The 72,089-nt window shown below is 35.0% G+C and overlaps 2 protein-coding genes across 2 annotated transcripts in view; both read left to right on the top strand.

Annotated features, from left to right (window-relative positions):
• The first annotated feature begins 13,016 nt into the window (after nt 1-13,016).
• Nucleotides 13,017-39,141, top strand: LOC145300950 (uncharacterized). Its single transcript, XM_080144531.1, has 3 exons — nt 13,017-13,328; nt 37,219-37,440; nt 38,228-39,141. Exons 1-3 carry the CDS (start codon nt 13,247-13,249, stop codon nt 38,497-38,499), a joined length of 576 nt encoding a protein of 191 aa, XP_080000657.1. The 5' UTR covers nt 13,017-13,246; the 3' UTR covers nt 38,500-39,141.
• A 10,945-nt stretch (nt 39,142-50,086) lies between these two features.
• The window catches only part of LOC145300872 (uncharacterized), a 92,489-nt gene continuing 70,486 nt past the window's right edge, over nt 50,087-72,089 (top strand). The window contains exons 1-4 of the mRNA XM_080144524.1: nt 50,087-50,191; nt 59,786-60,357; nt 64,694-64,879; nt 70,043-70,172. Of these exons, the coding sequence (XP_080000650.1) occupies nt 59,848-60,357; nt 64,694-64,879; nt 70,043-70,172 (826 nt within the window). The 5' untranslated portion in view covers nt 50,087-50,191; nt 59,786-59,847. The remainder of the gene's footprint in view (nt 50,192-59,785; nt 60,358-64,693; nt 64,880-70,042; nt 70,173-72,089) is intronic.

Here is a 72,089-nt window from a genome sequence, read left to right as displayed (position 1 = left end):
AAGGTTTATTGAAGAGAATGTGGTATTTTCCTTGTAGAAAGCTGGACTCCGGCACCTGGTATTATTGCAGTAGTTATTCCAGTGGAATCGTCAATACCATAGAGATAACACCGAGGTGGAGAGAGAGAGAGAGAAGAAAAGGAGGTCCATTCGGTTTGGTGTCTCTCTGCGTAAGAATGAGTTGTTCTTCTTCAAACCGGATGCTGGCCGATTTTCTTTGGGGCTAGGAAGTATCAATGCGCCGTACCCCTGATTGATTAGTATGTGGCCGAATAGCAATGATTCGAGGAAGAAAAAAAGTCCCATTTGTTTTTGCTACAATTCTTTGCCGACAAAATATTCAAGGTGTTACAATTCTTTGGTTGGGGCCATATTTTGTGCACCATTATTTCCAATAGAGTTTTTTTGGTCTTCCATAAAGTCAAAATCAAAAGAGATAATGTCAGAAAGGTTAGTTGATGTATTAGCGGGTCCTCCTTTGAGGATAACTAAATTCTAATATCCATTGATTCAAAGAAAAAGTAAGTGTTTAGGCTAGCAGTCACCCATGTTGATAATCGATACTTTCAGCATGTTCAAAGGCAATATACAGTTGTGATTTGTTGTATGAAGAATGATTATAAAATAAATATTTATTTTTCACTTTTTTTTTTTTTAATCATATTTATTTGGTTATTTGCTATTTAAAAAGCTCTCTATGGTGACCAATCGCCCATTCGATTGAAAGAAATTTATGGAAATATATGAAAATAAATTTTTATGAAGAAAAAATCTCCATATTAAATACAAAGAAAACTTAATAAAATATAAAAATTTTGTAAAATTCTAATTTCAAATACACGGTTTTTGTCAACAAAAATCCTTATTTTTAAATTGAATGCACTATCTTTTAAATTGAATGCGTCAGTTTTTAATTTGAATGCCTTATTTTTTAATTCGATCGATAAAAGGTGTAGTCTGTTTTTTATGTAGAGTTTTGAAATTAAGCTGGAATTCATAAACATTAATCAAGAGGGACTCTTCCTCAGTATACACTGGCAAGACTTCTACTAAACAGAAAGCGCAAGTAAAAAAGAAATATGTTTATTTCACATAATCTAAACTTACCAAATTTTCATCTCTTCTTGGTGGTAAATTATTTTCACATACTTAACTGGTATTGCTCAAAATAAAATGTGAGCAGAATATGTTCTTTTTATAATCTTAAAAAATATCATACAAGGGAGATAACTACTTGAACTGTTACACTTGTCTTTCATTCACGTCATCTTGCAACATGTTGACTATTTCCAGTTTACACATATACAAATCTATTATGTAATTGAGCTAAAATATGTGTGTCATCCATGTGTACCATGTTGAGATCGAACCTTAAAACCTGTCTTTCCAAACTGACAGAACTGCAAAAATATCATTTCAGAATGAAATCGTTTTTAAACCATAAATAAATATCTAAAGATATGAGTCAGCATGATACGATTTGGAATTCGATTCTGTTGTTAGTATGACACCATATGGCTCCACTGACCCTAAACATAGTGTGTGCTATGGATGTTTCATTCAATTTCTTACTTTCTATATCATCATTTTCTCAATGGCGACCATCGATGAGGACACACAGATTCACAAATATAAAAATAAAATAAAACCAACACAGAAAAAACACAGACGCTGATGCTTCACATATATGTCAGTTGGACTCTGAGTGTTCGCATGTATGTTCTGTCGAGACCATGTCAGTCTCTTGCCAGCAATTCATCTTCCCATCTCACTTGGGAACCTCTGAGCAATTAATTGCCCTTGGCTGTATTCAAAATCGAACTGTCCACCTTGGAGTACAAGCCTCAACTAATTAAGCATACAACTGACCCTCCTCATCAAGTGTGATTTCTATTGTTCGATCCTTAGTCCATTGATCACTCCTTTTGCTATTGCCATTCGTCGCACCCTAATTTAAACCATACTCTTATTTTTGTTTGCATGTTAAGAACAAATTCCTATCCATTGTCTATTTATAAGTTTTTTTAATACTTGCTAAACCTGCTTCTTTTTTTATGTCATCTATCTTTTGTTCTTTTCCTACCACACCAGCACTCAACAAACATAATGTCGCGTTGGTATTGGTTTCTCCAATTCTTTCTAGAATCAGATACTCACAGGAAGGATTACGTAAAGGTTGCCAACATCCATGTGAAACTAGTGCTCTGAAACTAACAATATTCGAGATTGCTTTTAAAAATTTTAAGGTTTTTGATGGAAAGGTTATACGGTCAATGTGTTATGAAGAAAGTCAGAATGAAGAACGTAACTTGGTCGTTAGCTGCATCTGACTGAAATAGAATATTGAACAAAAAAAGATTATCATCTTCCATAAATAAGACTAAGTAAGCATAAACTTTTATTCAAGTGAAAACTGGGACATAACAAGAATTGTTTGGTAGGCTGACATTTTGTTGAGAGACGAATGCTGAATCCTGGATTTCCATTCTAGCAAGCCTGTTTGTAGTGGAAAGGCAAGCAGAGGATAATATCCTATCAAGAGGTGATCAAAGCTGGAACTCATCTTGAATCTTTTTTGGTGCTACAATATGTCTACGAGAGAAAGTAGCAGCCTTAGTTAAAGTCAGTGTCCTTAATTATTCTGTGTTAAACAGAGCTGAGAAAGAGATTCCATTTGTTCCACAAAAGTTGTCTGCTGACAATGAACAAGATCTGATATAGATTTAAATATAATAGTTAGAAATCCATTACCCATGATACTTTTCTACCCCCACCCCCAAATAAAATCTTTGCATGTGTTTAAACATAAATGTCAGAATGGACATGCTCAAAGACTGATACAAAGGGATTTTTGCAAATATGGGATATGGAACATGGGAGACAAAATAATGGAAATGATGACTACTGGATTCATAATGATAATTGCAGTATGGCTGCATTGTCAGAGAATGGACTGTAAACATTAGATAGGGATGCTGACTTAGAAGTCATGTGGGGTTCGATCAGTATAGTTAACATTGTACTCGCAAATTGGGAACGTAACAATGAATTTGCATGTATCTACCTGTCCACAGAGATAGCAATAGTATTGTTTAACCTCTATACCACTATTTTTTAGCTAGTCTGTGAAATTGTCTTCAGATAGATGGGCTGTCGCATAGCCTCCTTCCAGTAAGGTGACTGGACAGTGTAGAATCAGGTGGTCTGTGTCCTTGGGGTGGGGTTGGGGGCTGCATTTTGGGCAGATTGGGGAATCTATTTGTCTCCACCTGTGTTTGTTTACTGCAGTCCTGCAGTGTTTTGTTCTGATTTGGTTTGCGGTTACCTACTGTTTCCTACAATTTATAGCAAAACCAAGGAGGTACAAGCCTAAAATTAATGATAGTGTTGCTAAAAAACGAGTGACTATCACTGGCTGTAGCGTTTGTAGCATGAAAGGCTTTCCATAAAATCATGGCAAATCCTCCAGTTCGACTTGGGAGTTACGAGCACTCCCATCCTGACTTGACACTCGTCATATCGGTGGACCCTGGCACTGTGGGAGCCAGGGGCAGCAGCAGTACCCAAACAGTCCTTTTCAGGACTACTCAGCACACTATTAATGTGAATCACAAACTACCTATATACAATACACATTCTCTATTGCTGCCTGCCTTCTAAAACTCTCCCCTCACAAACTGCCACTCCTGTTCCTGAAGCTTCCAATGATTCTTTCTTACTCCTATCATAATCCTAGCAACTTCCAGCTTACTCTTGCAACCTCCAATGCCTCCAGCTCACTCACTACAGCCCCATCTCACTCCTGTAGCTTCAGTGTTTCCAGCCACTAGCTACCTGTTCCTGTATCAGCACTCACTGACGTTCGACTACTTGTTTCAGTGCCCACTGATGTCCAACTACCTGTATCAGTGACCACTGACATCTGGCTACTAGTTCCAGTAAAAGACCCCATTTTACAATGGATCAACCTGAGGCATATCATTCTACCTCAGGGACACAATAATTTCAACACCGCAAGACACCTGTTCTCACTCCAGCTAATCTTGATATCCATTGTCATAGATTTTACCTTTTTCTTGATAAAAATAAAACACAATACACATCATCTTTAACCGATCATCTGTGTTTGTCATCCATCTTTACTGTTGTCACTACTTCTTTGTCTTGTGTCTACTTTATTACCTGTACAATCGATTGGCACCCTCACACCTTTCAATCCTCTGCAACACACTCACGCATTATTATTCCATGAGGATGTGAGCAATAAATGTTGTCTTAAGGAGAATTTCTTCCCATCACCCTGGAAAATCTCATCAGTATGCCCTGTATTTAAGAATTCAGGTGATCGCTCATCTCCCTCTCAGTACAGGCCAATAAGTCTCCTGTGCGTCATGAGTAAGTTGCTGGAATCTGTGTTAAATAGAGAAGTAATCAACCATCTCAGCAAAAAGAACCTTCTTAGTGGCACGCAATATGGTTTCCATTCTGCTAGATCTACAGCAGATGTGCTTACAGTTATATCTCAAAGGATTAGCGAATCTCTTGATGGAGACTTCCTTTCTAGGGCAATTGCTCTTGATATATCAAAGGCCTTTGATAGAGTATGGCATAATGGTTTACTTCACAAGATCTCCAGCTACAGTATAGCTGGAAATGTCTTCTCAATTATTAAATCATTTCTCTCTGATAGGTTCATAAGAGTAGTGGTTGATGGGCAAAAATCAGAAGCTCACAGTATTAATGCTGGAGTCCCTCAGGGTTCCATCCTGGGTTCAACTCTCTTCCTGATCTACATTAATGATCTTCCTAATCACATCCTTACATCATTCATAGACATTTATGCTGATGACACTACTATCTATGGTAGCACATCTAAGACCATAAACGACCAAGTTCTCTCTGATTCTCTCTCCTCTAATTTTGAGCAAGTGGTACAATGGGGAAAGGAGTGGCTGGTTACTTTTAATGCATCTAAAACCAAGCTTTTATCTTTACATCATCAACGCTCTGATCCCCATCTGGCATCAATTTTTTTTTTATTGCATTTTCACCCCAAACAAGGCACATTGCCACTTTGCTGTAAGGGGCTACTATCAGGGACATAAGCATCAGGGGTACTGTGTAGGAAGTTGGGCAGCAAGATGTCGGTTCATGTTACACTTGAACTTCTGCATGTCGATACAGTCGGGGAAACAGGGACCCGGAAGGGAATTCCAAAGTCTAGCTGTTCTGGGGAAGAAACTACTGGAGTAGAAGGCTCTCTTGCATATAGGGATCTCTACTGTGAAGGGGTGGGATTTAGCTGTTTGTCAGGTTTGTTAGGGGTATTTACGTCTAGGGGGCACAAGTGCTTGCAGTTTGTCAGAGCAATCACCGTTAAAGTACTTGTAGAACAGGCAGAGGGATGCAACATTTCAGCGATGTGACAGAGGTTGAAGTTTAGCTGACAGTTCAGGACCTATCAGATTGGCGACTCTCTTTTGAACCTTGTCTAGGAGCAAGAGACTAGTAGCAGATGCCCCAGCCCAAATATGACAACAATACTCCATACATGGGCGAATGGTGGCCTTATAGAGGTATAGGATACTTTCAGGTGTTAATAGCTTTCTAGCACGGTAGAAAGAACCCACCTTTCTCGCAGCGGTCCTCGCAATGTTTTCAATGTAATTGCTCCAACTCATGTTTCCTGTGAACATTAAGCCGAGTAGTTTAAAAGATGTACTTTCAGATAAAAAGTCATTGGCCATTGTTATTGGCGGTAGGGAAAGTTTCTTGTAATTATTGAAGGAAACAAGTTTAGTCTTGGCAGCATTGAAGGTGACCATCCATTTCTGTCCCCATTCCACTATGGATCGGAGGTCATCCTCTAGTGTTTCTGTCATTTCTTTAGATATGTGTTCATTTGTTTTCTTCTCGTGTCTGTTATAGAGCGTGGTGTCGTCAGCATTCATACCCATCTCACAGACAATTTTGTCAGGGAGGTCATTTATGAATATTAGGAATAACGGAGGTCCAAGGATAGACCCCTGAGGCACTCCTGTATTTATATCATATTTTTTAGATGTGCGACCATCAAGGGCAACTTGGATTTTTCTCTTATCTAAGAAGGATCTAATTATGTTATGTAATCTTCCAGTGATGCCGTATGATCTGATTTTCTTGAGAAGACCCTCATGCCATACCCTGTCAAAAGCCTTAGGTATATCTAGAGCTACCGCTCTACCCTCCCTCACTTTGTCCAGTGACTGGTATATACGTTCAGAGATTTCAGTTGGGATGTCTGCTGTGGAACGGGCTTGCCTAAATCCATATTGTTTGTCAGTCAGAAGTTTAGCAACTGTAAGGTGATGGACTAGAGCTTGGTTAATTATGGTTTCAAATATTTTGGCAAAAAGTGGGAGGAGGCTAATGGGGCGATAATTTACTGGGTCAGTCCTTTCGCCAGAATTCTTGAAAACTGGTACTACAGAAGCAGTTTTCACGCAGGCAGGAAAGTAAGATTCATTAAGGCATTTGTTGTAAACATTGGAGAGAACTGAAGCTACTTCAGCGGAGCACATTTTTAATAGCACAGCCGAGATGAGATCAGGTCCACATGCTTTTGCAGTGTAAAGATTTCTTATGATAGATCATCTAGTGTAGTGTCTGTCCACAAAGGAAAGTCAGGGAGGGGGTGGTTGGCAGGGTCCAGTGTGGAGTTGGAGGCAAACCGACTGGCAAGCATGTTAGCCTTCTCAGTTGCAGAGCAAACAACCTCATGATTGTTGGATAGTGGCAGAATTGTTGAAAGCCCATTATTTACTACACTGTTGTAGATTTTCCAGAAGTCTCGGATTCCTAATTTCTGTGCTTCGATGCGTTTTTTTAGTGGTTTCAGTAAATTCTCTCTTAGCTATCACTATTTTTTTCTTGCAGTTATTTTTGGCTTCTATGTACTTCTGTCTGTTTAAACTGGACTTATGTCGGTTAAATTTGTGGTACGCATGCTGCCTTTGCGCTATGGCAGCTGCACAAGTTGAGGTGAACCATTGGGGAGAGTGGGGTTTGCTACAGAATTTGCGTGTGGGAACATGTGCTTCAATTGCCGCTTTGAACCATTCAGTGGTCTCATTTGTGCAATGTTCAGCAGGAAGTGAAAAGATATTTTGCCATGGAGCGTCCCTGACGAGGTCCCTGATGGCTTTCCAGTCAGCCGTTTTATAATATCTCATTGTTTTGAGCAGTGGCTCTTCAGTTTTAGCTCTAGAGTTTAAGGCGATTTCAACCATTACCCCTGCATGATCGGCGTTCCCAAGAGGGCTGTGGGCATTCGTTACACAATCATCAGGAACTGTGGTCAGAAACAGATCTAGAAGTGATGCATGTTGTTCTTGTTGGTCTGGGAAACGGGTTGGGAATGTAACCATCTAAATAAATAAATAAATATAAAGAAGTTGTGTTGTGGTACCAGCTGCATCTGTGTAATTAGAAAATCCAAGCCAGTTGCTATGGTTGACACTGAATTCACCAAACACATGCACTTGTGCACTAGTGTCGAGGGAAAGTGCTGTATCTATGCTGTCAGAGACTTTGTCTACTAGGGTACAGTCCTAGGTCGAGGGAGAGCGGTAGAGAAAATAAAAGTAGCTAATGTTATGTTGTATGTTAAGTCTAAAGCACATAAAGGCTTGATCGTCCGATTCTAGTTTAGTTTCTATAGTCAAGGGGAGGGTGTTTCGAATGTAGACTCCAAGCCCATACATATGTCTGTCAGAGTCCTTACGGCATAGTGGGAGGTATCCAGGCATGTTAAAGTAGTTAGAGGGGATGGAGGAGTGTAGGTTAGTCTCACTTAGTGCTAAGATATCCGGAGTGTTTGTTAAGAGAAATGCTTCAACATCATTTAAATTAGTTCTAAGCGCACAGATGTTCGTAAATGCGAGCCTCAAGGCAGAAGGCAGGTTGGTTTTGTTTGAGTTTTGGCCTGGTTTTAGCGTAATTTTTTAATGTACTGTCATTTTTATTTTTAAGAGTTTCAGTTTAGGTAAGGGGTACTGAACAAGTGGTTATGCAGAATACAAGACATGCAACACAGGCAGACCATCAATTGAAATGAACGGCTCTCGTCTTGGGGAGGCCTCATGTTTTGACAAGCTTCTGGCTTGACTTTTACTCCTGATCTTAAATGGAACACATACATCAAATCCATTGCCAAGGCCGCTGGAAAAATAGTGGGATCCTTCTATCAATCCAGTAGATATCTCACTGCTGATGCAATTCTCTATCTATATAAGAGCCAGGTACGTCCAAGGATGGAATACTGTTGCCTTGATAGAGATGTCCTTTTCTCTTCCCTGCAACCTCTTTCTCACAGAAGAGATGTTGCGAGTTTGTCTCTGATGTATCGTTATTTTCATGGCAAGTGCTTGGCTGAGCTCCAATCTATGGTTCCCCCTCGTCAAACTTTCACAAGAAACACCCGTCTAGCAGAAATCATTATCAATAATTTCCCCCACTCTTTATCTGTACCTAAACCTAAACGTAGATTCCATGAGCAAAGCTTCTTTATTAGAACTGCACGCCTGTGGAATTGTCTTCCGTTTTCCTGCTTTACAGCTGATTACAATATGGTTGTCTTCAAGTCTAACATAAACAAGTTCTTGATCAGCCATTCGATATACGAGGGGCATGTAATAAGAAATGCCCCTGACCCACTTCCAGTTGTCTGATCTAGCTGCATGTGCAATGATTTATATCTCTACAGATTATGTGGCAAATTACAGCTCTGAACTAATTGTGGTTTGTTTTACAGGTTTTTGAACTGAGTCAGGTGTGAAATGGAGCCTGTTGAATGTCGAGCAGTGATCTGGTTTTTGTATTTGAAAGGACGCACACCACAGGAGACTTTTGATGAAATGAAAGAAACTTATGGTGATAATGCCCCATCATATGACCTTGTAAAACGCTGGCATTGTGAATTCAAACATGGCCAGAAGTCCATGGAAACAGCTCCCAGACCTGGTCGCCCTCCTTCTGCCATTGATGAGGCATCTGTCCGTCAAGTTGAGGCTGCAATTTTGGAAGATTGGCACATTACTATTTGCCTAATAGCCCAAGATGTCAAGATTAGTACAAGGTCTGTGGAAACTATCATTCATGACCATTTGCATATGCATAAGGTGTCTGCCAGATGGATTCCTAGGTTGCTCACACCATTCCAGAAGTGAGAACGCATCAAGTGCTCGAGGATGAATTTGGAGATGTGCCAAGAAGATGAGTCAAAGTTTTTCAAAAGACTGATTACACAGGATGAAACCTGGGTCCATCACTATGATCCAGAGACCAAAGCCCAGTCAATGCAGTGGAAGCACTTAGACTCACCACCTCCAAAGAAGGCAAGGGTGCAGCCTTCCACTGGCACGGTCATGCTCACAGTCTTCTGGGATCAGGACAGAGTAGTGATGACAGATTTCTTGGCAAAGGGTACCACAATTATAGGATCCTATTATGCTTCACTTTTGAGAAAATTAAGGGAAGCTATCAAAATCAAGAGGTGGGGCAAGATCAGCAAAGGTACCCTGCTCCTGCAGGACAACGCTCCGGTCCACAACTCGCATGTCGCCAGATCAGAAGCACGGATGTGTGGTTATGAAATCCTCCCCCATCCCCCCTGGTCCTGGATATGACCTAAAACTATATCCGATGGTGAGGCCCCACCTTGCAGGCCTTGGGGAGTGTGGAGCCACCCTTTAATTACCAGTGCTCCCAGGTCCACTCTGACCCGGAGTGGTAGTACCTGTTAGGGTCCCAACTATGGGTTAAATAGAATCTGACTTTAAAAAAAAATACTCCATTAAAAATCGTTCCTCACAATAACTAGATTCAGCATTAAATAACCTGAAAAAGGTTGATATGCCGTAAAACAAAAACAACCAACCAACCAACCCATCCTCCCTACTCTCCTGACCTTGCACCCTTTGACTTTGACCTCTTCCCAGCCATGAAGTTATTTTGAAAGGAAAGCATTTCCCAGATAATGCAGCCTTGATTTCTGAAGTCACGTCGTGGTTGGAGGACCAACCTGGGGTGTTCTACAAAAACAGTTTCCAGAGCTGCATCAACGATGGGAGAAATGCATAACTCTGGGTCGTTTCTTATGTAGAGAAAGACTAATAACTGCCAAGTTTCATCGCTCTACTGCTATGGCAAGTGGGTCAGGGGTATTACTTATTGCACGCCCCTCATAAGTTAACAAATTTACCAAATTTCCATTACTAACGACTACTATATTGTCCAATTTCTACTGTACACTCTTTAACCCTTATCCTCGAATGGCCTCAAGGCCTTGATAAGTAGTGATGCCTATGTAAAAAAAAAAAAATTTAAATAACAACAACAAGGAGGTGACAGTAGCTAAGTGGTTAATGACACAAATGGACAACCTTGATGTGCCAAGTTTGAATCCAATTCGCTCCACAGAAACTCTTTTTTCACTTAGGGATGCAGGCAACATTCATGTGGTCCCTCCTGTAAGTACTCAATGGCTTTCTACAAAGAATTCTAACTAGAAAGATATCAGGGAAACGAATGCCAACAATAAACATCTGATTCAACAACAACTAACGAAAAAGATAAAAACGCACACCTAAAATATAGAACAGACATATTTTACTGTAATGTCATTTTCAAACATCTCCCATACTGTTTACATACACATTTGTACAGGCACAAACTCAACAAAATACAAACTCAACAAAGTACAAACTCAACAAAATACAAACTCAACAAAATACAAACTCAACAAAGTACAAACTCAACAAAATACAAACTCAACAATTTACAAACTCAACAAAATACAAACTCAACAATTTACAAACTCAACGAAGTACAAACTCAACAAAATATAAACTCAACAAAGTACAAACTCAACGAAGTAAAAACTCAACAAAGTACAAACTCAACGAAGTACAAACTCAACGAAGTACAAACTCAACAAAGTACAAACTCAACAAAGTACAAACTCAACGAAGTACAAACTCAACAAAGTACAAACTCAACAAAGTACAAACTCACCAAAGCACAAACTCAACAAAGTACAAACTTAACAAAGTACAAACTCTTGATGCTCAAAATGTATAAACATTTTGATTCCTCCCTTTATCTGAAAATTCACCAAAAATTAGAAAATTAACCAATTTTAATGAAATTTTCATCATTTATCAAATAATGATCACGGAATATAATGAACAAATTATTTTTATTTGAATATTTGTTTAAATTTTGTTTAAACAAAAAACATCTTTACAAAAGTTATGGTTTTCAGTAGTAAAAAAAAAAAAATGAATGAATTTATTTTTGCTTTTTTTATGAAAATAAAGCATCATAATTTTTTATCATAGAAAAAAGATAATTAATTTTTACATAAACATTACGAAAAAAGCGCCTAAGTTCGTATTAATGAATTCGATATAAATCAAAGGAAAATTTATTTGTTGAACTAACGATGTTATCATTGAATTAAGTATTGTTTGTTTAATATTTTTACATAAAAAAATTATAATTTCAAAAAACATTTCTTCTTTTTTTTTTTAGATTACATGTTTCGCATAATTTTTATATGTAAGATTCTAATATTTTCCTTGCTTGAATGAACGTGTAACTGTCAGTGTAGCATAAATATTATATAATCTTGGAAAAAAAAATGTTAATTTAAAATTTTAATTTACACAGAAAAATAATTAAATTAAAAAATGGTAAAAATTATACAAACGTTCACGACAGGAATGTATGGATGCACGGCTGGAGAAAAAAAAAAGAAGAAAACCAGCACTCCTTACCTCCCTCCAACTGTCTGACGTTATTTTCAGATAGTATTTTGACTTTCTGACATTTTGGGTTTCCGTAGAACGCATTCTTAGACGACTTCGTTTGTCTTTGCTTATGCAAAGCCAGAATTTCTCGCTTTGGGGGCGCTAATTAAGCTATTTTTTGTACAAACAAGTTTTTTTTTTTTTTTTTTTTTTTTAATTCAATATCTTAGGACTTTACTAATTATCTTTGAAATAGACCCAGAAAACTAATATTTATCTTTCAAAGCATCTTTACAATGACTGTCAGCTTTCAAATGTCGCCATGAAAACATTTTTCATGATAACTTTTCTTTCCCGCGTACAAATATTTTTTTTCCTTTTGGAAATTAACTTTAGGCTTTAATCTTTCAAATACAATTAAAACGTAGTTGGAAACCTACAAAAAATGATGATAAATCGGCTTGAAAACTATGCCACCCCCCCCCCCATGTTTTTCTGCCATTATTGTCCGTACCTAGTTAGTTCAGTAAGCGCTTCTACATTATTGGAACGAGATTTCGAAAATCGTAATACTGAATTACACATGAAAATAATGGTATCTACGTATTCCTCGTATTTTTAAGATGATTATATAAAAAGATTACGAAAATCGATGAGGTAGAAAATTATTTAATCAAGAAAATAAAAAATAGAATTTGAAGAAAACTATCGTAAAAACACAAGAGAATTCAAAAAGGAGATATTTTTCGTTAAGCTTCAAACAAGATGGCGGCAATTTTTCACCTGCTAATACGATTAAAGTTGTTTTTTTAATAATTCGGTAATATTTAGATAATTCCGACTGCATAGGTTGGAAGCTACCATTTTAACTTATTAGAATTAACAATAAAAATCAATTGAAACTATTCAATAGTTACTATTGTTTTTTATCTGAAAACTCCATTTATCGACTACGAAATCTCTCCCCAATAATGTAGAAGCGCCGTATCATTATATTTTGATTTGAATCTTCGTTAGATGACATGAAAATGATGTAAAATCGTTGTTTTTTCTTGTTTTTTTTTTTTTTGTTTGTTTTTTTTATCGCGAGGGTGGGTCATTTTAACCATCCTGGGACAGGTATTTTTCTAGTTCTCTATAAACAAACCAGGTAAGTATAAAGCGCGATAAGCTTATAGTTTTCCTTTCAACTTGAAAATCCTCATACACCCCACCCCAATTATACACGGTTGTTTCGGGTCGATTTTTTGTCGTTGTAACTTTGTGACATACAAAAGTAATAAATTCATAAGCGCGCAACAACGCACCTGGCTTCTTACCTGAGTTTTTATTTTGTGATTTTTGATTAAATAAACAATAACATCTCAAGTCGAGCTGAGAAGTTTCATTTTAAGACACAACAACACAATAAACCTGGTCATCGTCCAAAAAATCCATTAACGAATTTGACAACAAAAATGGCTCCAAAATGTAAAAGATCACACGTTTTACTTTTGACCGTTTGCCTCGCCATTTTCAATATCCAAACCTGCCAAACTGGTAAGAACCTCATTTTTTTTTCCATTGTTGCATTTTTTAAAATCGTGTGTCCCCCCCCCCCTCCCCTCATCTTCTCAACTAAATTAATTGAACAAATAAATAGAAAAAAGGGTTCTTGGCCTTTGGGCTCAAAGTGTAGTATCTGTTCTGATGCTGGCATTGCTGCAATGCTGCACTTCACTTTTTTTGTTCTCAGTTAGTAGAGGAGAAATCCTTCATGACTGATACATTTTTTATTTTTGTTACTAACCAGAGTGCCCCTTTTTCGGGAGCTGGTTCCCCCCCCCCCACATTAAAAACCGACCTTATGTCTAACTCTGCCCTCGTGGGGAGGCAAGTAAATTTTTTAATTAATTGAACAAATCATAAAAATATATCGCTTTTATGTTTCAGATTTTTTTTCTAATTAATTTGGATTATTTGGACTATATTCTCATCTTGGTTGTTATTTTCACAACGTTTCGGCCGATGTAATCTCCAACCTTGTTCAGCTAGCTGCATCTTTTGGAACTTCGGAAACTAATGGTTCGAACTTCTATACAGAACTAGGCCATATGTCCCGGATGAATTTAAGTAAAACTGACACCAGTAAAAATGGCAAATTGCATGATGGGAAGATATAGATGAAAATTGCACGAGTTTAACAAAATCTTGGATACATATAGGGAAGACGTTAAATTTGTCAAATGAAAAAGAAATTAAAGTAGATGAGGACCCCCCCCCCCCAAAAAAAAAAACAAACAGATTTTACTTTTTTAGTTGATTACCTCGAAAAAATATTTTTAGAATTTAAGATGAGTAATTTAGTTTCGCATATAAATTTAACGTAATAGTGTTCACACGTAATCACCTAAAAAAGTAAAATCTTTTTTCTTTTTTTTCTTTTTTTGTTCGCGGTGTAGGGAGTAAACAAAGGTCTTCATCTATATTTAAATATAGATATAATTTCTTTAACCCTTTGGATCCTGACTCAGTTAAGTCAAGAAGAAGGGTTCATCCATCGGTTAAAGTCGTTGGTTAGCAGTAACACTCTAACTGATAGTCATTTGAAGGTTCAATTCTTAGCACAGGCAATGATAACTAAGAATAGAATCGTGCTTCTACCCGGTCATGGCTGACTGGATGATAAAAATAGATTCTCCATTCCCCAAACTCGACTAGAAAGTTCTTAAATAAAAAAAAAAATTTCCCTGACCGAACAAGTTCGGCAGAGGGTACATTCTGAATAATAAGAACCAGGAAAGTGAGGAGAATAATAATAATAATTCAGATTGTCGAATATTTTCTTTCTTTTTACCGTTAATTGTTTAAATAAATCTATACGTCTATAAAAGTGAAAGTGTGTGTGTGTGTGTGTGTGTGTTTGTGTGTGTGTGTGTACGTACATTTCCCTACCAAAGTACTTTGTCAATTCTCAGTCTACAGACTCGGGATTTGACATAAGGGGTATTGAGATTTGGGAAAATCTTTTAAACCGGTTTTCGGCCAGAAATTTGGCTGTCAAGGGGTCAAAGTTGAACAATTTGGCCTTTGAAAACTCTACTAAACTCCTCCACCAATTTTGGGTCTAAAGACCTGAAATTTTAGATGTAGGTAACTTGGACATGGCTCACACTTTTTATTTTGATTTGAGGTCAAAACAATAAATATTAAGGGGTCAAAATTGATGTCAAAGTTTAAAAAAAAAAAAAAAATTACCTCTGCGGTCTCTACCAAATTACTTGGAGAATTTTTGATCTAAACATATAAAATTTTACATAAAAGAGATTTCACACATAGGGCAAGTTATGAACAATACATAGGGCCCGAGCAAAGCCGGGCTGAGCTGCTAGTAAATAAATAAAAGCAAGAACTGTCATCTAAGCTTCAGCCTCTGTCTCATCGACGAAATATAGCATCTCTCTGCCTGTTCTACAAGTACTTTAACAGTGAATGCTCCAAAGAACTGCAAGCATTTGCACCCCCTCAACGTAAATACCCCCGACAAATCCGACAAGCAGCAAAATCCCACCCCTTCACATTTGAGATCCCTAGATGTAAGAGAGCCTTCTACTCCAGTAGTTTCTTCCCCAGAACCGCTAGACTTTGGAATTTCCTTCCGGGTCCCTGTTTCCCCAACTGTACTGACATGCAGAAGTTCAAGTGTAACATGAACCAACATCTTTCCGCGCAACTCCCCAAATGTTCAATATAACAAAATAGTTTTCAGCTACACTTTCTGTTGTGTCGTGAAACAACAGTGAAAATAAGAACAATCAAGTCGAGGTTCGGTTAAGTGTATTAACAATAATGTACGAAGGTAGGAAAGCATGTATATCTGCTGGGCACTCGGCTAGCAGTTGAAGGGCAGTCGCATCTCTCTCACCGGTGTTGGAATTACTAGTGCTGTTTATAGTGCTAACTGGTGTAAATTCCTCTGTTCAAGGAAGGCCGGTATAATACCCCCCTTTGAAAATATCCCATCTGGGATTACTAACGTTTTTTGGGGGGGTTCACCCTAATCAATTCTGTTAATTTCCGTTTTCTGTTTGATCTTCTGTTCTCCGGAGCTGTCTCTGGTATGGGCACCTGAAAAGTATCAAACACTGTGTCCATGATGTCCTCCTCGGGCGATCTGGTCACCTCACTGTTCGAGTATCTTTTCCGAATTTGGTTAGTGTGACGTTTGTGCACGAGGTCTGGTCACTTAATCATGTAGACCATGTTGCCTATTTGTTTCTCAACAATGCCAGACTCCCAGAAAGTCTTATTATTCGCCAACTTTATACCGTTTTTTTTTTTGTTATCAATTTTTGAGGTTTGGCCTATCTTGGTTTGGTAACAACTTGTGAAAAATCGATCTAACATTGCGTCCAAACATAACCTCGGCAAGTGTCTTCAACATTTTGATGTTTGCATTCGAAGTGACTCTGTAGACTTGTAAAAACTGTTGGATTGACTTATCCGTCGGCGACCTACTAGCTTTTTTCAGAGCTCTCTTGAATGTGTCAACGAATTTCTCAGCTTGTCCATTACTTCTTGCGTGGTATGGCGGAATGGTTATATGCTCGATTAGATTATCCTCGCTAAAATGTTTAAATTCGGTAGACGTAAATTTCATTCCATTGTCTGTAACAATGCAGTCTGCTACTCCAAACCTAGCTAGGAAGTTGATAGTTACCTCGGATGTGGGTTTCTTACATTTTAATATTTCCGGCCATTTAGATAGGCTGTCTACAACAATGAGATAGTAGAACCCATCTAGCGGTCCTGCAAAATCTAAATGAATCCTAGACCAAGGTCGGTCCGGTTTTGCCCACAATCCAAATTGAGTCGGAGGAGCTTTCATAGCTAATACGCATCCTCAACACTCCCTGATTTTTTCTTCTATATCTTTATCCATGTTTGGATAAGGATATAGAAAGAGCGCATAAGGCTTTTAATTCTTGATATACCTGGATGTCCTACATGGAATTCCTTGAGCATTCTTTTCTGTAATGTCACAGGAATCACAACCTTGTCACTATATAACAGGACATTATCGTAAATTGAATAAATTTCTTCATCCAGTTCATTATTGTTGATCTTTTCTTTCGTGCATATAATAAATTCGTCCACCTCTGCCTTACTCTTAATCTCATCAAGTGTTACTGGAAGTTCTCTTATTGTGTCACATAACATATTTTTTTCTTCAACTTCCGATTGAATGGCTGCTATTACCATATCCTCCAATGGTTCTGTCTGCTTAGGTATTAACCTCGATAACCCGTCTGCATGACCAAATTTTTTAGATGGTACATACTCCATTTGAAAATTGTAATTCAGAAGTATGGTACCCCATCTTTGGAGTTTATTCGCCATATGTTGTGGTAGTCCCTTTTTCGATCCGAAAATCGTTAATAATGGTTTGTAACAGAAATTGCCTACTGTGCAGGAAACGATGAAATTTCTTTACCACGAATATAATGCTTAGCGCCTCTTTTTCAATTTGTGAGTAGTTCTTTTCTGCTGGCAAAAGTGATTGGGATGAATGTGCTTTGGGTTTCACTTTTCCATCATCCATTTTGTGTAAAATGCATGCTCCTATGTCATAGGAGCTGGCATCGCTTGCAACTATAATTTCATGCTTGGGATTATAATGTGCCAGAAACAAATCAGACGTTAAAGTCTCTTTAATTTCCCGAAATGCTTCTTCACACTCTTGCGCCCAGACCCATTTTTGGTCTTTCCTTAACAGTTCATTTAAAGGTGACCTTAGTTTATGCATATTTGGCACAAATACATTGTAGTAATTTGCCAAACCTAAGAAACTTTGTAAAGACACAATATTTTCTGGAGCACTCGATCTATCTTCTTCTATGTATTCTTTATTGTATTCGATCTATTTGGATCCGACCTTCTTCTATGTTTATCGATGATTTGCCCCAAGTATTTTATTTTCTCCATGAAAAGTGTGCATTTTTCTTGTTTTACATAATCCTGGATCCTTTTGAATACTTGGTTTACATGAGCTTTGTGTTGTTCTTTGCTAGCGCTTTTCATTAACACATTGTCCAGGTACCCTACTGCGAAATCCAACCCATTTAACATAATGTCCATAATTTGCTGAAAAATCGCAGAGGCGACTTTCACCCCAAAAGGAAGTCTGTTAAACTTGTACAATCCCTTATGGATATTAATACATAGCAGCTTTGAACACTCCTCATCGACTGGAACTTGTAAGTACGCATCACTGAGGTCGATTTTAGAAAAATATTTCCCTTCACTCAGTTTCGCAAATATCTCTTCAGAGCTCGGAAGAGGATAATGGTGATCTTGAAATGCCCTGTTTAAGCCTGTCGCGAAGTTGCCGCAAACCCGAATCTCCTTACTCTTCTTTTTGATGTAAACCGTTGGTGCAGCTCACTCACTGTGATCAATTTTTCCGATGACACCCATGTTTCTGAGTCTTTCTAATTCACTGTCTATCTGTTCTATAGTGCGTATGAAACATTTCTTTTCTTTCTGAACATTGCTTGTTCATTTACTTTCATGGCAAATTTTGCTACCACCTTTGTACACCTTCCCAAACAACCTGAAAATACTTCTGGGAAATTCTTTTTTAACTCCCTCTTAAGTTTTTCTGCCTCCACATTCGAATCCTCAACCTTTTGGCAAAATGAGCTTGAAGGCAGATCCCATAGTCTAAACAGATTAGTTCCAAAGAAGTTGTTTGATTTTCGCATGACAAAAATTCTTGCTTTTTCGGCCCTGTTCTGGAAAGAAATATTCGTCAATAATTCTCCTTCGAAGGTAATTTTTTCACCACTGACGCTTCTCACTGTTTTATGTGATTTAATCATAGTGGGTCTTCCAAGCCTCTTCCATGTCTGTACATTAATAATGGAAATGCCAGGCCCACTATCAAGCTGTAGTCTTACTTTCTTTTTAAACATTTTGATCTGTACATATTTCCGGATATTTTGTTCCTCACGTTCAATTTTCGTAAGTTTAATGGATGTTTTTCTACCAGATTTTTTTCTACAATGCGATGCTTTATGCCCTTTCTGATAGCAGTTGTCACATTATTTGAATTTGTAGGGACACTCATTGTACCAAAGTTTATTTCCACACCTCTAACATGGTCCAGGTGGATCTTTTCCCTGTTTCTTTCTCTGGTTATTTTTTTAAATCGAATTTTTCTTTTGATGGATCTTTTTAATATGCGACACTCTGCTTTCCTCTATGTCACAACTGTCTTGTTTCAACGCAATAAACCGTTCACAGTCTTCCACTAAGTTTTGTAGTTTTAAATTCAGTTCGTTTTCGAGTTTATTTAAAACACAAACTTGATTTCAGCATCTTTATTTAAGACCAGCCCTTGCACAAATATTAAACATTTAAAATTATCTGATGATAATTGCTCCAGTAAAATTGTTGCAATGCTTGTTCACTATACTTGCATAAGTAGTGTAGTCGTCTTCCTCTCTTCTAGTAACATTCATACATTTATATCGCCTATGGAAAAGAGACGTTTTTGCAGAAAACAGTTCTGAAAGTAGCGTAACTGTTTCTTGAAAGCTCAACTCACTGGTCGTTTTGGGGAGAATAAAATTCACAAACTTTGTATGCTCGGCTGTTCCCAATTTCCTTAGAAAAAGCCTAACTTTTTTCGCATCTGACCAGGTACCACAATCCAATATAAAAATATCCTCATATCGTCTATAGTACTGGACGAAAGTGACATCGTCTTCTGGATTATAGTTGAAATTTTCAATAGCAGTACACACAGCTGTTTGAGAAAATGTGTTATGATTATCATCTGCTTTAGTTAACTGTGTCGCCTCCAGAATTTTCCTTTGTTCCTCCTGTGTTTTCATCAATATTTCCTCAAAGCGTTTCTGTTGTTGAAGCATTTTTTCTTCAAATGTTTGTTTAAATCTCTCTTCTCTTTCTACTTGTTGTTGAATTTGCTGCTTTTGCAATGTGAGATTTTGCTCTGTCTGGAATTGGAACAATTCCAACAGTGAATCTTTGAATTTCACATCCATCATACGAATTCAGTTTACAATTTACCCTTGTATTAAAGAAATATTCCTTAGTAAAAAAAAAAATCAACCAAGTTTTCTTTCCCAATTCTTTTGTTTGAAGAACAAAAGTTAAACAAACTTTTTGTAACTTAATTTGTTGAACGCTATATTTCTAGTCTTACTAGAAACAATCCAGCGAAATAACATTTGTTTAACATTTTTTTTTTATTTACACGCATTTTTACATAGCAAAATAAAATCTGTCGCTTTAAATATCCAACGAATTTGTATGGGAAACTTTTAGTTTTTTGGGGTTTTTTTTACCCTCTTTGCCTTTTGCAAAAATGACTTGATTCTTTACGTGTTTGCTAAGCACAAATGACATACGCAAATAATTATTTTTCACAGTCTGTCTCTTTTTCTCTTCACAAAGTCAAGCATGTTTTTTTTTTCAAATTTTAGATGTTATCGAAATAACGATAAGCTTACACAGTATTTGCTGGTTGGTTTTGTCATTTAACTTTGCAGAAGAAAATTCTTACCGTAGGAAAAATGGCTTGTGGTGAAGAAAAAATGAACCCTTTTTTTCCTTTCTAAAACACTTGGTAAGTGTGTTTAATTATTAAATAATTGACAACATTCACGTTTTTTGCTGTAGATTTTGGTAGCAAGTTTTTTCCCGTCGCCAAATTACTATTGTAGTAATTAATCCACTGTTAATCCCTGCATATCCAAATATCTGTTGAAATGACGAAGGTGTTCTGCCATAGAGATTTTACGAATCTTTATTTCAATCACTTTTGGTGATTCTCTACAGTGATGGTCATTTCGATTCCTTGTTGCCAATCTGTTGTGTCATCGAACAATAGAGAAAATAAGAACAATCAAGTCGAGGTTCGGTTAAGGAACAAGTGTATTAACATTGTATATCGTTAAAGAGCGAGTGCATTTTTGTACTTCAAAGTGTGTTCAGTGAGAGCATACGCACACCATACTTTGGTGCATCCGCATATGTCATCACAATTTTTAATTATTTAAAAAACATTTTTTTTTTTTTACGAAGGAATCATCAAGGCCTGGGGGTCACTCGAGGATAAGGGTTAATGAGTGTACAGTAGTCAAAGGAAACATGTAGTAATCATTAGTAGTGGAAATTGGATTACTTAAAGGAATAGCTCATCAAGAATTTGTTCACATTGGACTTGAAGACAGCCATATTGTAGTCAGTTGGAAAGCAGGAAAATGGAACAGAATTCCACAGGTTTGCAGTTCCTAAAAGAAGCTTTGTTCATGGAATATACGTTTATGTTAGGCACAGATAAAGAGTGGAGGAAATTATTGATAGTGGTTTCAACTAGATTAGTGTTTTTTGTGACAATCAGGACAGGGGGGACCATAGATTGGAGCTCAGATGAGCACGTCATGAAAATAATGATAAAGCAGAGACAGGCTCACAACGTCTCTTCTGTAGGAAAGAGGTTGCAGGGAAGAGAAAAGGGCATCCCCCACTAGGCTACAAAGTCTATTTTGAACTCTGTCAAGGCAGGATAAGATGCTTCTAGCAGCTTATCCTGCCCAGATGTGGCAACAATACTCCATCCTTAGACGTATTGGATCTTATATAGGTAGAGAATTGCATTAGCAGTGAGATATCTACTGGAGCGGTAGAACGATCCCACTATTTTTCCAGCAGCCTTGGCAACAGATTTGATGTATGTGTTCCATCTCAGATTAGGAGTAAAGATCAGACCTAGAAGCTTGTCAAAACATGAAGCCTACTTCTCTATTTAACACCGATTCATGACGCCCAGGAGACTGATTGGCCTGTATTGAGAGAGAGATGACTGATCACCTGAATTTTTAAATACGGGACATACTGATGCAATTTTCCAGAGTGTTGGGAAGCAATTCTCCTTACGACAACACTTAAACAGCTTTGAAAGTAACTAGTTCTGGTTGAAGCTTTTTGAGCACTATGACAGGAATGCCGTCAGGGCTAGTTGTTTTACTGGAATAGAAGTTTTTGATTAGCTTGGCAACATCACGCACAGATATTTGTATGTCGCAGAGCATGTTTTCAGACACAGGAGGAAATACGGGAGTGGCAGTCCTGATCACATTGGGAAGAATTAGCTGTAAAGATTTTGGCAAAGAGTTTGGCTTTGTCTGATGCTGACGAGATTACTTCAGGTCCATTGATGATGGTTGGAAGAGAACACACTTCTAATCAGAACTCTGTTTGTTATTTGCTAAAATTGGTGGGAACCAAGCTGCTGCTCAGCTACTTTGGACTTGACAGACTGAGCATACAACTCTCTCTCGCTCTTTGTTACTCTTTTACAGTGGTTGCTGGCAGTTCTGAAGATGGCTGTAGTCTCAGTGCATCTATTACATTGGAGGCAATGAAAATAGCGATTTCTGTGCGCAATGGCGGCAGCACATTCTAGAGAGAACCACAGCTGGCTGTTAGGTTTTTGCTGGCATTCTTTTTAAACATCGAACGTAGAGATAAATCTGATATAAATGTACAAAAGCTATCCCAGGCAGCCATAGAGTATCAATATACTGTACGATGGAGAGGTATGTCAGAGGACTTATTACATTTTGTTTTTATCTTAATGGAGACAACCAAGTGGTCGGAAGATCCCAATGGGGATAGAACGGAAGATTAACATAGCTCAGGGCAAGTTGTGAGAAAAAGGTTTAGGAGACTTGCATACTGACCATCAGTGTCACGCACACTGGTGGGTCCGTGAGCAATCTGAGTGAGGTCATAAGCAATGGCAAAATCGTGACAGAACCTCCCCTCATCATTTGTTTTGTTTGAGTAGGCTAACCATTCCACATTGTGAACATTCACGTCTCCACAGACGTGAACGTTAGCTGAAGGATGAGCAGACAGGATGTGGTCAATTTTCTCAGATATACTCTTAAAGATAGTAACTCCACTGTTATGGGGGCGATAGAGGGCAAATATAAACGCAGTGGTGTGACCAAATGAAATCCGAAAGCAATTTAGGGACTTCTCTGAAGATGTCCCTACCATCTAGAAAGCCATCTCTCATGTAGGCATTTATTCCATATTCATGTCGATCTTGGGGGTCAAATTTTGATGTTAAATTATAATATCTTTTAATTATAAATTAATTTAGGGAAATAGTTGGTCCAATGCCAGTTTTGCTTAGGAAGAATAGGTCTGGTTTGGTCTCCTGTAATTGGATTTCAACCTCTGGAAGGTTGGAACGTAGACCCCTGATGTTGGAAAAGGAGACATCGTAGTGGAGGTCTGCATTGGAAGTTGGAGTTCTGGGTTTAATTGTGTATTATTTCTGGAGACTTTTCATGATGGAGTTTTAGGATTTGTGGAATACGTCACAGACTTGGTTAGAGCAGGACAAAGAGGAAAAGTAAGGAAGAAAAAGAAATGAAGAAATATTTTTTGTTGTTGTAGACCATAATAAGGTAAAGCCATAACAATTACTTAATATGCTTAATTACCAATTACTTAATTATTATGGCATCAAGAAGTCCCACTAGAAGCTACTGCATGGTCCAGAATACATTCACCAAATGGCAATACAGCAGCCCCAATACTTTGCATCTGCTGATAGGATGGCTTCCTTAGTGGTTAATCCAAGGTTCGGGTCCTTGACTATCAGGTCTATAACGTCAGCCCAGAAAAACTTTTACCTTCAGCACCCTTATTAGTGACATGGTTACGAGGATAGAAATAGAAACAGAAAGTTTCTGGCATCTCAGGCGACTGCTCATAGAAAAATACCGCCAACCTAGAATGCAGCTTTTTTTTTCTCTCTTTGTCAGAAAAATCACTCATTCTAAACGAGGACTGAGAAACAAATTAGGAGAAGTAAGAGTTATAACAATGCATTGTCTACTCGCCATTAAAAATAATAATAATAATAGCAATAATAATTATTCTACTTAATATAAGTCCAATTGACATGTTTAGGGGAACATATGGCGATAGGTTCTGCTCTCACTAACTGAAGTAAAGAAAGAAATTCAGTTGGCAAATTTAATGTATGTAATTCTTGAGCAACTTGGCTAAATTTCCTTGAGTCATTCCCGAATTAATTTGAACGGAAATTGTCTACCCCTTTTGCTAACATTCGACGCTAGGCGGCACATTTATTAGTATGAATATTTGAAAAGTATACTTAAAAATGGAATGGTGTCGGCAGTTGTTTTTTGCAAAAGTAATGTGAGAAGATGTTGAATTAAAAATTGGAGAATGCGTTTATTTTGAGGGAAATTTACCAAGTGAATCATAAACCACAAATTAATAATAATAAATTCCAATAATAAATTTTTACAATAGTATTTGGGGTGGAGTGTCCGGGGGCAAGTGTAGAAAGAAAAACAAATAAATAAATTAATAACTGAAAGAAAAAACGAACATTTTAAAATAATTTTGTTTTATGCATACCAGAATTCAGTTATCAGGTTTATGTTTGTAATTCTTGAGCAACTCGGCTAAATTTTCTTGAGACATGACTAGCTATACACCCGGCATTGCCCAGTCGTACAATACACTTAAACATGATATTTTAATTTATACAAATTGCATATGTATTATTGTAGAATCAATCCTCTATTGACTATTATGAATTACTAGAAATAATTTGCCTAGTGGACTAATTTGAAAAAAACATTTTTAAAATATAAAAATAATAACGATAATGTCGTTCATCAAATTCCATCTGTGTTTGTTTACAATATCACGTCAGCTGATATTTGGGCTTGACGATGAATGCCCTGGAAAAGTCACTTCTGATTAATGTTTACTTTTAAAATATGCAAACGAAGAAATGATTTGCATTGATTTTAAATGGTACCTCTTCTTTTATTGTAAATTGAACTCATTAATACGAAAAAATTTAAATAAAATGGCGAGGTATCCCTGGGTTTGACCATTCGGTCTGTAGTCGAATGCTCTACCACTAAGCTATTTCTCCAGATAACAATAGTTTTGCTTTTTGTTTTTAAGAAGAAATGATTTGCTGAGAATTGAATCTCCCTTTATTTGCTGAGAATTATCTCCCTTAGCCTGTGTAATGTAATATATTACCCTGTAAAATTTATTTTTTTATGTTTAAGAAAGAAAGCTATTTTTAGGATCGGATTTTTTCGATTTTTGATACTTATCGGATGAATTTCTGTAAAAAAAACATATCTAAGAACACCGGCAGACATATAAATTACCTTTGTGTGAAATTTGCAAGAGATAGGCTCAGCTGTTTTGGGATCTTATGATGAAGGAACTCACACACACACATACACACACACACATACACACACACACACACACACACACACGCATACACACACACACACACACATACACACACATACACACACTCACACACACACTCACACACATACATACACACATACACACACATACACACACATACACACTCACACACACACATACACACATACACACACACACATACACACTCATACACACTCACACCCACACACACACATACACACACACACACATACACACTCACACACACACATACACACTCACACACACACATACACACATACACACACACTCACACACACACACTCACACACACACACACACACAAAGTGACATTCATATAATAGTAGAGATTCCAAATAGCAGAAAAAATGATGGCTTTTTTGTTGGGTTCTGCTCTGAAATTGTGTTTGTCAGTTCCATGAAAATGGACAAAGATCTCCACTGAAGTAGAAGTCACCTTTTCTAAGGAATATATAGAGCATTAATAGATTGGCTTTTTAATAGAGATGTAATAGTATTTCAGGTCTTGGGTTTATTCACCATTGTTAGAGAATAGAGAGAGAGAGAGAGGGGGGGGGAGATGTGTGAGTTATAGTTTTTCTCCGGATGCGTAATTCGGCGGGAGACATAGGAAAATGCTCTCGTAATGTTATAAGAAAAATCTTTTATCTCGTATGAGGCATGTGCTTGGGAAATACGTTATAGCATGACAAGAGATATAGTGATCTCTGCATGATCCTAAGATGCGAGATGGAGGCCATGGGGTCACAGAGTTGTTGGCCTTCGAGGGCGCAAGGATTCGCGCCACATGGTATTATTTGTGGATGTAATTTTATTTATTTGAATTATGGTTTAATAATAGTATGACAGTTCCTTTGCTAGTGGGGTGAGCTTAGGATTCCCTTAGAAAAAGTGGGTAGTAAAAAAAAAATGTATGTCTTCGTTATACATTTTTATAAATAATGGGAGAAGGAATGTAAGAGAATAGAGAGGGAGGGAGAGAGAGAGAGAGAGATAGAGAGGGAGGGAGAGAGAGAGAGGGAGGGGGAGATGTGTGAGTTATAGTGTAGACACATTGCCCGGAAGTCAAGATCAGCTGATTTGATTGCGTATGAGTCATGTGATCAAGTTAGCTGAATCGAGGAGATTTGGTTGCGACTTGGACAAGAGTGGACGGCTTTGCCGTTGTCTCCTCCCCTTCGCTGGGGGTGGGGAACAAACGCTGACGTGGTAGAAATAAGACCTAGAAGAAAGCAACACAGGCCAAATTCACTTTCCACCTTCTGCAAGACATCTGGGAAAGTGAAATAAACTATAGAACCAATTTCTTGTCTTGGTGTGAAATAATTCTTTGTCCCTAAAAACAGGTATCAAGTCTCCCTTCCAGACGAGAATTTCCAGATGGACCAACGAAGAAGCAGAGGTATTTGAAAATGCATGTCACACATATTCACACTTAACAGCATATGAACATATGTAATAGAAAGACCATTAGATGATCACAAACACAACGACATTAACTCCGATAAGATAATCATACACACAGCGTAACAATCCTTTATAAATAGACACGTTTTAATATATCATCTCCATTCCAATTTCAACCAATATACAACAAATGCTCATTTTATGATACGACAACGTGACACCATGATGATGACGAGGAGAGAAAATAAGACAGAGAATGTCAGTCCATGTATGTCAAGTCAAACTGTTGTATTTGGTGCGCATCCAGCTGTGGGTGTAAAATCAGCAAGCTTCTAGTGCGCATGTCAGTAGTGTGCTAATCACTTGCACATATCAATAGGTTGACTAAATTGCAACTCAACATAGCATGAGATATCGTGTGTACATATAAACAATAATAGATCTCTCATGCAACTGCTACATTACCTCCTGCTTAGGCTTTCAGCTGATTAAAACAAAAGAAACTTTATTGGTTGTAGCGGTACATGGAGAGTGCAACAATAGAGTAAAGAACTTTTCAGTTTAATTAAAATTGTATTTGTTAAGTTGCAAAGTTTGAAAAAAAAATTTGTCTTTTATGAAGATTGTTCCAAAAGTAAAGCCTTTTATTTTTTTTAACTCAAAAAAGTTGAAGAGCTACAAAGACGTGAGTGGTACTGTTAAAGCGAGCGACCTTTGTGCTCCAGAATTTATTTTTCTACATAGTCACCACCATTTCCTAATGCACTTTTGCCAGGAATTCAATGACGCATATCTGCTTCTGATGCGTGTCACTGACAGGGATTGCTTTCTTAGAGTCTCACACAGTCAATATCTACAATAGAGAGATGAAACTTTCAGGTCATGAATGCATATGTTCAGTCATAATGATGCAATTTGCAATCCCCTCTTATCCATTCGGACGGAAGAAAAATAGGAGGCATTACTTTTTGAAACACCCCTCATATTATTAAAAGTAATACACATTTTTTGTAGGCTTCGCTGGCTAGGGTCTATATGGATGTTGACAAATCATCAGCATAATTGAAGGTTCCAAGTGTGACTTGTACATGTTTATGCACTGACAGAATAAAAAAGGGAATGGTCCAGGCAGTAAATTCACATCTTCTATTCAGCCAAAAGATTCTGTAGAAGGATCTTGGCAAATGTTTGTCATCATATCAGGAGTTGCCAAAATGTTGAATACTTTATTGATTATCTTTGTCAGTATGAATGTCTGAAAAGAGTATTGGGAAGAGTTGCTGTATAGAGACATTAATGAAAGAGTAGACAGACCTGTTGAAAGTGAGAGATCATGGATACGCGTTGAAGTTGTTAGAAGCATGTTTCCCTGTATGAATAGAGACAAGAGATTAGATAGTCTTGTGGGAGAAGGAGAGTTCATGTGTTTACTGCATTGAAGTCTGCATGTGGCAATAGCCATGTTGACTCGTTTGTCTTCTCATCACCCAGGGCCAAAATGCCTGGGCGAAGCTGTGCCCCAACAGAGGAGTGTGTTGTCAGTAAGAGTCAGGAAGAAAAAGAGAAAATTGCAGTGTGTTTAACCTTTTATAAACTCAGTCATGTGGTTGCCTCACTTGAGTGATAGTTTTTCATTGGACAAGCCAGAAAAGAGGTTGACCACTACAACCAATCAGCAATGATATTGTAAAGCAAACATATTCAAAATCTTAAGCCATGTGTGCATGCTGCTCCTGCTGCTACAGTTCTAACTGAAATTTAGTTGAACTATAGAATCTACATAGAACTTTCCAGCTGACTACAACATTGTCATCTTCAAGTCTAATGTAAACAAGTTCTTATTGAGCTGTCCTCTTAAATAATCAAATTATACCCAATTTTTACTACTAGCGATTACTGAGCTGTTGTCCCTGTGACCACCGTCCACTCTTTAATCTTTACCCTCAAGTGGTCTGCAGGCCTTGATAAATGATAATTCCAGCCTAAAAGAAATATGAGATAATGGAAGGATTAACTAGGAAAATTATTACCACTGACAAAAATTTCTAGAAGAAAAAATATCTAAACCGTCATAAAAATGTTATCAAAATTAGTTAACAAAGACAGGAAAGGACTATTTTTCGGAGGAGCTACTATTCTAGGAGGGAGACAACATTTCTTTTCTAATATTGGGAATATTTGACCTCGTTACCGTTAGCAACCGGAAAAGAGTAATCATGAACTTTGGTGTTTAAAAATGAATAGAAATAGGGCAGGATGAATAGTTGTATTGTTGGATTTTATCAGAGTTTGTATTTTGTGGGTTTTTTGCTGTTTTCAACGAAAGGTATGGAGGGAAGGGGGGAGGTCGTTAAAAAGCTCTGAACCTTTGCCCTCAACGCGATAAAAGTGTTGGCATATTTGTTATTTACGATTTTTTTCTTTTCTTTTTGAACTGATATAATGTGTTAAATTTCTTTGCCACAAAACAAAAATTATTCTAATCCTATTTACAAATATATTTTTCATTATATATATATATATATATATATATATATATATATATATATATATATATATATATATATATATATATATAATAAAGAGTTAAATCTTATATTTTAAAACTAATAGATGACCATTGATCTAATGTTGATAAATTATACATTAGATAAATAAAAGAAAAAAAAAATACCTGAAGCAAACTATCTGTATATTGTTGATACAACATCCTTTAAAACCTTCATGCTTCATAAAATTTACCAAAATTACACCTGATGCAACTTCTCCATATATAGGCATGCGTGTATTTGCACTTTTGATAAGGTGTAGAGCACTTCAGCATTATGCTCAATGATTTCATTGTTATTTTGAACAAAAATAGTATAGTATATCATATTATGCTGTTTCATCTAATTACATCAAGCTTCTACATTTTATAATGGAACTAGCCTGAGTGCCCGGCGTTGCCCGGGTATTTAGAGGTGTGTATTGAGCAAAAACAAAAAGTTGTAGTAGGCAGGCAGGCTCAAACCTGTGACGCGAAGGTGGAAAAGAAGGTGGATGTGTGTTTAAGGGTGTTGGTTGAACAAAAAAAAGAAGGAAAAAAAAATAAAAACATAGTAGTAGTAAGCAGGCTTGAACCTACATCCGAAGGAGGAAAAGAAAGTGAAAAAAAAAAAATGTGATGTGTTTGCTGTTACGCCCATCGCCAAACCAGAAGTCATGTTGGTTTAAATTAAGGCTAGACAATGGAAAATAGGCGATGACTTTCAAAAATATTGGCGAAAAAACCGACCCCTCCCTGTAGAAAAGTGCCCAGTTGAGGATGAAGGATTTAATGCTTTTGGACAATTTTTCAATATTTGTCGTCCGAAGGTTCGAACTTCAAAATGATACTGATCACGTGAAAATCTGTTACCTCTGTTGAAAGATATAGGCAGACATATATACATATATTTAAACAGGTGAAATTTATATCATAGATGATGATTTTATTTTTCATTTCAAACAAGGCATATTGCCACTTGGAACGTAAGGGGCTACAATTTAGGATCATGTCTAACAGGGGCCCAGTGAGATGTCTGTTCACATTACATTTAAATTTCTGCATGTCAGTACAGTCAGGAAAATGGACAAAATTCCAAACTCTGGCAGTTCGAGGTAAAAAGGGAGGGGTACCTTCATTTCTGAGAACTTTGACCAAAAAACTAGAATTGCTTTCTGGTATTGGTCAGATCAGCATGAATTGAAATATTGTCAAGACAACCTGGCATGAGGATACTTTACCTATAAGTAAACCCTGACTAAATATTCAAAATAACATTTGTCTCTCATTTTCCTTACATTTGATTCTAAAACCTGCAAACTTTTTTCACTGAAAATATTTCTCTGTATCTGGCTCATCTTAGAAATATTTCTCTCCTTACAAAACACCCAGAGTAAAACCCCACAACAGGCGTGAAAACATCAAGTGAAATATTATGTCATCTTTTTTTTATTTTATAATTTTTTTAAACTTTTCATTTATTTTTGCTTACTAAATAAATAAATAAATAAATGAAAATGGAATATGTACATTCTTCTCTGTTTTGTGTGCACACACTTGGGTATATTTCACAACATCAATTTCAAAATACTTAGACGTTTAACAGTCTGAATATATTGAATTTTCTTATTATAAATAACTAATATGGATACCCAGCATTGTCTGCAGTTTAATCAGTGATTGTATAACATCATTACCTTTTTTTTTTATTCTTTACTTTTTTAAAATTTTGCATTCATTTGGCTTTCCCTGGAACATGATGTCAACAGCTCAGGTTTAGCTGCTGTCTGACATAACATGGCAATCAGCCAATCACAACGCTGCATACTTAGGTTCAACTCAATGCACGTGCATGCGACTGCTACTTCCGAGCAGCAGACGAGAAATTGGATAAATATTGGAAAAGGAAAAAAATCAACAAAAAAAAGACCATTTCTTACATTCAAGTCAGTCAGGAAAAGAAGAGCAAAACATGAATTTGACCATCTTGGGCCAACAACAGTTACAGACACTGGACACCATAACTGACTTTTGTCAACAACAGAAACTACTGGAAAAACAATACAATGTGCGCCATGTGGCCACAAGTGCAGCCTAGCAAAAAGAGGGCGCATTACCAACGGCTATGGCTGAAGATGTACGAATGTGAAATGTCGACGGTGAACAGCAATCCAGACTAGGACATAATTCGATAAATCTTGGTAAAAAAAAACACTAAGCCACCCACTTTTGTTTTAATTTTTTTTACTAAAAAATACTTGAAAGAAATATGTGAAAAAAAAAAAGACCCGAATACCTCAAAAAAGCAAGTGGGACTTAAAAAAAAAAATTAAAAAAAAGCTTGCTCCAATTTTTCTTCATAAACAAACAAAAAAATCCTTGAAAACAAAAGAAATTTATTTTCCAATTTTCCTTCTTAAAAACAATTAAATTATCACATTTTTAAACAAACTTGTTTAAAAAAAAATTGTCCCTTTGAACCTTTACTTGAAAACAGTTGCTTAAAATTATTTATTTGACAAAAAAAAAAAGCACTTATAACCTTTTCTTCACACAGTTAATAAAATTAAAAATTACTTTTTTCTTTAGTTTCTTTAATTTTTCTTTTTTTTGATTCTACATTTAACATTTTGCTATTTTCTTTTACGTAGATTGGCATAATCCGGCTGTTGACGTCAAGTTACGTGAAAAGCCAAGCAAATGTTGAGTTATGTCTGGTTCAAATGATGGTTCAAATGATGCACTAGCATCAAATTAATTATATAAATTTCATAAAATTAATTAAAATAAATTTCATAAAACTAATCAAAATAAATTTCATAAAATTAATCAAAATAAATTTCATAAAATTAATTAAAATAAATTTCATAAAATTAATCAAAATAAATTTCATCAAATTAATTAAAATAAATTTCATAAATTAGTTAAAATAAATTTCAACAAATTAATTAAAATAAATTTCATCAAATTAATTAAAATAAATTTCATCAAATTAATCAAAATAAATTTCATAAAATTAATTAAAATAAATTTCATAAAATTAATTAAAATAAATTTCATAAAATTAATCAAAATAAATTTCATAAAATTAATTAAAATAAATTTCATAAAATTAATCAAAATAAATTTCATCAAATTAGTCAAAATAAATTTCATCAAATTAGTTAAAATAAATTTCAACAAATTAATTAAAATAAATTTCATAAAATTAATTAAAATAAATTTCATCAAATTAATTAAAATAAATTTCATCAAATTAATTAAAATAAATTTCATAAATTAGTTAAAATAAATTTCAACAAATTAATTAAAATAAATTTCATAAAATTAATTAAAATAAATTTCATAAAATTAATTAAAATAAATTTCATAAAATTAATCAAAATAAATTTCATCAAATTAATTAAAATAAATTTCATCAAATTAATTAAAATAAATTTCATCAAATTAATCAAAATAAATTTCATAAAATTAATTAAAATAAATTTCATAAAATTAATTAAAATAAATTTCATAAAATTAATCAAAATAAATTTCATAAAATTAATTAAAATAAATTTCATAAAATTAATCAAAATAAATTTCATCAAATTAGTTAAAATAAATTTCATCAAATTAGTTAAAATAAATTTCAACAAATTAATTAAAATAAATTTCATAAAATTAATTAAAATAAATTTCATCAAATTAATTAAAATAAATTTCATCAAATTAATCAAAATAAATTTCATAAAATCAATTAAAAAAAATTTCATCAAATTAATCAAAATAAATTTCATCAAATTAATTAAAATAAATTTCATAAAATTAATTAAAATAAATTTCATAAAATTAATCAAAATAAATTTCATCAAATTAATTAAAATAAATGTCATCAAATTAGTTAAAATAAATTTCAACAAATTAATCAAAATAAATTTCATCAAATTAATTAAAATAAATTTCATCAAATTAATCAAAATAAATTTCATCAAATTAATCAAAATAAATTTCATAAAATCAATTTAAAAAAATTTCATCAAATTAATCAAAATAAAGTTTATCAAATTAATCAAAATAAATTTCATCAAATTAATTAAAATAAATTTCATAAAATTAATCAAAATAAATTTCATCAAATTAATCAAAATAAATTTCATCAAATTAATCAAAATAAATTTCATCAAATTAATTAAAATAGATTTTATCAAATTAATTAAAATAAATTTCATAAAATTAATTTCATCAAATTAATCAAAATATATTTCATCAAATTAATTAAAATAAATTTCATAAAATTAATTAAAATAAATTTCATAAAATTAATCAAAATAAATTTCATCAAATTAAACATCCAAACACACACATCATTTTCTGAAAATCCATGAGAATCCCTTTGCAATCTTGCTCCAAGCCATGAACTTCTTAAGACTGAGATTTTTTTTTTAAATTTCAGTAATTTGCAAATTATAAATAAAATAAATATATATCCTTTTCATTTACATTTACTTGTAAACATGTCAAAGATCGTTATACCTGGCATAAACTGCGATGGCGGGGTGGGGGAGAGAGAAATTACGACAATAAAAATAAAGAAATCAGAAAATGGAAAAGGGAATCAAAAACAAAATTTACAAAGGCGAATCATTACTTTACAAACATATTCGCTAAATACGTTCAAAGGGAAATAACTCAATTGAAATTATTTCTAGTTTTAAAATAGACCCTAGATCTAAGGAAACGCCATTTCACCCACGCAAACAGATGCCGGAATGTTCACTGTGTGTTCGTCCCAAAGTCATGTGAATTCTACAAGGACTAATTTTTGTCTACTCGCATATGGGTACAGTAAGCAGGCCAGAAGCATTGCAATTTCAATTATAAATACAGTACATGGGAAAAATTAAATCAGTTTAACAAGAAACATCTCTTTCTAACTCCATTGTGAAATGCAAAATCATTTACCAGGATATACATATGCTGAGGTGATTCATGCCAATGGATAAATACCTTACCAAAGGTTTTTATAAGGTTTTCAAATACATATGGATTTATACAAAGCTGTCTACATCAAAACATTTCTAAGCCTGCTCTAATAAAACAGAAGTTAAATGGATTTTAATTCCATATTGATGGACATCAGCCTTTCTAATTTCTTAATGGATTACCAGGCAAAAGAGAGTTAATACTCCACAAAATAAAAAACTACTCACACCACAAAAAAAAAAACTACTGTATTAAATAAAACTATTTTTTAATATATATATATATATGCAGTGTTCGAGTTGATTGCTATTTGTTGGTGTTATTTTTGGGTGTTGCATTTTATTTTTATTTTTTATTATAAAGGAGTCCATGATATTTGAATGAATATTTAAATGCCACTGATAATATTCTCTTTTATAGTGTAATAAACAACTATTTAAAAAATTCGGTCAGGGGAGAGGGAGGGAAAGATTAAAGAGTTCAGTCTATAACCAAAAGACACAAACAAAAGAAAAAGGAGTGGAACTATAAAATGTTAAGCTATGCAAAATAATGACACATTTTCTTTTTTAATAATATTTGAACTCGCAAGAAGCAGGTGCATATTTGCTTTTTCTATTAGTTAGTTCAATGACCAAAATATCATTCAGTTCTAGCCTGCTTTTTCATTGTAAGATATTGTCCTCTGTTGTTATAACTGGTGTTTGAAAACTGTTCATTGAAAACTTGTAGCCCTTGCTCCCTTCGTCTGTCGAAGTTTAAGTCCATTAAAGACTAGTCTTAGATTTCTGTAGGATCTGTTTTCTGGAAAACAGGATACAAGCAGTTTTTTTTTTTTCTTTTTTAATATGCTAACAAGTCACTGATTATCAAGACCAAAGGCCATTTGAGGATAAAAGTTAATGAGTTTGTCGGATGGATAGTGAGACAGCACCATAAGGATTGATAACAATGGTTGAAATTGGACAGAATTTGATTATTTAAGAAGATTACAGATTATTTTAAAACTTTTATTAAAAAAAAAATCAATTCGGTAACTTAATTATGTAGTAGAGCTGACATCTATTCAATGTAGCCGCCTTCAGCCTCAATCACTTAAACTGGAAGCATGCTTTTTTCACAAGCGCCAGTGGGAGCTCAGCAAATACTCTGCGGATGGTGGCGATCAGGTTGGCTTTGGTGTTGTGGGAGGTCATGTTGGTGATGTTCTTGACGTATGACCAAATGAAGTAGTACAGTGTGAGGAGGGAGCCAGTAAGAGAAGGGTACAAGTTGTAGCACTCCTTCTGAAGCCAAGCCTGAGTCTCTTTGAACTTGTGGGGAGGCGCTGAATCCTGCTGCCACACCCAAGGTCTGCCACTAGCCACCTGATTGCACAAAGGGATCAACACACTCTTCAGCACATCCAGGTACACTTTGATGTTGACTTTCAAGCCAACTTAGAAGATAAGAGGTGGCATAATGTGGCTCTCACTTAAAACCACACCAAAAACCATAACCGTGGCCGGAAACTTTATTTTCGTCACCCTGGGAACATCTCTGTTATTCAATGAATTTTGAGGGTGCTGGCAATGGTCTTGTTGTCATAACTTGGATCAGTAGAGAGCATGAGTTGTACAGCGGTGCATCTCCAGTCTTGCTTATTAAAAATTGTGTCACTTTCAGACATAATAGAAGGCCCCTATCGCTCTTGGGATGTGTACACAACTGGCCAATTAGTAGATGATCTGCAACAAAAAATCGGTTTCCATCAAATGGAAATGGAATCATGTCATCTTTTCTCAGGCAACAATTTGATCGTTCCACTCTGTACTGGATAGTCAGGGGTATAATATTTACATTCTCTATGGCAGGAGGAGAATGAGAAAGAAATTTTATTTTTTATCCAGATTTAAACTTTCAACCATTGATTTCAGAGTAATCACTTGAAAATTACAAAAAATAAATAAAATAACAAATAAATATAGTTAGGGTACTATCGCCTCCCTCTGGAGAGTTACTTGGTTTCGCAACCAGCTCCCTGGGGGAATAAACGATATCCATAGATAAGCACATAGAAACAAGAAAATCATACCTGAGATGTTGGATGTGGCTGTGTGGCTCTTTCTTCTCTCAAGAAACGTCTTGACCTTTGGTGGTATTCTGGTTGGAATCCTCTTTCTTCATTGGCAAACATGAGAAAACACACAACACTATACAATCGTAATATGAAACATAATTAACTATTTATTTTACATTATGTATACACTATATATTACAAAAACAATTTACACTTTACATATCCTAATATTATTAAACTAACTATGTTTAACTAGTGTTGAGGGGAAGGGGTGGGGCTCCCTCTCGTTTACAGAGAGACAGAAATATGCGTGCTCACCCCATGCTGTCCGGACGAAAAAAAGAGACCGACCAAGAAAGGGAATTCTGGGATTGTATTTCTGTGTATCTCTACGCTTATGGCCAACTCACCACCTGGCCATGCTGAAGAGTGTGTTAGCAACTGTGGCACTGAGATATAATGCCACATAGTTTTTGTTTTTCATTTAAAACTTACTCTATCTTTTAATTGTGCATTTTTATTTATATTTATTTTTTTATAACCAAAGTTGAATTACAATGAAATTCTGTTGCTTTTTTTAAACCCTAAAATTTCAATAAACCCTAAAATAAATTATAAAATTGTTTGCCTTTTCATTTTAAACTTGTCATTTTTTTTTTCAATTCTTTCATATTTGTTTTTGTTTTTTATAATTAAGATCAAACTACAATAAAAATGTTTATTAAATAAATCCTAAAATAAATTTAGAATATTTAATATATTTTTGCCTTTTATTTTAAACTTATCCTTTTTTTTTTTTTGACAGTGCATTTTTATTTATTTATTTTTTATAACCAAAATTGAATTACAATGAAATTCTGTTTTTTTTTTTTTTTTTACTAAAGCTTAAAATAAATTTTAAAAAGTTCTTGGTATTTTCATTTTAAACTTATCCTTTTTTTTATTGTGCATATTTGTTTTATTGCTTTTTATAAAATTAGAAGATGTTTTTAAATAAATCTTAAAATAAATGAAAAATATTTTTAAATTATGATTTTCATAAAAAAACAAATAAAATGGATAATTTTGAGAAATTCTTACTTTTTATAAATGTCAGATTGAAACACATCTTTTTTAATATTTTGTAGTGAAATCCTGTGTTTCGTGTATGACAATGGATAATATTGTTGCTTCTGATGCTGCCAAAAACATTCTCCGAACTTATAATCATGATTTTTGTCGAACAATAGAGCGGGCCAACAACAAATCTGGAATCAAAACTGATTTTTGTGAATCGAGCAGTAAAATTTATGAAATGAAATCTTGTGGAATTTTAGAAGGTTTTATAAATGGCACAGCATTTAATCACCGTAAGTAAAAGAAAACATTCTTTTTAATGTTTAACAACTTCATTATATTTAAAATCAAATTTGATTATTTGTGTTATTTGAACTATTATTCGCAGCCTGGTTGTTATTTTCACATCGTTTTTTGTTGATGTAGTCTCTAACTTTCTTCAGATGCTTCTTTTTAAACTTGAGAATCTTTATCTCAAACTCTGGAATCAATGCAGAATTTCAAGCAGAACCTTTTTATTTAATCCATGATTATTTAAGCAAAGATCAGATAAATTTCTTAATTATTATGTCATTCTTTGTTATTATCGCCTGTAGTAAGGATTGAACCATCAACCTCCAGAAGACTGTCATTTAGAATAGAATTTGAAGCTTCAATCCTTACTACAGGCTAATTAAGTATAACATAATAATTATTAATACTGGTAATAAATTGAGGCGTTTAAAATTATTCTCATCTTATTTTGAGTTCTAATTATGCAAGCGCAGAAGAAATCATGTCAACACGGTTCAAGGGTTAAATTGAAGGAATTATCCTTAATGAATCTGTCATGACATAAGATGCTCGGACATAAAATGCACGGACACAAGATGCACAGACAAAATATAAAATGTAACACATTTATTTACATTATTTGCATTATTTGTGCTTATTGAGTTTTACCGCAATATTAAAAACTGCTCATCAAAAGGAAGTAAACAAAAATAGCACAAAAATTTTATTATGTGTTAAATTAAAGATTATGCAAATTCATTAATGAAAAATTTTGCTATTTAAATTTTTCTTTTTTTTTTTTTTCAGCCATGAGTCTGAGAATTTTCTACCGTGGTTGTCTTAATATCAAATCGACTCGCCAGAACAGTTGTCAATCAACGGAGAGTAGTCAGGTGGATTTAACACAAAACTTGGCCAAAGTGTTTAATCCACTCCAAGACTACACCCTTCACTCATTCCGGGGTCAGCGTTGCATCTGTGAGACAGACATCTGTGACATATCTTCTTCATCCAATGTATCATTATCTTTACCACTTTGGATTGTTGCAATATTCCTCAGTCATCTGATCACAAAATGATTACCCATGTTTTTTCTTCTCACATATTTATCTTTTTCTCATCTTATCTAGAAAGAACTTTTTGCTAGTTTTTGAAATTGTTCTGATTTATGTGTAGATGAAGAAGGACAGAAGCACTGGCAGCATCCGATTTTGCATGAATAGGATGATGATGAAAATATATTTTCAAGATGATGTTTGAATAAAAATTAACTTATTTGATGTGATCTTGATCTCAGGATTGCAATTGCTATTGCTATTTCATCATGTTCATCTTTGCTTTGACCAGTTTTAAAGTGACCTCAAAATCCTGTTTTTCTTTTATTGAAAGCAAACAAAAAAAAAATAAAACCATTAATGAACATTCTTCAACAATAAGTTCAACTGTTTTCCACAAAATAATGGTTGATTATCGCAGTGATTGACTTACAACTAACCAACAACTTGTCTCTCATCAATAATTCTCAGTTTTCTGAAAAGTTTATACAAACAGACTTACATATATTTATTTATTAGACTTACATTTATATATGTATTATGTCTGTTTCAAATCCAAAGCAAAGGCCTTTGTTTTTGGCCACCATTTGATTTGGATTTGAAACCGACGGTACTGATGTTGTTCTGATCTTCTGTAACACATATATAAATAAATATTACACTCTTCTTTTGATATTTTCTTTATAATTGAAAACTTTGCTTGGGTTCTCTCCCACCAACCCTATATAGGTGTGTGTGTGTGTGTATGTGTATATATATATATATATATATATATATATATATATATATATATATACATATATATATATATATATATATATGTATATATATATATATATATATATATATATATATATATATATATATATATATATTACATTACATTACACTATTTGATTAATTTGATATGACTTAAAAGCATCAGGATTGCAGGTCATTGATTTATTATTTTTTGATCGCCACAATTCTATTAAAAAATAAAATTTTGAAGAAAAAAATAAATGGCATAGTCAAAAAAAAAAATGAATAAAAATGAAAATAAATGAACTTCCAAGCAAAACCGGGTATGTATAGTTACTATTTAAAGAAATTCCATGTCCAGTCATCAATTCCACTTCCAACCCTGCATATTCGTCTGTCTGTCTTTCTTTTAAATGACTCATTTAACAGCCATTTTGAGTTGATCTGAATTATTTGACCAGTTTTAAAATGACCTCAAAATCCTGTTTGTTTTTTTTGTTTTTTGTTTTTTTTTAATTAAAAGCTTTTGCTTTTATAAAAAAAAAATCCATTAATGAACATTAATGTTATGTAGCGGTTGGATAGGGCCAACCGATACATAAAGGTTAAAATAAAATCCCTTTTTATTAACTTGATAAGTGGACATCGAATGTTGATAGTCCACTAGTATGAATTAAAGAAAAAGAATCCGCAGTGTAAATAGAAAAAGTCGGACGATCGTAATTGTTGACAAAAACGATAATTCAGGTTACTGGAATTCGCATATTTTGCACGGCATTCTACGGCGAACAAAAAACAATGAATAGAATTTCCTGATGGCAGGTGAATTATCGGCACGTGCAGAAGTAATCGTCCGACTAAATAAATAAAACAAAAACGTGCTAAGGACTCACGTGGAAGCCGAGACCTAAATATTCTGTTGATTATATGTAAATTAGCTCTAGAACGTGTGACGTCAGAAAGTTGAGCTGAATGCCATATAAGGAACAGACGCGCGACAGAAAGAGAGATAGCAGAGAGAGGAGAGAAAAGGGCAACAGAACGTCGCTGAAGACCGTATCGTCGAAACGTCATTTCCCTCCTCAGATCACTGTGAGAACGCTGTTACTATCGCTGTGAACTTCAAAACCACCAAAAGAAAAAGACGAACTGTTAAATTGTAAATATGTATGATATTGTAAAATATAATTTTATACAAAAACAAACGCAATTGTGACTTACGTCTTTAATGCATGTTTTTAAGTTACGGCTGATCGTTCTAAGTTGTCAACCGATTTGTTTTCAGATTCAACACTTTTATGACATTTTTTGACAATTGACGAGAGGCAAGATAAGAAAAAAGTGCCAGTCTAAGGTGAGAAACTCACTAGTCTTAACTCGTTGTCATGACAACCGCTTAGTAAACAGGTGAAACCACGGACGATCGACGTAATTAAAACTGCTGTGTGCCACAACCAGGGGATCCTACGAACTACTACAATTCCCAACCTGGGGGCCACACCACAATACAACATTAAGCTCAACTTTTTTCCACAAAATAATGATTGATCATCGCAGTGATTGACTTACAAGTCACTGGCAACTGAACTCTCATCAAAAGTTCTCATTTTTAGAAATAAACTTCCTATAGCTTTAACTTAAATAATTTTAAGGTCTTCATCACAACTTTTCGTCCATCAATATATCCATCATTAAAAATGTACAATTCATCAGTATATCCCTCCTTCTATCAGAAATATTTACTGTTTTCCTTCTATTTGTCCGTCACTATATCATATTTTTATTTGAAAGATTTCTTTCTTTTTGACTGAATTAATAAATAATTGATCAGTAAATGTTGTCAGTGTTGTAATTTGAAAATTTTCAACTTCTCTTTCTCCTCCTCTTTCCCTTTTTATCTAATATTTTCCTCCTCCTCCCTCCCAACTCATCCAATTTTATTTATGTTGACCTCTCTCACCCCACTCTATTTTTAAAATATAAATATCTCAACAGAAGAAAGATCTGAGCAACATGATCAGTGAGGGCTTGCTTTTATAGCCAACATGGGGGACCTGGTCGACATTCTGTAAAAGTTGACCCTTCTTATTTCACGTAAAACAGACCAAATATGGGTAAATAAATATAATCAATACAAATCAAAAGTTCATGCTGAGTTTTGTAATGATAACTATATATATATATATATATATATATATATATATATATATATATATTAATTTTGAGGGAATTAAACCTAGAATCTAAAGAGCAGAGTTTATTTTAATGTATTATTAAATGTATTAATACTATTAAAAGAAAAACAGTGCTCATTGTAATGTAATAATAAGCTCGGTAGGTATAGATATATGACGGTTGCCATAAATTTTAACAACAAAAAGGGTCACCATGTCGGTCCCCTTTTTGGGGCACCTCCGACATTAGAGAGAGAACAAGAGTGCTGAAAAAGAACGGTTGGGAAAAAGAAAACATCGAGTTATAATTAAGTGCGTCGAGACTTTAGGATTGATGATGTTTTATAAAGGTTTCCAAGATATAGGGTACAAAGAGGATGGTACATTTCTTTGATAAAAGTCTTTACCCAGGGAAACTGGTCCGTCACGTGTTGATGCTTCTATTGTTTCCGCATGTCTGAGACAGATTTCTTCTTTGTATCTCCCTCCAGGACAGTCTTCTATTCCAATTGGCTGTAACCTCTGGTGATGTTGAGAGAAGAACGGAAGGGAAAAGTAGAAGAGTAGGGAGAAAGAGAGAAATAAGGGAAGCATACCGTAGCAGCATCATAGTAATAGTTCACTACACGAGTCCCCCTCCAAATAACGGAGTTAAGTACTCTCTACAGAATTATTAAATATGTGTATTGCCTAAATTTGTTTGAAAATAAAAGTACTCATTTTTCTTTTTCCATGTTACTTTCCTACCAGATTTAGACTTATATGTGCCAGCAATTTATCTTCAACTTTGTCGGTATCATCTGTCTTAATAAGTTTATCATTAGTAGTACCGTCATTTGTCTGTACCTTCTCAGTCGGTCTAATTTTATTAGTACTAGTTGGTTCTATTGATACGTGTGTATGAGTACCGTTGTTCATATCGATCTGATAATGCTTATCTGATCGAGTCAAAACTTTATAAGGACCTGAGTACGGTACTTCTAATGGTTTCCTAACTCGATCAACTCTGAGTCATACTTTTTCACAGGAAGATAAACCTTTTGGAATAAATGTTTTGGGACTGTCATGGATATATCCTTTTCCGTTGTTGAGTACATCAATTTGGGACATCCATTTACACAAATTACGTATGTACTGGTTATTAACTGGAGTTTCTCCTACTCTCTGCTTGTGTATCAACTGCTGAGGAATCAATATCGGAGCTCCAGTAACAGACATAAAAGGGGAAAAGCCTGATTCATTAGGGGTGCTACGTATACCCAGCAGAATCACCGGTATCGCTTTCATCCATGATACTTTTCGAGTCATTATTGCCGCTTTAAGAGTACGGTGTGCTCTTTCGATCATCCCGTTACTTTGAGGGTGATATGATGTTGTCCTCAATCGGTAAAAACCTACTACATTGGCTAATTCCTGGAACAATTTGCTCTCAAACTGAGTACCTCTGTCAGTTACGACATGCAGTGGGACTCCAAATCGAGCTATCCATGCATTGATAAACGCTTCTGCTACCGACTGTGCAGTTATCTCAGTCATAGGCTGTACTTCAATCCAACGAGTTGCACGATCGATGCAAGTAAGCAAATATTTGTAAGAGCTCAGGTAAGGGTCGGACTCATTGCGCGTTAAGACCAGGGGTCCAACGATATCGATATGTACCGCCTGAAAACGTGCAGATAGTAACTCAAATTCTTGGACTGCAGACTTTGTGTCTGTGAACTTTTGATTGTTAACACACTACATATTCTGCGCAGAATTGTTTAATTGTCTTTATCTAAACTAGGCCAAAAGTATCTGGACTTGACCAGTTTTATAGATGCTCCCATACCAGGATGCGCTAAGCTATGTAAACTGCTGAAAATAGCTTGACGAAGCTCTTTTGGGATAAACGGTCTGGGGTACTTAGTTGAAGTATCGCATAGGACTGAGCCAACTTCGCTTGACACGCAGTATTCTTTCAAATTAGTGTATGACTTTATTTCGTCATCATCTTTTTGTGCCTGGGCTATTTCAGCTAAGTCGCATGCATCTATATGCACAGCTAATGCAGGCCGAGACATACAGTCTGCAACTATATTCTCAGCTTCTTTAATGTACTCCACGTCAGCAATATATTCGGCAAGCACTGATAATTGTCGCTGTTATCGATCTGACTTTGCTGGTGTCTGACTATAAAAGGCTCCGCATAATGGCTTATGGTCAGTGAATAATGTCACATGACGACCTTCTATGAGGTGGCGGAAATGTATCACTGAAAAATAAGCTGCTAGTAGCTCACTGTCAAACGTGGAATACTTGGCTTGGGTTTGAGAAAATTTCTTGGAAAAGAAACCTATAGGTACTGGTTTCTTATCTATCAACTTCTGTAATGCAGCACCAGCAGCGTATTGACTAGCATCTGTAACTAAGTGGTATTCTGTAGCTGAAGACTGTGGATAAGCTAACGCTGTAATTTCCGATAATTTGCTTATTATTGTTTTGAAGGCATTAGTTTCTTCCTCATTAAGCTCGGTCTTTGCTTCAGGGTTCAACCTCATCCGTTCGGATAGTGGTAAAATTATGGATGCATAATTAGGGACTAATTTGTGGTAAAAACCTGTCATCCCCAGAAATCTACGTAAGCTTTTTGAATCCTTAGGTATCGGAAAATTTTCAAACTCTTTGATTTTCTTTAAAGTAGGCGACAAGCCTTCTTTGCTTACATTAAAACCTAAGAAATCTAACTCTGGTACTCTGAATACACACTTATCTAAGGAAATCTTTAAATTGTTATCACTAAGGATCCTAAATACTCTATCTAAATCTTCCTTGTGCTGTTGCTCACTTTTGCTAAAAACTAGTATGTCGTCTAAATATATAAATATGCAATTTAATTTTAAAAATATTTTATCCATAAAATGCCAAAATGTAGCCGCAGCATTCTTTAAACCAAATGGCATGTAATTAAACTCAAACAAACCAAAAGGTGTCACTACTGCTGTCTTAGGCACATCTTCAGGGTGTACCTTAATCTGATGATATGCTGCAGTTAAATCTATTTTGGAAAAATATTGTTTATTAGCTAACTGTGTGCAGAAGGAATTTATATTTGGTACCGGATAGCGGTCTGTTTTGGTAATGCTATTTAACGCACGGAAATCACTGCACGCTCGATATGACCCATCCGGCTTCTTCACCAAGTGCAAAGGGGTTGCCCACTCGCTACTGGAAGGCTGGATAACTCCAGTATTTAGTAACTTTTTAAATTCTGCCTGCGCTGCGTCTAACTTAGGATCGGAAAATTGTCTGGCTTTAGCAAAGACTGGTACATGGCTGCCTGTGTCAATCCTGTGATACACTCCATGATAGTCTTTGTTTGTGTCGCTATGTGGTGAAAGCACATTATTATATTTATCTATTACTTCTGTAACATAATCTGCTATGTCTATTTTATTAATCACTACAGCATCGGTTCCCGTTACTGCATTGACTGTAATTTCACGCTCCGTTACATTATCACGGATAGATCTATTTTTACAATCCACTATAATGTTAAATTTGTTTAAGAAGTCAAATCCTAACAAAGGGTTAGTGACATCTGCGATCACGAAACTCCATTGAAAAGATCTTCTCAAACAGGGTATCTTAACTTCGAGGTTTGTCTGACCATAACATTTTATGCTTTCACCGTTAGTGGTAGAGATATGAACAGGAGTTGGCTCCAGAGTAATTCCATTTACTACAGAATGTGGTAAAATGGAAACACTGGCTCCTGTATCTATGATAAAATTAACTTTAGACGCTCCTATTTTAACAGAAACTTCTAATAACGGCGGAAGTGTGCCTTTCTAGTTTTCCGAATCACTAGGGGCGAGAGAGGAAGAGCGCGAGTTAGGCAGAGTCTGTAAGCTACTCTTTTTCTTTGGCCACTTACACCATGGCTTATATGTACGAGCCTCCTCCGCGAAATATATATGGGCTCTACATATCTTCTGCCGCTGTTTCCTTCTATATGGACATAGGCCGGCTGGAATGGTTTCACTAGACTGTCTGGTGGTAATATGGTCGTTTTTCCGAGCTCGACTCTCAACTACCTGAAATACTGACGTATTTAATGGCATCAAGTTGTCGGATAGTCGACCCAACTTCGTTAACGGCATTTTAGTGTGGGCTGCTATTACTGGGGCGATTTGCTTTGGAAGTGCGTGTATGAATTTATGACGCACTATCTTGTCGCTTGCCCCTATTCTATGTGTGACCGTTACCATCTCCTGGAGGTATAATGACGGACGACCAGCTAACGTAGTGCTCCTCATCAACTTCTCCAGGAGTTCAGGTCTGGTATTTTCATATGCAGACAACACAGACTCCTTTAACTTTGCATAGTTTAGCGACTGCAAAATTGCTGGAGGTATATTTGTTACCATGTCAGGCAGCAATGCGCTGATAACCGTATAGAACTTAGTATCATCGCTTGTAATGTGTCTGAGATGGAATTGAGCTTCTATTATCAAAAACCATCCCTCGACACTCTTCTCCATAAATTGTGACAAAACTGTTGTGCGTCTATTATTATTATTACTGATTATTATTATTAATTATTATTAATTATTATTATTACTACTATTAATTATTATTATTATCATTATTATTATTATTACTATTATTAATTATTATTATTCCTATGATTATTATTAGTTACTATTATTATTATCTTTTATTATTATTATTTATTTGTAGCTGCGACTAAAGGAAATGGCTGGGGTGTAATAGGGAAAAGCGAGTACTCACCAGAGGTTAATTTCAGCAGGTGCTTGGAGAAATAGCGTCAATTAAAAAATTTTTTTTCATATATATATATAAATATATACATTTGTGTGTGTGTGAATATATAGTCAATGTTCTGTAAAGAAAAACTAAGTTCGTTAATGCACACATGTGTTCCAAAATTGGCTTAACACACGTGCGTCTGGAAGGTTCCTTTTTCTGTGTGTGGGTGTGTGTGTGTGTTTCAGAATGAAATTTGGGATTCTGTATTGATTCTTAAAGTCACTTTTTTGTTGTTACAGAATATTTTTTTAAACCAGATTTTATTTTAATCATTTATATCATCATATTTATACATATATAATCATATTTATACATATATCACGTAAAAAAAAGTTTTGTTTTTCTTTTTCTTTTATTTTTACTGCTTATTTTTCTTGTTTGTTTATTTTGCCTTATTTCAGCGTAAACCGTTTCACAAATATAGCAAAAATATATATATTATCGGCATTTCTTGGAAAGCAGATTTATATATACTTTTTTGTAAGGTTTTACTGTAGTTTTAGAAAGGCTTTTTCTTTTTTTTCTTTTTATTTTACTCTGTCACGTTCTCATCGTTATCGTTTCTTTTTTTTTTGTTCATTGAAGATTGCACGTATATACGCACGTTGGGCGTTCACCAAATTATGGCAGTTGCCATAAATTTTAACGACGTTTGAAAAAGGGTCACCATTTCGGTGGGTCCCCTTTTTGGGGCACCTCTGACATTAGAGAGAGAACAAGAGTGCTGAAAAAGAACGGTTGGGGAAAAGAAAACATCGGGTTATAATTAAGTGCGACGAGACTTTAGGATTAATGATGTTTTATAAAGGTTTCCAAGATATAGGGGTACAAAGAGGATGGTACATTTCTTTGATAAAAGTCTTTACCCAGGGAAACTGGTCCGTCACTTGTTGATGCTTCTATCGTTTCTGCATGTCTAAGACAGATTTCTTCTTTGTATCTCCCTCCAGGACAGTCCTCTATTCCGATTGGCTGAAACCTCTGGTGACGTTGAGAGAAGAAAGGAAGAGAAAAGTAGAAGAGTAGGCAGAAAGAGAGAAATAAGGGAAGCATACCGTAGCAGCATTATAGTAGTAGTTCACTACAGATATCCTAGAGCTATTTTAATATTGAGTAAAATGATTCATAATTTTTTAATTGAAAATCAATTTCAAAAGGAAAAAAACAAACAAAATCAATAGTTTGTACGATCGTTTCAGAAACGATGTTTTATTGGAATAGACAATATGCCTTGGCATGTTGTTAAAAGTTGTCATAACTTTGAAATTATGTTAACAACATGCCAAGAAATAGATGGACTAAAATAAGAACTAACTTTAAAAACGGGTGGAAAAAAGGAATATCTGCCTTAATACAAAAATGTTAGTTTTTTTGGTGTCTTTAACCCTCCACCCCCCCCCCCCACACACATTTTTTTGCTGATGAGGAGACGCTGTTTAAATATAAAAAAAATCTTTTTATCAAATTATTGTTCAAGACATATTGTTTATTTCAATAAAACATTGTTTCCTTTTGAAACTAACTTTCAATTAAAAAATTATGAATCATTTTACTCATATATATATATATATATATATATATATATATATATATATATATATATATATATATATATATATATTTTATTACATTTTCACCCCAAACATGGCGCATCGCCACTTTAGGGGGTTACTATCAGGGGCAATAACCACTGGAGTACTATGTAGGGATTTGGGCAGCAAGATGTTGGTTCATGTTGCACTTGAACTTCTGCACGTCAGTACGGTTGGGGAACCAGGGACCTGGAATGGAATTCCAAAGTCTAGCGGTTCTGGGGAAGAAACTACTGGAGTAGAAAGATCTTTTACATCTAGGGATCTCTACAGTGTAGGGGTGGGATTTAGCAGCCTGTCGGGTCTGTCGAGGGTGTTCACGTCATGGGGGCCAAGTGCTTGCAGTTCATCAGAGCATTCACCATTAAAATACTTGTAGAACAGGCAGAGGGATGCAACGTTTCATTGATGGGACAGAGGCTGAAGCTTAGATGCCAGTTCAGGGCCTATCAGATTTACGACTCTCTTTTGAACCTTGTCAAGGAGCGAGAGACTAGTTCCAGGTGCACCAGCTCAAATATGACAGCAATACTCCATACATTGGCGAATGGTGGCTTTATAGAGGTATAGGATACTTTCGGGTGTTAGTAGTTTTCTAACATGGTAGAGAGAGCCCACCTTCCTTGCAGCGGCCCTGGCAATGCCTTCTATGTAATTGTTCCAACCCATGTTTCCTGTGAACGTTAGGCCAAGGAGATCACCAAAGTGTCTCCACAATCATTGCAACAAGTCATTTGATATGTCGGCAGATGGCCCATTCTGTTGAAACCAATGTTCGTCCCTCAAAAAAAAAATCACTCTGTCTGCTCAAAACCTCTTAACAATCACTAGGTAACATTTAATATTGATCAACGTGAATATGTACATTTTGAGCATATTTTATGGATATCACTCCAGACAAGGCATGAAGCCACTTGATGTAAGGAGTTAAAAAAGAAATATTACTTTAAGGCCAATAGTTAGCCAACTATATATGTGAGATGGATAGATTCCAATCCAGAAAACAAATTCTTACCTCTATGTCAGAAACATCACTCATGGAATGTGAGGACTAAAGGATTCCTTTTTGGAATTCAGAGTTATGAGGCTGCCAAAAGTAAGACTAAAGCCCACTTTTCTGTTCTTCTAATATATAAATATATAAAAAATAGGAGATAACTATTGACCTTAATCTTGAAATGACCAAGGTTATAGGTAGGGTAAAAACAGTTAACGCGAAGTGAGTTCCAAAAGCCTGCAGTTCTTAGAAGGAATGTACTGTATTACGAAATTGTATTGCAATAATCATATCATAACAGCGAATTGATGGAGACCAATAGACCGAGTCAAACGAGCTGAAACAAAAGAAGCAGAGAATAGAGCGGACAATTCTGAAGAACACATGCCATAATAGAATTTATAGAAAAGACTGAGACTAGCAACAGTCAGTTAGAAAGCGTTTGTAGAGAAGAAGAAAAGATTGAGATTAATTAAATTGCAGATACTTTCTGCACTTCATTAAGAACCCTTAAATGGGACAGAGATTCAACAAGAAAAATATGAAAGCATACTTAATACATTGAATGGTAATAAAACAAAGACTGTAGGACATTCACAACTGACATTAGGTGGATAAGTCAGGCATAGATTGAAGTTTATTTGTGCCAAATATGGTTGGAATGCAGAAAGGATTGTGAATTTTATTATTTTAGAGACCATTTTCCACAAGATTGTGTGATTAATTTCAACTTTGTTAATGTAAGAAAGAGTGCTCTGAATGGCGGTATCTATCTCCATCTCTCAGAAGAAAGATGTGGGTTAAAAAGTGGGATTTAAATGCACTCTAGTCTGCAAAAAAATGCCTGGGCATCCCCATCGGCATTCCTTGCTAGGAGCGCCTTAGGCGGTTAGTAATAAACCTCCTTCTCAAAGAGAGAAGGCAAAGCCTGGGAGGGTGGACCTCCTAGAACTGCACACGACCAGTAACATACCGCAATCAACAGGGAAACAGCCCTTTAAAGAATGGCATAGACTATGTTGGTTTTACATACCCTCCACCCCACCCAAGGGAAAATCTAAACCCCCCCCCCCCGGAATCAGGTACTTTTTGGTGTGGTAAGTAACTTAATCATTTTTCTAGCAACTTTAGTAATAAATTAGATATAATTCCTTCGAAAAAGAAAAGAAAGAATAAAAAAAAATCTAAGTAAGCGGGTTGATTCTTTGTGCTTTTGATTAGATTTTGTTTAAGGCGTGTCCCAACTCGTAACATACCCCTTCCCTCGGGGCCAATTCCTTCAAGGGAAGTAACTCTTCATAACATTTTTTCCCCCTTAGTTACATTGTATTCAAAATAAAGCTGCTGGCCGATGAATAAAGACATTAGATATACTTTTTTTTCTCTGAAAAATTTCCATTCAAGTGAGTTTTTTTTCTTTTTTCTTTATAAACGTCATTTCTTTGTGAAAGAAAAATGTTTATTTAAAAAGGAAAATATTTTTGATTTTATTCTAGAAAAAATGCGTTTCTTAGTTTTGCATGGTAACAAACGAAAAAAAAATTCTTTTTACGAATCCAATTCTTCAGTTGAAAAAGAATAAGATTTGGTTAATTCCTAGTTCAGTCACGTAAATTATTTAGAGTGAGGTTGATTCGCAAACAACTTTTTACTTTTTAATTAAAAAAAAAACATGGTACTTCTGCAGTAGGCAGACGGCGGTCATTTTTTTTTTTTTTTGTGCGCTTGCTTCGCCGCGGCGCTTCACTAAACTGTCGCCAGATGGCGCTTCCCGGTCAAAGAACTTATGCAGACTTTTCGTTGACACTTCAACAGGTCCCACAATTTTTCTTCAATTCAAAAAATGTTTCGACCCCCCCCCATGTTACTTTAATTCAGAAAAATGTTTCGAGTTTGTATTAGTAATACAATGTATTACCATACACAGATTCGAAAAAGTTGTCAAAAAAACAAAAAACAAATATATAACAAATAAATGTTATCACAGACAAGATAAATTACTTTTCTACCTAACTGGATAATTTTTAGTGTATTTATTTAATGTAAAGTGTTTATTCGGCTCGAAAAACATACGGTGTTTACCGATGTATTTCAAAATTGCAAATGGCGGCGGACTCTGTGTTGAATACGTAAGTTTGGGAAAATGGGTTAAAACTAAAAAAACTATACAAAATACTGTTAGAAATTCATTCAATATATGTCAACAAACTGCGGGTGTGTTGTGGCGCATGCGGCGGCCACAACACAAAGATAGTAAAATTTATTTTGTAACGAATTTAAGATTTTTTTTTTCGAGATGTGTGAATTTTCGGCGGTTTCTTGAATTCAGCAGACGATCTTTTGGGGGCCTTCTCATTGGTTGTTTTGGGTCACGTGATGTAAACAAAGACCCCCCCCCCCTCGGAGTTTTCTTCTTTAGTAAAATTAACAAATATTATCGGATTGGAAAATATTTCCGTTTGGTTCAGCCTTTCTAGTCTCCGAAGAAACATTTCCACCCCTTTTAAAAAATTTCCTCCTATAGCACAGAACACGCTAGGTAACATACAAATATCTGTGCATGAGGTCGCCAAGCTAATCAAGAACCTTGATTCCAGTAAAGCTACTGGCCCTGACGGCATCCCAATTATAGTGTTAAAAAAGCTTCAACCAGAACTTGCTCCCATACTTACGAAACTGTTTAAGCGTTGCCTTAAGGAGAAGTGCTTTTATGGCCTAGGTTTAACCTCATCAGTATGTCCTGTATTTAAGAACTCAGGTGATAAGTCATCTCCCTCTCAGTACAGACCAATAAGTCTCCTGTGTGTTATGAATAAGTTGCTGGAATCCATATTAAATAGAGAAATAGTCAACCACCTCAGCAGAAATAACCTTCTTAGTGACACGCAATATGGTTTCCGTTCTGCAAGATCTACCGCAGATGTGCTAACGGTTATATCTCATAGGATTAGTGAATCTCTTGACAAAGGCTTCCTTTCCAGGGCAATTGCTCTTGACATATCAAAGGCCTTCGACAAGGTATGGCATAAAGGCCTACTTCACAAGATCTCTAGCTACGGTATAACTGGAAATAGTCTCTCTATCATTAAATCATTTCTCTCCGATAGGCTCATAAGAGTAGTGGTTGATGGACAAAAATCAGAGGCCTGCAGTATTAATGCTGGAGTACCCCAAGGGTCAATCCTGGGCCCAACTCTCTTCCTGATCTACATCAATGATCTTCCTAAACACATACTTAAATCATTCGTTGACATCTATGCTGATGACACGACCATCTACAGCAACACATCAAAGGCTGTAAATGACAAAGCTCTCTCTGATTCTCTCTCCTCTGATCTCGAACGAGTGGTTCAGTGGGGGAAGACGTGGCTGGTTACCTTTAATGCATCTAAAACCACACTCCTATCTTTACATCATCAACGCTCTGATCCCCATCTGGCATCAGTTGAAATGGATGGCTCTCGTCTAGGAGAAGCCCCATGTTTTGACAAGCTTCTGGGCTTGACCTTCACTCCCGATCTGAAATGGAACATGTACATCAAGTCTGTTGCCAAGGTCGCTGGAAAGATGGTGGGATCCTTCTACCGCTCCAGAAGATATCTCACTACTGATGCTATTTATCTACATAAAAGCCTAGTACATCCAAAGACGGAATACTGCTGCCATATCTGGGCAGGAGCTGCTAAAAACAGCCTATCCTGCCTTGACAGAGTACAAAATAGACTTTGTGACTTAGTGGGTGATGCCCTTTTCTCTTCCCTGCAACCTCTCTCCCACAGAAGAGATGTTGCAAGCCTTTGTTTTATCGTTATTTCCATGGCAGGTGCTCGTCTGAACTTCAATCTCTGGTCTCCCCTCGCCAATCTTTTACAAAAAACACCCGTCTAGCTGAATCCACTGCCAAAAACTTTCCCCACTCTTTATCTATGCCTAAATCAAAACGTAGATTCCATGAACAAAGCTTTTTTCTTAGAACTGCACGCCTGCTTCCCCCCTGACTACAACTTGGATGTCTTCAAGTCCAACGTAAACAAATTCCTGATGAACCACCCCCTTAAGTAGACACTCTAAAATATCTACACTAACGTACTTGATAAGTGGTGACCACCTTATAAAAAAAAAAAATGTTTCTTCGTTAAAATCTTTATAAAAATGTAGTAACAAGTCGAGATGATTGATCTCTAAATCGATTAATTTTAGCCTTGATATCCTTTCGTAAAGAAAAAAAAAAAAAAACTAGCGAGTGAGGCCCCTATGGTGAAATACGTAGTTCGTTCGAGAGAGCTATCATTATTCCAAAAAGGAAAGAAATTTTGGCGTGTGTGGCTTTTTTATTTTATTTATTTATGTTTTTGTTATTATCTTTTTTTTTTTGTAGATTTTTTTGGGGTCGTGTTTTTTTTTTTTTGTTTTTGGGATGGGTACTTTTTTTTTCCGTGTTTTTATTTTTATTTTTTTTGTTTGGATGGATATTTTTTGTTTGACCGTGTTGTTTTTTTTTTGGGGGGGGGGGAATAAAAATGTAAATTTGGCTTGAACTTTGTGATTTTTAGATTATTTTGTTATTTTTTTTTTACCAGATTTAACGGTGTGTGTGGGGGGGGTATGGGCACAAGTTCCAAACATTTCAAACCATTAGAAACACTTCAAACTTTGTGGGAGGCATTTAAACCATAAAAAATCACGTTAACATAAGTGCATAAGTAGGTGTGTCAGAAATTTCGTGAAAAATATTGAATAATTCCACCCCGTCTTTCCAAGCTTATAACTCCTCAAAAAATGTAATTCAAGCCCTATTTTTTTTTTTCAATTAAAGGAGCAAGGACCAAGGTTTCATTTTAAAAAAAAACAAAAAAACAACGTGTTTTTTTAAAAAAAAAAGATTTTAAACGCCGGACTTTACAGGTAAATTTTTAAAAAACACTACTTTTTTTGTTTTAAATTTGAATATATTATTTATTGATCTTTTATCTTCAATTTGTGATATATAACACTTTGGTGAGTAAATTAATTATTTACTTTTTAATAGACATTTCAAAATGGGAGGTGTGAATTAATTCGACCCCCTGTCTTTCCAAGCTTATAACTACTCGAAAAATGTACTTCAAGCTCTAATTTTTTTTCAATAAAAGGAGCAAGGACCAAGGTATAATTTAAAAAAAAAAAAAAAAAAAAGAAAAACAAACAACGTGGTTTAAAAAAAAAAGGTTTTAAACTTCGGACTTTGCAGGTAAATTTCTAAAAACACTACTTTTATTGTTTTAAATTTGAATATATTATTTATTGATCTTTTATCTTCAATTTGTGATATATAAAACTTTGGTGAGTAAATTAATTATTTACTTTTTAATAGACACTTGAAAATGGGGGAGGCGTGAATTAAAAAAAAAACGTTTGTCTAAAATATTATATTCGGTTTATTGGAAAGTGCATAAAATTTCACATTGACCCTGAAAATATCGTCAAAATTGAATGAATAAAAAAATTTTGATAGATTTTTAAAGTTTAAAACTTGAAAAATACTGAGCTCGTAAAATTCAATTAATTTCATTACTGTTAAAAAAAAAAAAATTTCTATTACTTTTAAAACAACTTTAATAGTTTATTTTGGAAGTATAATCCATAAAAAAAATAAACAACCCACTTTTAAAAGAGAAATTACGAGTTTTTTTATATTTTATTTGCAGTTTCGTGTTAGGGGTGTCAAAAATTCCTACAAAAATTCTGATACACCTAGTGCATGAGAACCAAAATTGTTTTTGTTTTCATTGTTTGTTTGTTAAATCCGGCTAAAATAAATAAATAAATAAATAATCCGAAAATCGCAATGAGAAAGTGAACCCCCTTCTTAAAAGTCATTAATTCTATTTTTTTCAAAATTTTTTTGTGCTATTATGATATTTAAGTCTGTAATCTATGATAATCGTCCAAAAAAAAAGTAAAGGTGTAAAATATGCATGTTTAAAGGAATTTAGGAAAACTCGTCTCGAGAAAACTCGTCTCGGGAAAACTCGACCCCGGAAAACTCGTCCCCTTTCGCTAGGTAGGAAAACTGATCCCGTATTGAATAAATATCGATTGAAAACACATTTTATGATCGTTCTTGAAGGAGATATTGTTTTTTAAAATAGACTATAGCCCCCCATAATATTTTAAAAAAATATTTTGGGTTTGTATTACTGTACACTAGGCACCGCCAAAACTGAGGGGGGCAGGTCAGTACTTTTTTAAAAATCTACCAAAAATCAGGTAATTATCTGATCAATACGAAATTTTCAGCGATTATTAGGAGAAGAATGAACTTTATAACAGTGTACTTATTTTTCATAAACGATATTTATATATATTTTTTTTTTTTGCTTACAACCCCCCCCCTTGTTTTGAAGTGGGAACAAATATGCTTAAAATAATCATCTGAAACTGAACGAAACATGTGTTGTTGTAAGGGACAGAATTATAGATTAAAAAAAAAAAAAAAAAACTTGTTTGCATACCTTATTTTGACGTCTGAATATCAGAACTTCGATTGTGTTTAATTATCCCGCTTTTGAGTTTTGAAGTGTGAAATTCGGTGAATATGTTAAGTAAAATAATTAATTTAAGCTAAGCAAAACAAAAAAAAAATTTTTTTAATATTTATACGAGAAAAGCCATTTTAAAATTTTTTATAAATAAATTAACAATTTTTTTTTAGCGAGCCGAATAATGCATGACCATTATTAAACAGGGCATGCTTTGAATAATCGATACAAAAAAAAAAAAATTCGATAAATATTGTGCCCTTTGTGTTAAAAATAGCATCATTTTTTTTGATCCCGTTTGAAAACGTTTGCCGCCTTTCGACTACGGTGGACCAAACGCGCTAAAATAATTTTTTTTATTCTGCTTTAAATTGCCCCCCCCCATTTTGGGGAGCCTGGCCCCCACACACATACACATTAAAAACCAAACTCATACAAATGGTCACCCATCTGGTACTGGCCAGCTTCAGCTTAATAATACATTGAAATTTTCGTCACTGAAAAATAAGTTTTTTTGGCCTGTTTGGTCTTCCATAGTTTCCTCCTTATCAAACGCAAACGTAAACAGAGTCGATCTAGACTCTACATCGACGCGAAATATCTGGTTACCTATATGAATAAGTGGAATTATTTGAAATTCAGGTACTTATATTATAATATTTTTGCATATTCTCTTAGAAAATCATCCTAAATCTTAGTTAGACAATAAATAAATAAATTAATTATTTCAAAAACCTTTTTTTTTAAATATTTAAGTACGTTTTTTGTGCAAGACAAAAAATGTCAATTGTTAACTTTTTGGGAAAATTTAACCTTTAAAATTTAATTAAAAATAGTAGAAAAAGTTTTACATTATTCTGTTTTCTATATGATAAAATTCGGGGTTTTATCTTTCTGGAAAAAAAAAGTTACTCAGAAATAATGGATTTTAATAAATGTAATTTAGTTTTTAAAAAACAACAACAACTTGATTTTGCGGCCATTTTTGGCGGTGCCTACTGTACACATAGATTCGAAAAAGTTGTCAAAAAACAAATATATAACAAATAAATGTTATCAAAGGCAAGATAAGTTACTTTTCTACCAAACTGGATATATTTTTCGTGTTTTTATTCAATGTAACATGTTTATTCAGCTCGAAAACCATACAATGTTTACCGATGTATTGGAACATTCAAGATGGCGTCTTATTCTCTCTTTAACACGGTAAGTGTGGGAAAATATGTTATAAATAAAAAAACAGGATAAAATACTGTTAAAAACTCGCTCAATATATGTTATAGTGACATAGGTTGACATATATTCGGCGGGTTTTAATAGTATTTAGTATAGTTTTTTATTTATAACACCTTTTTCCATACTTACGGTGTTAAAGAGGGTGTGAGACGCCATCTTGAATTTTCGAATACATCGGTAAACACTGTTTTTCGAGCTGAATAAATATGTTACATTGAATAAAAGCACAAAAAATAATCCAGTTTGGCAGAAAAGTTATCAAAATGTTATCAAAGGCAAGATAAGTTTATCTTGCCTTTGATAACATTTATTTGTTATATATTTGTTTTTTGACAACTTTTTCGAATCTATGTGTACAGTAATACAAACCCAATATTTTTCTTGTTTAATGTTTATTTTATTTTATTTTTTTTTTAAATAAAATCGATTTTCTAAGTGTCCGCTTTGGTGCCGGGAAAACTCGTCCCGGGAAAACTCGTCTCCGGAAAACTCGTCTCCGGAAAACTCGTCTCCAGAAAACTCGTCCCCTTTTGCTAGCTAGGAAAACTGGTCCCTTATTGAATAAATATCGATTGAAAACACATTTTATGATCATTCTTGAAGGAGATATTGTTTTTTAAAATAAACTATAGCCTCCCCCCATATTTTTTAAAAAATATTTTTACTTGTTTAATGTTTTTTTTTGTGTTTTTAATAAAAGCATTTATTATGTTCATAAACGAGACCGCATATTTTTTTTTATATTAATATAAAAAGAATTTACTTATATACTGTTTCTTATAAAAGGGTAAAATCGATTTTTCTACCTCGCCGACTATGTTGTTTATTTAATTTATTTGGAATCGTTTATTTGGTAAAGAAAAAAAACCCAGAAAACAAACAAAAAACATGTCGAGTGTTACGTGAGAACGAGAAATAATGCCCGGTATATCACATCCGTCCCGGGAAAACTCGTCTCGGGAAAACTTGTCTCGGGAAAACTCGACCCCGGAAAACTCGTCCCCTTTCGCTAGGTAGGAAAACTGGTCCCTTATTGAATAAATATCGATTGAAAACTCAGTTTATGATCGTTCTTGAAGGAGATATTGTTTTTTTAAAATAGACTATAGCCCCCATAATATTTTTTTTTTTTTTTTAAATATTTTTACTTGTTTAATGTTTTTGTTTTTTTTTTAAATAAAATCGATTTTTTAAGGGTCCGTTTTCTACCTAACTGGTTAAGTTCTTAATAGTTTCACTTATTTTAAAGCGTTTATTATGTTCATAAACGAGACCACATTTTTTTTTATATTAATATAAAAAGAATTTACTTATTTACTGTTCTTTATAAAAGGGTAAAATCGATTTTTCGAGTTTGTATTACTGTACACATAGATTCGAAAAAGTTGTCAAAAAACAAATATATAGCAAATAAATGTTATCAAAGGCAAGATAAGTTACTTTTTTACCAAACTGGATATATTTTTCGTGTTTTTATTCAATGTAACATATTTATTCAGCTCGAAAAACATACAGTGTTTACCGATGGATTGGAAAATTCAAGATGGCGTCTGATTCTCTCTTTAACACGATAAGTTTAGGAAAAGGTGTTATAAATAAAAAAACTATACAAAATACTATTAAAAACCCGCCGAATATATGTCAACCTATGTCACGGTAACATATATTGAGTGAGTTTTTAACAGTATTTTATCCGGTTTTTTATTTATAACACCTTTTCCCAAACTTACCGTGTTTAAGAGAGAATCAGACGCCATCTTGAATTTTCGAATGAGAGAAAACAAAAACATAACAACAAAAAAAAACTATCATAATTAAAAAAACAAAACAAAAAAAGTAACGAAGAATCGAATCGCTCCCTGTTTTTTAATTTTTTTTGTTTTTTTTTTATTATTGTTTTTATGACTCCAAAAAACATCGTTAAAATAAGAACAAAAAAAAAATTGTAATTAACTTTGTATGAACATAATAAACGCTTTAAAATAAGTGAAACCACTAAGAAACCAGTTAGGTAGAAAATGGACACTTAGAAAATCAATTTTATTTAAAAAAAAAACAAAAAAACATTAAACAAGTAAAATATTTTTTTTAAATATTATGGGGGGGCTATAGTCTATTTTATAAAACAATATCTCCTTCAAGAACGATCATAAAATGTGTTTTCAATCGATATTTATTCAATACGGGACCAGTTTTCCTACCTAGTGAAAGGGGACGAGTTTTCCGGAGACGAGTTTTCCCGAGACGAGGTCCGCCTTCTCAAAAAGTCGAAAATAAAAAAAAATAATGACGTAAAAAAGTTTTAAAAAATCGCAAAGTAATACTGAAGTAAATGTAATGGGGGTGCAGAAGTTCACATGCACCATATTTTCTTATGCAGTCTTTTAAATTGTAGGATATTGGGGTGTGATCAATTCATAATCGGAATCCATTGTTTTTAGAGATCAAGGTTGCAGGTGCAAGGATATCTATAAGTCAAAAGTGGAAGAGTATCACAGGGACCGTTAAAGATAAATTTAACCAGATTTAATCCAATTTACAGAAGGCTTCCACCGAGTCACATCCACATCCATATAAATTAGAAAAGGCGTAAATATTATTATAATTATCAGTTCAATGTTTGCTTTACATGCAGGCATGTGTTGGATGGCTTTTAGAAATTGACTTCCCAACTAACCTATCTCTGGCCAGGTCTTTATCCCTCTTTCTCCCAAATCCATCTTTATCATTTACTTCCATGTTTTCCTTGGCCTTCCCCTGCTAACTGACTCTGCTACCTCAACTGTTTTACATGTAATAACCCAAACACTATCATCTACTCTTTCAATGTGACTAAACCAACAAAAACATCTTCCAATACTGTCCAGATTTAATTTTTTTATCTGAATTCATCAGATCTAAGCCTGTCTTTAAGACTAACTTTACACATCGATCATATCAGTCTCATAGAATTTCTCTCCATGCAATGCATGTCCTCAACCCTTACTGGCCAAATTTCACTTCATACACATTCCCGATCGACTTTGCCCTTGGTTGACAGTAATAACACAAACCTACATATTTTGGTATTAGACACATATTGTTATGAATGACTTTAATTTAAAGCTGACAAAGAAAATCTTATGTATAAAGGCTGTCACATATTTCAATTATTTTGATGAGCATTTTTTCTAAAACATGTTTAAATTACTCCTTCTGTGAATTTTTGACTGAATTCTTTTCTTTTATTTTTTTTCAAAGAGATTCCTCTGAAATGAAAATGGGAGGCAAAAACAAATCCTTGTGAACCCTAGTCTTGAGTTATGCGGTTATCTCCCTTGAACAAACAAGCCATGGCTTTGTTATCGGAACGACTCACAGCAGCTGAGGAAGATGCTCACCACCTGGCCGAGCAGCTGTCCCTGATGGCCTCTAATTCCAGCTTTACACCAGACAGTCCCACCACATCTGGCCAGGCCTCTCCTCCTCCTCGTGTTGTGTCTCCGTTTGAAGCCAAAGGTATGAATCCTTCCTCCGACGCGTTAACCTCTCGCCTTTGTCGAGCTGAAAGTGCAGTGACGACTCTGAAATATGCTATGACCACCCTGCAGCAGCAGTATGGGGATAATCCATGGTCAACGCATGAAAAAAATGCAAAACTGGACAACCAAGTCTCAGACATGAAAAAACAGCAGAAAGAAGAAATGGGCAGACTACGAGATGAGATGATTTGTTTACAACAAGAATTGACTTTGGAACGGGAGTCGAAACTTAAGTGCCGTTCAGAAGTCCAAAAACTTCAGGATGCTTTGATGGAAGTCACACAAATCAGGGTAAGAAAAACTTGGGTGGCTTTGGAAAAAAAAAGTTTTTTTTTGTTGTTGTTTTTTTTCTGAATCGGTGAACTTTAAATTAAACAAATCACAAAAAATATTTTTATTATACAAATATGTGGTTTATTTGAAAGATTAATGTTTGGCATTTATAATTTAAATACAATTTCGGGCATATGACGTGTATGGTGTGATATAGAATTCCAATTTTTATAACTTGTTGTAGTAGGATCTACCTAATTAGCATATACGTGGAGTGTCAACCATATAAATATGGTTGGTACCATAAAGACGGGAGAGACCCAATGTGAGATTCAGCGAGAGACTCAGAGAGACACGAGAATAAGAGTTGACAACTACCCAGCCGACACCTTCTCCAGGGATGGTCTCCCCATAACTATACCAATGGACTCTATGTAAATATTGTATATACTTTCTTGCTTTCAATATATCTGTTTTACTTTACTTTTGTGTTGTAGTTATTTATTCCATGCGTTCAGTCGAGCTTCAACATAACTCTACGGATTAAATTAGGCTGCATTTTGGCAATAACGTGTCAAATGTTGTCTTCCAAATGATCTATTGTGTCTGGTTTATAGGCGTACATGTGGGATTTTACACATTCCCAAAGAAAATAATCTAATGAAATTAAATCACATGAACAAGGTGGCCAGTTCACAGGTCCATTTCATGAAATTATTCATTCATCAAATGTTTCTCTTAGTGGATTAATCATATTGCACACAGCATGTGTTTCCGTCCTGCTGAAACCACATGATGAATTGCCAAACCAAGTTGAACTCAAAATAACAGATAGTTGTCAAATCTGCAATTTAAGAAAATAGAGTTGTTAATTTAAAGTTCACTGCTTTGAAAAAAAAACCTATATATACATATTTTGTCGGAGAATTAGGTATGTGTATATGTTCATATATTTTTGATCTACAAGATTCACTCCTAAACTAATTAACCTATCACTATGAATTTTGGAACATAGCTGCTAGGCATAATGTTCATCAAATGTTTCTCTCAGTAAATTGTTTGTATCATTTGCAAACGTTGTTTAGGTCTCGCAACCATTTCAGGAATATTCAATATCATAACATTTTTGTCAAACGTGAAATCAAATCGCACATGTCCATTCTCATAAACACATACATTTCACATGCATGTTCTCGCTTGTGAGCAATCAAGAAACCAGGGAAAATAAAATAAAATCTATTTAGACATACGTTGGTTTTTTTATTCTCTTGATTGTTGTTTCTTCTCGTCGTCTTTCTATATGTGGGTCATGATCGTCTTTTTAACTTGGGCAAAATAAACTTTTTATTCATGAATAACACAAGAGACTTTGCAGAGTTTCAAGTTTTATTTGGAGAGAAAGTATACTCACGGTGAGAGAGACTACATAACTAATTAATGATTTACTTCTTTCGTTACTAACTATTCTTAAAAATGTCTGACAACGGACAAAATCTTGATGTAACATTTGCATAGATTATCTACATTATTGGACGACGTCTGTATAATTTGATGCCTGGAGGGAATTGACCAAAAACCCTTTGTTTTCCCACTCAAACATGTGACGTCATCTCATATTATTCAACACCTGTTTTTTTAGTGCATTTATTTTCTATTATTATTATTCACTCCAGTGTTACTTGAATGTAAGGGGCTACTATTTGGTCTCATATCTACAGGGACATTATTTAGGGAGTTGAGCAACAAGATGTCTGTTCAGATTACACTTGAATTTCTGCATGTCAGTACAGTCAGGGAAGCAGGAAAATGGGAGGAAATTCCAGATTCTAGCAATTCAAGGTAAGAAACTAGTAGAGTAGAACTCCTTCTGGTATCTAGGGATCTATACAATCAAGAGGCGAGATTTTGTTGCTTGTCAGGTTAGTCAAGAGTATTTACACCAAAGGGGCACAAGTGCTACGAATTCATCAGAGCACATTCCATTAAAATATTTGTAAAACAGGGATGCAACATTGCGGCAATGGGACAAGGGTTGGAGTTTGGTTAATTGGAGTGCATAATGGACTCTGTCTAAGAGGGAGCGACTAGTGGTGGATGGACTAGCCCAGATGTGGCAACAATACTCCATGCATGGACGAATAGTTGTCTTGTAGAAATACAGGATCTTTTGATTGTTTGATCTTTTGGCCTCATCTCAAATCACATTATCTGCCTATAGGTACATTTCCATTTGTTGTTAGATTATTCTAACATGTACTAATGTGACCCTTGCCAAAATTCACACTAGCTAAGTGAATCGCTACTTAATTGCGTAGGGTCCCAAATATATAACAATATTCTATTTTTACATTTTAGTAGCAATCACATGTTCGGGTTTTTGTCCAAACAGATGGTCACCATGTGATGTGTGTTTTCTTTTGTACATATGAGGGTCAGATAAAAACAAAGGTAAAAAATGTAAACAATTGGTTTTACTTGTATATGTTGTTACGGACCGGTATGAAGCTGAATCGGGGTGGATGTCCCCTGGTAAGAATCTTATGACTCTAGATCAGCGCTTCACCCTACGTTGTCCGTAGCACAATATAAAAATAAAAATAAAATAATGACAAGTAAAGTGTTGTCCACGATTTGTGACCTATTTGACACGTCTGAGGCTCTCATTAGCACATTTTGTTCCGAACGTTCAAACTCAAAGCAAGAATGACACAACACTAAAATCTTAAAACACGGATTTTATTCAACATCCTTAAATTTAATATCACACCGCAATAGGTTGGGGTGAGGTCGGCTGATAAAAAAAAAGAAACATAAAAGAAAGAAAAGAAAACAAGGTGACAAACAAAAAAATAATAATATAAGAGAAAATGTATATACCATTTCCATTATGGTATGACAGTTCGGCCAAGGACAAGGAGTGGGAATATCGGGATGGGGAAATCATAATAGTCACTTAACTTTATCCAATTGGACTTTCGTGTTTCATAATGTCTCCGCAAAGTTCATCATTCGCGAGATGGGGACGCCCGTCGACATGATATTTTTGCTTGTTACAACCCTCTTTTTATTCATCTTTAATATCTTCGCCGTGAACTTTCCATGATGTCCATTCTTGGTCAAAAGAATTCAACTCCTGTTTATTTCAGGGAAATCTGTTTACGCTGCGCTTTGAGCATTCCTAAGCAAAAAAAAATAACAAAAATTCGCTATGAGCCGGTGCTCATAGCGAATTTTTGTTATTTTTTTTTTTGATTCATTATTCGCTCAAACGTAAACAAAACAACCGGTCCATTTGACAACGTTCACTACTCTCCCCAGTCTCTTTTTCTTTTCTATTTTTTTTTTCTTGCCTCAATATTTTTATACGAACGCTATCGTTTATCACCATTAAAAAGAACGCTCAGTTCAAAACTGCTTTTTTTTTTTTCGTCCGCGTTGATTTCACTTTTTCTTTCTCTCTCTTCCCTTTTCATCAGCTTCGCTGATAGTGGGCTCTCTCGCGCATTGCATTTTCAGAGGAAGGGAGGGGTGTGTGTGTACACCTTGGATGCTAGTGCGTTCATTTGTTTGTTATTATTTATTTATTTTTTTTTTTTAATTTAAATTCACCGTTCGCCATAGGCGTTCCCTAAGAGATTAAAAAAAAAACTATTTCTTATTCCGTTATGATTATTTCCTAATTTATCAACCAATATCAACCAGCCTCTCTACCAATATAATAATGTATTTATTTCTTATAAAGACGTTTTGTCGAAGACAAATATAAGACGCATATGAGAAATATAATGCATAAAATGGGTGAAAATTACTGATATACTTGTAGTTACTAACGAAAAACTATTTATTAAAAGGCTGCATTAAGTGTTCTAAACACAATTGAAAATACATGTATTGTCAGGGTAAACAAATAGGGAGAGACATGTTGGACAATCTATTTATTTTGTTGATGTTCTGAGAATTAAGAGTTGTGACCAGTAAAGGAAGTCTCATGATGATTGCTACCATAATATTAAAATCATCTGATTGGAAACGACTTCAATATTTTCAAAACCAGCCAGAAATCTAATTTCTAATTCCCTACATGGAGTAGAATTATATTTTTGATTTCCAGAAATAGAGAGTTCATTCCATCGTTGGCTAGTATAATATAGTGGAGATAAATTTGATATGGTTAAAGGGAAATAACTCCAAACGAGCAATAATGTTTTTATCTATTGAGAGAAGCCATTTTCATGTTGTGATGTTCAATGAATTTTATTCATTGTATCATCAAAACAAAAAAAAAAGACCTTTTATTTTTCTAATCTTCTCTTGGTTGATCAAAAGTTGATTCATTCTATTATTCATTTTTTAGTCAGACACGTCCACAAGGGTTGATCAGTTGGAAATGGAAAAACAAAAACACCTTGAAAAGATTACCACATTAGACACACAGCTTGAGGAAGAAAGAAAATCCAGAGAAAACTTGGAGATTTCACATCTTTCTTTACTCAATCGGATTGAACAAATGGAATCGATCATCGACTGTGAAAAAAATGAGGTTTGTATAAAAAGAAAAAAGTGAAACTGATACAAAAAAAAGGTTAAAGTTAAGGCTGTTTGCTCTTTTTGACTTCTAGTTTCTGCTCTGCAGATGGGACGACAGTGACAAGCAAGAAATGGACTCTTCTGATTAATGATTATCTCCTCAGATAACGTGAAAGCCTCTCTCTTCCTCATGTTAAGAATAGCTTTCTTGTCCACTTGACCATGTCTAGTTATTAGGGAAAGGAAAACAGAGTATTTTTTTCATTATTTTGACTCTCGAGTATATATCCGTTGATATCTTATATATTTTATAGAGTGATATGGTTCTCGGTTGATTAACTGTATCAGATATATACTTGATAGTCGAAACAATGATAAGAATATTCTGCTGTCCTAACCGTATTAATTGACCAGCCAAATAAATAGCAGAAAACAAAAATAAAAAAGAACAAACAATCTTGGCTATAACAAAAAAAGGATATTTATTTCTGATTAATTTTGTTAGTAATCAATTTTTAGACAAATGTTCCTCTGCCAACACCCTTCTCTGCATTTTATAGGTTTTATCCTAGATTATAATAGATGTAGAAACAATAAACCAAATTGAGTTTTCTTGGCATAAATGAAAAGATATTTCATACTCAAGTCGGTCCATTAACACAAGGATTTCCTTAAAACAACTTCCCCTAACATTAAAGATCACCTCTTTTCTCTTCTTGATGATGAAATTACATACGTTATTTGGTTTGTATTAAGGTATTATTTAAAGAACCAGCAACTTGATTGCTTCCCCCACCCCTCACTTCCTTAATAAGCATTGTGATTTCCTTAATGAAAGAGTAATTAATTCTTTGAATAAGTTGCCAAAGAATGTCAAGAATTTAACTTATATAAATAGTTTTCAAAATAATATTGACTGATTTTATGATTATTGCAGAGACACTATTGGAAGCTTTCAGGTGACATTTTATCATCAAAATCTTATTTTTTCTCAATTTTTGGTATATTTTTTGATGAGAAAATATAGAGGAAAGAGTACATCTGATGATGGAAGGAAAAAGTATTTAATAGTAAGGAGCCAAGATTATAGGGAACATCACATGAAATGGTTTCAGATTATAAGGGACATCATAGGAAAAGGCATCAGATGATGAGGCATCAGAGGGAATGGCAATCTATCATATAAATATCACCTGTCTGTTTAAATGTATGTATGTATGTATGTATGTATGTATGTATGTATGTATGTATGTATCAGCCTGCTCCAGGCATGCCATACTATGAGCCATCAGTAGGTCAAGGATAGTGGGTTTCTTTTTTTTTTTTTTTTTACATAGGCGTCACCACTTATCAAGGCCGATCGACCACTCAAGGATAAGGGCTAAAGAGTGTAGAGTAGTCAAAAGGACAATATAGTAATCAATAGTAATGGAAGTTCAGTAAATTTGTTGACTTCAGTGGAACGGCTCATCAGAAACTTGTTCACGTTGGACTTGAAGACCTCATCAGTTTGCCCTGTATTTAAGAATTCAGGTGATAAGTCATCTCCCTCTCAGCACAGACCAATAAGTCTCCTGTGTGTTATGAGTAAGTTGCTGGAATCCATATTAAATAGAGAAATAGTCAACCACCTCAGCAGGAATAACCTTCTTAGTGACACACAATATGGTTTCCGCTCTGCAAGATCTACCGCAGATGTGCTGACGGTTATATCCCACAGGATTAGTGAATCTCTTGACAAAGGCTTCCTTTCTAGAGCAATTGCTCTTGACATATCAAAGGCTTTCGACAAGGTATGGCATAAGGGTCTACTTCCAAAGATTTCCAGCTACGGTATAACTGGAAATGTTTTCTCAATCATTAAATCATTTCTCTCCGATAGGTTCATAAGAGTAGTGGTTGATGGACAAAAATCGGAGGCCTGCAATATAAATGCTGGAGTCCCTCAGGGGTCAATCCTGGGCCCAACTCTCTTCCTGATCTACATCAATGACCTCCCTAAACACATACTTAAATCATTCGTTGACATCTATGCTGATGACACGACCATCTACGGCAACACATCAAAGGCTGTAAATGACAAAGTTCTCTCGGATTCTCTCTCCTCTGATCTCGAGCGCGTGGTTCAGTGGGGGAAGATGTGGCTGGTTACCTTTAATGCATCTAAAACCAAACTCCTATCCTTACATCATCAACGCTCTGATCCCCAGCTGGCATCAATTGTGATGGATGGCTCTCGTCTGGGTGAGGCCCCGTGTTTTGACAAGCTTCTGGGTTTAACCTTTACTCCTGATCTGAAATGGAACACGTACATCAAGTCTGTTGCCAAGGTCGCTGGAAAGATGGTGGGATCCTTCTACCGCTCCAGAAGATATCTCACTACTGATGCAATTCTCTATCTATATAAAAGCCAAGTACGTCCAAAGATGGAATACTGTTGCCATATCTGGGCAGGAGTGGCCAAAAACAGCCTATCATGCCTTGACAGAGTACAAAATAGACTTTGTGGCTTAGTGGGGGATGCCCTTTTCTCTTCCTTGCAACCTCTCTCCCACAGAAGAGACGTTGCGAGCCTATCCTTGTTTTATCGTTATTTTCATGGCAGGTGCTCGTCTGAACTCCAATCTCTGGTCCCCCCTCGCCAATCTTTCACGAAAAACACCCGTCTAGCTAAATCCACTGTGAAAAATTTCCCCCACTCTATATCTGTGCCTAAATCAAAACGCAGATTCCATGAACAAAGCTTCTTTCTTAGAACTGCACGCCTGTGGAACTCTGTTCCGTCTGCCTGCTTCCCTCCGGACTACAACTTGGATGTCTTCAAGTCCAATGTTAACAAATTCCTAATGAACCGCCCCCTTAATTAAACACTTCATCAAATCTCCACACTAACGTAATGTACTTGCAATAACCCTTATCCCTGAGTGGCTTCCGGGCCTTGATAAGTGGTGATCATTGTGTAAAAAAAAAAAAAAAAAAGAACATATTATAGACAGCTGGAAAGCAGGAAAACGGAAGATAATTCCACAGGCGTGCAGTTCTAAGAAAGAAGCTTTGATCATGGAATCTATGTTTAGGTTTAGGCACAGATAAAGAGTGGGGAAAATTATTGATAATGTTTTCAGCTAGTCTAGTGTTTCTTGTGAAAGTTTGGCGAGGGGGGACCATAGATTGAAGCTCAGTTGAACACTTTCCATGAAAATAACGATAAAGCAGAGACAAACTCGCAACATCTCTTCTGTGAGATAGAGGTTGCAGCGAAGAGAAAAGAACATCTCCCACCAGGCCACGAAGTCTATTTTGAACCCTATCAAGGCAGGACAAGTCACTAAGTTTGTATACTTGGGTAGCACACTAAGTATGTCCGGTGCCCTGGATGATGAGGTATTGTTACAGAGCAAGTGATGCCTTTAGAAAGTTGAACAGGTGTTTGTGGAGCTGTCATGGGATCTGGCTGCCAAGATTAAGGTTTATGCCGCATGCGTTCTCTCTGCTCTTCTCTATGCCTGTGAAACTTGGACAACAAACAGGAAGCATTTGAGACGTCTCAAGCGGTTTCACCAGATGTGCCTACGGTGAATCTTAGGTGTGGATTGGCAAATGTATGTCAGTGATGTGGAGGTGCTTGAACGGACCTAAAGTCTAAGCATTAAAGCTCACATTATCAAACATAGATTGAAATGGAGTGGACGTGGTGATGATGTTAGACAGTCGACTTCCCAAACAACTTCTTTATGCCGAGCTCGCCGAGAGAAGACGTCTGGCTCAAAAGCCTAAAATGAGATTCAAAGATTGTTTGAGGTCCACCTTAAAAAAATATGAGGTAGATGAAAGAACCTGGGAGAGTCTTGCTTTGGATCATGGAGAGTGGAGAAGGACCTTGCGGGGAGGTGTGAGCAAGATCGAACCCAGTATGAGCGGCTGAAACATGATATCCGGAAAGGGAGGGTGAAAGGAGCAATGGATGGGCGGGGGCGCCAAATTGGTCTGGAGTGTGAGGTGTGCAGAAGATTATGTCTGAGCAGAACTGGGCTGATGAGCCACCAGACTACTCATTGGCGTAGTGGGCCACAAAGCAGTTTTGTGTTGCCAGATCTAACCTGTGTCAACTGCGGGCAGATGTACAAAACAGCAAGTGGTTGTAGGCGGCATTTGATTATACATAGAAGTGACCATCAAGAACGTGCTGCTAGTGGCACACATGTCTGCACAATGTGTGCCAAAGAATGCCAGAGTTTGGCAGGGCTTAAAAGCCACCTTCGTACGGCTCATCACTGAATGTTTTTGTGTTTCTGTATACCATTTTTTTTTTTTTTTGTGCTATATCAAGGAGGGGTCGCTTTTTTCACCAGTATTTTCGAAAGTCATTCCCTCTTTTCAATTGACTAACCTTAATTTAAACCTTTACCACTTCCAGTTTGACGATGGACGCAATGGCAAAGACGTCACTTTTTTTTCACATTCTTTTCCCCCTTTGCGGTATGGGTTCGAGCCTGCCTGCCTACTACCACTTTTTTTTTTTTTGCTTAACACACACCTCCAAACACCCGGGCAACACCGGGCACCTAGGCTAGTAAACTATAAAGGGAATCATAGGAAATAGCATCAGATGATAGGGTTATCACAAGAAATGGTATCATAGGAAAGGGAAATCAAATGTTAGGAAAGGACATCAGTTGGTAAGGAGATCACACCTGAAAATATTGTTATATTTAAAATTTAAGAATTCATTTTTCCAAAATGTTAACAATTTTTGTATTAGCTTACCTCATTTTCAGTTCTTCTTGAAATCTTGCACAGTGACTTGTTTAGTTTGTTGTCAATATTTCATAAAGTGCTCTTCTGAGAGGGGAAATACTGTAGAGTTAAGAATTTAATAAATAAGTCCAAATCTGGTTAGAATAAATGAGATAAAACAAATTACTGTGTTTTTTAATAAAGTTTCCATTATTTTCACATTTAATTAAACATATTTTTCTTAAAATTGATTGGCTGCTATTCAATGTGTCAAACACAAGCTGCTAATAAATACAAAGTGCAGAAGATTTTTTATTGTAAAAGTCAAAGAAATGTGTCAGTTTTAAGAATTATCGTAAAAATAAAAAAATAAACAAAGAATTCATTCACTTTTGCATAGATAAAAGGAATTGGTTTTCTTGTTTTGAAAATCTTTCAGGTTGAAGGTCTTACATCAATGTACGACATGCTGCAACAAGAAACGGAAAAATCAAAGATGAAACTTAAAGAAGAACAAAAACAAAGAGTCAAGATTGAAAGAAGTTGCCATTTTTTGTTGGACAAAAAAAGTAAGAATTCAAAGGAAATCTTGAAATTTCAGGAGAGAACTTCTTGAGCGTTTACCATTTTTTCACATTCAACTGACCATTTAATAGTTTTTGTTATCTTCCACTATATCCGGTTAGACGAGACTGCGCACTGACATAATCATTCTCATGACAGTTTTCTAAGCCTTACTACTTCCATGCTGGCTCATGACTGACAAATCAAAAGCAGATGTTTTGTTTGTGACACCATCACTAAAAGATTACCTTACATGCCTAACAGATTCTTTGGTTTTTCATCAGAGTTTACTTCTTAGATCGATTGCCTTTACCATGGCCTAGGAGCTCCATCTATCCCCTGTATGGTAATCCTCTTGAATATCATAAGGAGGCTAACAGGTGCTACACCTTGCTCAACGGTGACCTAGAACTGTGCATGGTAAGGGCATTCAACTCCCTGTGATATTATACTACATACCAGCCCTAGTCGAGTTATACCGGCTTCCTCCAAAAGAGAATATCAAATTTGTAAGCAGTTTCCAGTCACCTATATATCCAATCAGGGAAAATGATGACATTGGGCTTTTGCAATTCTTGCAGGGAGGTATTAACATCCTTCTACATATAGTACCTGGTATTACCAACTGTTCACTCATTTGGGACTGACTAGGCTCAACGTTGCTTAACTTTGGTGATCTAGCGAGTACCAGTATGTCAACATGATTATGTCGTATATTATATATACCGACATATCTAAATATTTTAGGTTTTAATTAGCTTTTATAATATTTTAATAGTCTTAATTAACTTTTATAATATTTTAATAGTTTTAATTAACTTTTATATTTTAATAGTTTAATTAGCTTTTATAATATTTTAATAGTTTTAATTAGCTTTTATAATATTTTAATAGTTTTAATTAGCTTTTATAATATTTTAATAGTTTTAATTAGCTTTTATATTTTAATAGTTTAATTAGCTTTTATGATATTTTAATAATTTTAATTAGCTTTTATAATATTTTAATAGTTTTAATTAGCTTTTTAATATTTTAATAGTTTTAATTAGCTTTTATATTTTAATAGTTAAATTAGCTTTTATAATATTTTAATAGTTTTAATTAGCTTTTTAATATTTTAAGTTTTCATTGCCTATATAATGATAGTAGAAAGTGTACCTTTACTTTTAGCAAACTTGTAGCTCTCCTTTTCACCCTTACTTTGTCCATTAATCCTCACATTGTATGAGTCATCTTTATGACAAATGAGGAAGAATGGCTGTTTTCTTATTTGATTGTGGTTTTGAGTTGCATGATACGTGGAGATTTCCAAGTCTCTCATAGTATTCATCATTATTCAACCATCGATCTATTCATTTCATTAACCCTTATCTTTTTTGGGTTTGATAAATGATGACTCATTTAAAAAATATCATATATATGTTGTGGACTGGTAAAGATCTGAAAGAAAGACAAAAATCAGTATTTAGTGAAAATGAAATCTATTAAAAAGAAAAACAAACACAATAAATAAAGAGAAGTGGTTATACGCCAGTCTGACTGCCAAGTGTGTGTAAATAGTGCATAATACTGAGAGCCATGTTCTCCTGGTCAATGTAGTAAGCGGAAGAGTTCATTGTTATCTGTAAGGTTAGCACCAAAACAATGTATAAGACTAAGTCAAAGAGTTTTCAAAGATTTCAACTTCTTCTGACTGTTAGAGTCACAAATATTAGAGGATGAAATAGGAGGGTTGTTCAGTAAAAACAAAGAAAGTAATATGGTTACAAAAGTACATGCTAGTGATCTGCTTTCAATCTCAGATAACGTAGCATATTCCTGCTAGTAATTATAATAAATTTGACTTATTTGAACTCTGAACTTTATTTTTATTGAATTTATTAATAAATAATCATTTATTCATGAATATGAAAGGGTTCTTC

Source organism: Euprymna scolopes, chromosome 2 (assembly GCF_053919585.1).
Source record: "Euprymna scolopes isolate OS-2025 chromosome 2, ASM5391958v1, whole genome shotgun sequence".
Classification (NCBI taxonomy): domain Eukaryota; kingdom Metazoa; phylum Mollusca; class Cephalopoda; order Sepiida; family Sepiolidae; genus Euprymna; species Euprymna scolopes.
This window is presented reverse-complemented; position numbering and strand designations above follow the sequence as displayed.

Coding starts and splice junctions, on each gene's coding strand:
- LOC145300950 (XM_080144531.1), top strand. CDS start 13,247: ATGGCTCCAAAATGTAAAAGATCACACGTTTTACTTTTGACCGTTTGC. Junction 13,329..37,218: donor TATCCAAACCTGCCAAACTG/GTAAGAACCTCA, acceptor AATATTTTGTAG/TGAAATCCTGTGTTTCGTGT. Junction 37,441..38,227: donor TGGCACAGCATTTAATCACC/GTAAGTAAAAGA, acceptor TTTTTTTTTCAG/CCATGAGTCTGAGAATTTTC.